The sequence below is a fragment of the Fragaria vesca genome, linkage group LG4 (genome assembly GCF_000184155.1).
Source record: "Fragaria vesca subsp. vesca linkage group LG4, FraVesHawaii_1.0, whole genome shotgun sequence".
NCBI lineage: Eukaryota > Viridiplantae > Streptophyta > Magnoliopsida > Rosales > Rosaceae > Fragaria > Fragaria vesca.
Window position 1 is genome coordinate 3834946 of NC_020494.1, and position 67777 is coordinate 3902722.

The 67777-nt window shown below is 36.4% G+C and overlaps 6 protein-coding genes and 1 non-coding gene across 8 annotated transcripts; 2 read left to right on the forward strand and 5 right to left on the reverse strand.

Annotated features, from left to right (window-relative positions):
- The first annotated feature begins 7204 nt into the window (after positions 1-7204).
- On the forward strand, positions 7205-9803 carry LOC101290944. The gene is made up of 7 exons (XM_004296432.1): positions 7205-7345; positions 7795-7977; positions 8587-8676; positions 9012-9100; positions 9182-9263; positions 9426-9471; positions 9564-9803. Exons 1-7 carry the CDS (start codon positions 7205-7207, stop codon positions 9635-9637), a joined length of 705 nt encoding a protein of 234 aa, XP_004296480.1. The 3' UTR covers positions 9638-9803.
- Positions 9804-11506: 1703 nt separating this feature from the next.
- On the reverse strand, positions 11507-15479 carry LOC101291228 (pentatricopeptide repeat-containing protein At5g57250, mitochondrial-like). The gene is made up of 3 exons (XM_004296433.1): positions 13582-15479; positions 12145-13377; positions 11507-11666 (listed from the first exon to the last, which is right to left on the reverse strand). Exons 1-2 carry the CDS (start codon positions 15462-15464, stop codon positions 12219-12221), a joined length of 3042 nt encoding a protein of 1013 aa, XP_004296481.1. The 5' UTR covers positions 15465-15479; the 3' UTR covers positions 11507-11666; positions 12145-12218.
- Positions 15480-28756: 13277 nt separating this feature from the next.
- LOC101291514 (oxysterol-binding protein-related protein 4B-like) lies at positions 28757-34046 on the reverse strand. Its single transcript, XM_004296434.1, has 8 exons — positions 33961-34046; positions 33041-33081; positions 32077-32232; positions 31335-31580; positions 30903-30999; positions 30033-30324; positions 29694-29796; positions 28757-29252 (listed from the first exon to the last, which is right to left on the reverse strand). Exons 4-8 carry the CDS (start codon positions 31503-31505, stop codon positions 28995-28997), a joined length of 921 nt encoding a protein of 306 aa, XP_004296482.1. The 5' UTR covers positions 31506-31580; positions 32077-32232; positions 33041-33081; positions 33961-34046; the 3' UTR covers positions 28757-28994.
- A 7893-nt stretch (positions 34047-41939) lies between these two features.
- On the reverse strand, positions 41940-45934 carry LOC101291811. Its single transcript, XM_004296435.1, has 8 exons — positions 45604-45934; positions 44925-45012; positions 44340-44459; positions 44155-44233; positions 43715-43801; positions 42863-42925; positions 42538-42622; positions 41940-42353 (listed from the first exon to the last, which is right to left on the reverse strand). Exons 2-7 carry the CDS (start codon positions 44981-44983, stop codon positions 42545-42547), a joined length of 486 nt encoding a protein of 161 aa, XP_004296483.1. The 5' UTR covers positions 44984-45012; positions 45604-45934; the 3' UTR covers positions 41940-42353; positions 42538-42544.
- A 902-nt stretch (positions 45935-46836) lies between these two features.
- LOC101292107 (subtilisin-like protease-like) lies at positions 46837-55070 on the reverse strand. Its single transcript, XM_004296436.1, has 11 exons — positions 54853-55070; positions 53933-54148; positions 52597-52741; positions 52098-52492; positions 51361-51456; positions 51195-51267; positions 50343-50628; positions 48994-49319; positions 48333-48600; positions 47785-48066; positions 46837-47468 (listed from the first exon to the last, which is right to left on the reverse strand). The coding sequence occupies exons 2-11, from the start codon at positions 54115-54117 to the stop codon at positions 47062-47064; spliced, it is 2463 nt and encodes an 820-aa protein (XP_004296484.1). The 5' UTR covers positions 54118-54148; positions 54853-55070; the 3' UTR covers positions 46837-47061.
- A 6276-nt stretch (positions 55071-61346) lies between these two features.
- Positions 61347-63745, reverse strand: LOC101292397. 2 transcript variants are annotated; one of them, XR_184430.1, is made up of 3 exons: positions 63651-63745; positions 63060-63275; positions 61347-61701 (listed from the first exon to the last, which is right to left on the reverse strand). It is a non-coding gene; the product is annotated as an uncharacterized LOC101292397 (transcript). The 2 variants fall into 2 exon arrangements; XR_184429.1 differs by having other exon boundaries at positions 63060-63279; positions 63651-63739.
- A 2740-nt stretch (positions 63746-66485) lies between these two features.
- LOC101300618 lies at positions 66486-67660 on the forward strand. Its single transcript, XM_004297851.1, has 2 exons — positions 66486-66613; positions 67255-67660. The coding sequence occupies exons 1-2, from the start codon at positions 66486-66488 to the stop codon at positions 67658-67660; spliced, it is 534 nt and encodes a 177-aa protein (XP_004297899.1).
- The last annotated feature ends 117 nt before the right edge of the window (positions 67661-67777 follow it).

The following is a 67777-nucleotide window of genomic DNA, read 5'->3' on the forward strand; positions in this document are numbered from 1 at the left end:
GAGAGAGAGAGAGAGACCCTAAAGTTTTCTTCGTATGACATATATAAAGATCATCGATCCCCTTACAACCATCTTCTTTTCCTGTTCAATTTTAACCTCCTCCTCAAAAGACTTTAAAAACGCTTATGCCGGCTTAGCTCCTGATCCGGTAACGTTCTTAAAGGTGGGATCTTCAACAACACTCAACCGTTGTCCCATGTCACACTTAACTGAATAACTTTTGATCTGAAGTTGAATGAGACGAGGCTTCTGCAATTTACACCATTAGACTTGCATAAAAAGTTTATTTGAAATAAAAGAAACACATAACACCAGAATTTCATATACGCAGACATTCATTAAGTAATAAACTTTAGAGTTCATAAATAAAAAATTTAAAAATATAGGCTAGGATAACGCGTACCCCATTAGGAAGTAAGCCACTAATCCATGCTTCACATTCTTTGTCCTCAATGGAATGAAATTCATATGCTGGTAAGGCTAAATCATCGATGGACAACTCTGTTTTTATAGGAGCAGTTTTTTTCAAGTACTCTAACAGTTCAGAACCAATACGAACATCGCCTATGTAGACGACAAAAATCCGATGTCAAAAGACCTCAAATTTCCGTAACAACTCGTTTGTAATGTACGTCATACCCTCTTTAAAATAAATTTCTCTAGACTCTACACAAAGGTAAAGACTGTTTTCTGTTAAGAGAAAAACGGCCGTGGTACCTTTTGTTGGAAGACATTTCTGGTGGCCATTGGGAACCTAAGACATATAAAGGAAAACAATAAATCATTATGACAAGAAAAAAACAGCAAATCCATAGAAGAAAAAACACAAGAAATGCAAAAAACCACACAAAAATTTAAAAATTAGAACAAATATCTTACCCTCTTCCTCCCTATGGTAAAAGACTGGTGCGGTTGATGGTATAATATGGCTTGAGACAATCCACGATCGAACAAGTTCACTGTTCCATCAAAATCACCAAATTAAAAACCAAACAACAAATTCTCTTAATTTTTCAATAAATTTTCAGATAAGAGCGAGGAGATAGCTCTTATTCCGCTTATCAAAAAAACAAAAAAAATTCTCTTGACATTCCATGTGAAAATGTGAAAATATTAGTATGTAAATAATGTTCATACCTCATAACTGAGGGTTGAATTGCCCCTCATGTTACTCATATTTGCTCGAGTTGACCATCTGAATCAAAAACAAATAAAAAATTATAATAAAATAGAAAAGTTATCCAAAAGGCCAAACACCAATTTACTATACTATATAACTATGCGTTGTCGCACTGTTCACTACTGCAATGTATAAACAGTGCGCTTTCAAAGTTTGCCCTTACTGTTGGGTCGTGCATTCCCAAAGTTGCCCTTATTGTTGAGTCGTGCATTCCCAAATATGCCCTCCGTCTGATTTTCTCTAGATGTTTCTTCATTAGCCACGCCGTTCCTTTCTTTATCCGTCTCGAAGGTTCTTTTTCCTCTTCTAGGTTGTCTTGGCTCTCCCCTCTTCATGTGCTACTATAGCTTACAGATCGAGCTCTACGATTGGGTCTAATTTAACACCGGTCATAATAGAAATAAAGCCTCTTGTCTCTATTGAATTGGGTTTGTCAAACTTCTCAATAAAGGATCAAAATTCTAAATTGGATGTAAACTTTTCTTTTGATCTTCGTCTTCTTTTTTCTTTCTGCTCATGTCCTTCCGTCTTCATCTTAGAGGTTTTGTTTATTTTTTAAATAAGAATAGTGTGAATCTATTTGGTTTTTGTTTTGGATGCTCTAAGATGCTTGGGACAAGAACTACAAATATCACCTCACATAACTTATCTTTTGAGGTAAAGACTCAGTTGTTGATTTCATTTGATTCAAAGATGCCTCTATTCACCGCCTGGGTTTGTTTCATCATTTGATGTTTGATTATATTTGGTAGTTGTTTCAACATTTGAGGTTTGATTATATTGGTAGTTATTCATTCAGAAGAATCAAAGACTATACCAAAATAGCATAAACATATAATTACACCAAAATAGGATCATCACAAACATATTAAACCTAAAAAAGAATTAACAGAATGTACTATACCAAAATAACATACAATGACTTTGGGGAATTGAGTTCTGTTCTTTTATACATATCAAATACTAATAGCATGATATCATGGAGAGAGACATCAGGAGCAATTATATTGTTAGGAAGATATTACTTCTATAAATTAAGAATACCTTTTAGCCTTTTAGTGATTACAGAACACTGATATTTCATAGATTGTAGTTGAAATTGGTTCCTCTATATTGCTACTTTAAGACTATTATTTTATTTTTGCTGTACTTGAATATCCTTTTCTTTTAACATAAGATCACAAATTTTTTTGTCTAGATGCAAAAAGGCCAAGATGTTTTTTGCAAGCCAGTATATATAGATAATGTTTTCAGTTTTACAAACTTTAAACATATTACAGTTGAAGTTGCTCACAACCATATAAAATGGTTGTTTTGCAAATTAGTCTTGGTTTAGTTCCAGTGAAGTGTTTGAGATCAAATTTATTTATTGAGACTGACTTAACAAGTTCTTTGGCAGATACAGAGATACACCAATATGAAAAACTATAATCTTGAGCAGTGATTGAAACCTTATTCATACAAGTGTATGCTACTCATTTTGTTATGTTTAGTTACCGATCACTTATAGGGTAACCAACAATTGTTGTTTCTTTTTGTTATAAAATTATTTTTATTTTATAGAAAGCCGAGCTGGTTTTGTGAAATTTCGATACTTTTTCTTATTGAAAAATTGGGATTTGGGAGTTGGACAATGAATTGACCTGGGTTGGGTTTGTGTTATCGTTTTTTTTTTTTGTGTTGTCCATTTTCAAGTGCTGAAATTAGTTTTAGTTCACCTCCAAGTTCTAACTCATAGGGGGAAGGCTAGGGTATGTTGATGCATAATATGCATCAACTTTTTAAAAATAATACATATAAATGAAAAACTTGTTGTATAGGTAAATAGGTCATCCACTAATATTATGACATGTGTAAGAAATTACAATTTTAAGGACCTTTTAATTAGGTTATACGTGAGTTGTTCAAAAACATGTAATGAATATCGTAAATGTTATAATTACTCTGTTTACCACTGCAATTATTACTAAATACGTTAAATGTGGTATTTGTTGTAAAGATCTAATGAATTGTGTAATTTACATGAAAAAGGACCGTAATTACATAAAAAAGAACTAATTTACATGATTAAGGACTTCAAATATTTTAGGTCTGATTATCAATATATACAATATTTGTTGTCACAAAAGGTAAAATTATCGTTCTTTTTGTAAAAAATATCGTATTCCAAGTAATATCAAGAATACGACCTTAATTACCGGTTGTACCTCAGTTTGTTGTAATTTATAGTAAAACATATTGTATTATGAGTAATTATCTCAATTACAACAAAATTTACATAAAGTAAGGTATCAGTTACAAGATAAAGGACTTTATTACACAAATAAAGACTTGCCCCTTATTATATGTACATCAGTTTTATCACTATTAAGAAAGTTTGTTGTCAGATTGGTAAAATGGTTTTCAAACTTGTAACTCAAAAATATTACTAGAAACATAAGCTTGATTACTACTTTTTCAACAATTCATTGACTTAACGGGCAAATGGTTCTCATACAAAAAATTAACACGAAATCGACCCTGGTTACTACTTTTCATCTCAATTGTGGATAAACTATGTAGAAACGTCGTCACATCACTCAAAACTTCTTAAAGGATAGTAATTACAATATAAAGATCTTCATTACACCATAAAGGATCGAGTCAACAACAATTTACTCATATTATTGACATTTTACTAGTATATTCATTGTTTTATTGGTATTCATGTTCTATAAATGTCTGACTATAAAGTTTTAACACTTTTATTCTGAACCAAAAAAAAAAAGTTAATCATAGCAGTCGCGTGTGTTATTAGATCATCAGAATCATCATCGCCCAATATTTAGATTATTAGAGACATCTTTCCCCAATTTCCGCTTCCTTCTTAAACACTTTCCTTCTGCCTTACAGAAATCAACCTCCCCCCAATTTCAAAAATCAATTCCCAGTTTCATTTTAGTTTTAGGCCTACTTCTTCTCTTCCGTCTATGTTTCTCGACAAGGACCATGTTTATTGCTTGACGAGAAATTTGCTTGAGAGAGATACAAGTGAAATGCCTCGATGTGGTGAAGAATTCCTCGAGGTAGCTAGGTATGAAAGATATTGAATAGCAATTTTTTCAAGGTGATGAAGGATCACTCAACGTGGATTTGGTTAACGCGGAAATGCAATCTCTCGAGATGAGTTTTTTAAAAGATATTGAATCACTATACAACTAAGATTATACAATATTTTGAAAGAAAAAAAAAACAGTTAAGCTTATACAATGGATCCTCATTTTCTTGATACTTAATATCTTCTTAGATTAATGAACAGGATACAGAAACATTACAACTGCTTCTACAAAGCTAATGCCCCTTCTATATATAATTATATATAATATATTTATGCTTGCATAGAGGATTTGATGAATAATCATGGCATGGTGCAACATCAAATCACATCGCTTCCACCTAGAAGATATTTTCATACAGTTAAAATGACGAAATCTTACTCCTCTAGCCCTCTACCTCAATATTGGTTCTTGCGCTTCTATTGTGGCTCATCTGTCAAACAAACATTCTCAAGACTTACATGCTCAGAGAAGACCTGTCTCTTCCTCCTTCCTCTTGTCTTCTATCTCCTCCCTCTTGTCTTCTATCTCCTCCTTCACCTTAGGGTTTTTTGGATTAAAGATAACACACCAGAATATAGAGTTTGACGAACTCCATTTTTCTCTTCTCTTTGAACTCAGACTTTCTCTTCTCCTTGAACTCGACTTTCTCTTCTCCTCGAACTTTCTTTATTTTCTCCTTTCTTGTTCGTCTTCTCCAGATTTAGGGTAGGGTTTGCGTTCTCTGTTTGTTTTTTCGTTGAAATATTTGTAAATTCTTCATCCATAATATACAATTGATAATTTACAAAAGAGAAAAAAAAGTGTTAATGGCTAAACCGGTTACCATTTTGGAATAATTTAAGCCGTTAGATATATTCATATTTTAATTATATCTAACGGTCTAAAATATTCAAAATAGTTGATGCATAGCATGCATTAACTCAAACTAGAATTTTTCCAACTCATAGAGCCAAGAAGAACAACTTTATTCTGGAGCCTCAGCTTATTGCTATTATTTCACTATTCTAATAAAACTTTCTTTCTTCTTTTGTACTGAAGTTTGTAGTTGATTACAGTAAATGAGATATATATAACGAAAATGCTTTATATACGAATACATAACAAGTTTCTAGAAGTATTTAGAGGTCGAATTAAATGTTTTCAAATGCCGTAAACAATGACGTACATAAAGCTAGCTAGCATCTATTTATTCTGACATATATGAACGAATCAAAGCACAATAAATCATTTAAAAGCACATCCGGTATATATCCTTTTCACTAAGGTGCTTAAGGAGCACTAACTTTTTCACTTCAGCATTATATTCTGATAGGAACACAGAAGAGAAATATTTCCTTCTCTGTACGTAACTGCTCTAACAATGTGGAACCTAAGAGCAAGTCCACCTTTTGGGTCTTTGTTGGGAAGGCTTGGGTCATGGGCGAGACCTGGGTAGCCACGTGGCAGTGACTGCTTATTAAATTTTATTATTAGGAATTTATGTGTGAATAATAATTTAAGATGTTAATAAATAAATTATTGAAAAATATTTAAAGGTAATAAATAATTTATAATGACATATTGAAATTAATGTAGTTATTCTATGACTTATATAAGAAATGCAAATAAGATTTTTATTTTTTGTAAGGTTGTAAATAAGGTTTACCCTTTAAACAAACTACCTATGTCACATGAAATTAAAAATTATGTAGAAATTTATCTGATCAATGGTAGATTTTTGATACCATTTTCTAATTTTTCCATGATCTAAATAATAGGTATATAATAAAATTGGGACCAATCCACTCTGACGCATGTCATTGCACATGGCTCCATGCACAAGGAGACAAAAGTGTGTGAATCACGCTGCCAAAGAGCCAAAGGACATTCGTTCGTGTCCTTCACGCGAGCAAGGTCGCTCCCTGAAGATGCCTCAGCGTCTCTTCACATGCTGGCGTCAGCAACTTTAGTGGGCTCAAACTGACCTGTCACAGGAAGGCCTGGGTCAAGAAAAGTGGTGACCTAGGTTATAGGTCTGACCCATGTAAAGACCTAGTAAAGGCCGAGGTTAAAAAAAATTCATGGGTGAAAACTGATATTTGAAGCTAGGTCTTCATTCCTACATGGATCATGACCTAAGCCTTCAAATGAGCTTGGGGTGGACTTGCTCTAACTGCGGTCCTAATTTGGGTTTGTTTTCCTTGTGATGATGATGTGGCTTATATAGACGACACTATTATATGAGATTTTGCAAATTTTCCTATCGCAACTAGGGATGCGTTTAGTTTAGCATTGCAAGTTAACATTAGGCCACATCATGGATTCTTCCCTTTGCTTAGGACTTAATTATAGACAATATGGTGAACACACCTTCATGAGCTTGATAGAGATATCTTGGAAGTTTTGATAATTATACAGTATGGTGAACACACCTTCATGAGTTTGATAGAGATATCTTGGAAGTTTTGATCATATCTTACAATACTTGCACAATGAGTTTGAATCCTACGAGTCAGGCACAGAACTAGGGGTGTGCTAGGGTGTACACCTCAATTTTTAAGGAGGAAATATTTTATATATTAATATGTACATGATCTATAGAAGCACTAATGGAATCATAATCACTTAATCAGTGAAAAGCATGACATAGCAAACTATAAATGAGTAAGTTCAATAGTCCATGCCAATTCAAAACATAAATAGATCGGCATGTTGTTGGTCTGCATGATGGTAGAGTGGTATTGCAGGAGAAACTCAAGCTAAAAGCTATTTCCCACATGATACCCATCAAAGATGAGTTGTAATATTGATAGTCTTTGATCAGTAGCTTTTAGTGCCTTAAGATATACCTTTCTTATCTTCAAGTGTCACTGCCAGCCCCTTCCTGATGATAAGGTTGCATAGAAAGCATATCCTACACTAGCTAGTTCGTAAGCTTTTCACAGAAATGGCAGAAGTTGCTAATTTAGTATCAGCAAGAAATATTAAGCTTCCTTCTATAAACCCTGCAAACCCCAAATCCTCCAAAGTGGTGTATTCTCAGAGTTTCAGAATCAGAGGATCTTCGAAAAGAAACGACTACTCTCTGGTAAAGTACCCAACAACACCATGCTTGTGTAGCTGCTCCTAAACCGAAACTCCACACTATTTTCTTTCATCTATTCTGTAATTTCTTTCATGCATGCTTTCCTTTCTGTGCTGAGCAAACTAGTTCTTCACTCTCGAATGTACATGTGTGTACTCAACACGTCCACGTTGCATATTAGTTCAAGTTTAATTGTTTGAGATATATGGTCTGTACATATACAACGTACTCTTCTTGCCGGTTCTAAAACGGACCTGCGGACTTTGAATCTGCTGATCGAAATGCACGAGCTATATACTGGAACGATGCAAAGTCCGCATGTCCACTTTAGACATGCACAACACCTAGTCTATGTTTCTGATTCACAACCGGGAAATAAAACATTTCCATCATATTTTAGAAATCAATATGAACTTATATATGGTATCTTCTACTTGGGGTAACAAACACAGATTAACAAAAAGAACAGCAGGCGCAGTGTGATCAGAATATCAACAGCAGATGGGAGATGGCATGGGAATTGGGGCTGTGATTACCTTCTGTCCCTCCAAGACCTGCGTTTGGCAGATCTGATCGAAGATGATGACGGAAATACAAAGGATGCACAAGTTTCAGTCAACCTCTCCGTCCACAAGGTCCACTCCTAATTTCTTATCTAAATATCTAACTATCCATACTTGCAACTTCTACAACTTATTCAGGCCAAAAGAAATATATGGTATACATTATTCTTCCAATCGAAGAACATGGTCAACTAAAGAAACACAACCTAGCTGTATCAACAAAAGAAACAAAAAGAGTTAATGTCAACAAGAGTGTTCAGATAAAAACCATTGAGTAAATAGATTGCAAAATAATAACTAAGTATACAAATAGTGAGGGCAAAAACATTCATCGATGATCTCCTTCAGAGCTTTAATGCACCAATACAATTATGTAGACCAACTTCATGACTGGTTTCAATTACATGAAGTCAGCTTTTCTCTACAGGAAATCAATCTAAATTTATGTTTCTAAGCATAGAAGTTTGCATAATAATTACTAAGCGAAGTATATATTGTTTTAGCAGTATACTATGGTAATTAAGAGTATAGGTCACTGAAGTCTTTGAACTTGCAACATTTCCTCTAAAGCCTTCTCTCTGCTATCTATTGCTGTGATGCAAATCCCAACTGAATTTCGGCAATCTTTCTGTCTGGTTCAACCAGTTCTATCAATAACTAATTTTTCGTTCTGTTCACCAGCATGCTAGTTTTGGTTTCTCTGTTGATGGAAGGATTTTAACATCATTCACCAGAAAATGTAGCAACTGCTCTTCTCCGTACTGCAGAAAGGTACTTGGTGTTGCATATACCATCAGCTACTAACATTTGCATGAATTTTCTGTTAATTGTAATCATTTTTCATGAAAGTTGAAGGACAATTCGATCATGACTATTACTAGTTTAGAATTTTTGTAAAGTTAAAAAGTAATGATTGCATAGAGCATCAGGTAAATACATTTGTCCTCAAACTGTCATGATAGATTAGAGCATCAGGCAGTTTCCAGAAAAGGTCTGTAGTTTTCCAATCACTGCAATTTGAGTTATAGTACTCAAACTAGGATCTGACCGTAATCACCATTCTAGAACTGTAAACTGTACAGAACTAATCCTTTGTGATGGAACAGATTGACACACAGTTTAATGTGTGGGTTCTGTCGTCAAGCAGAGATGACAACACAATTCAACTGCCTGAAATCGGTGGTGACGATCCATCATTAAGTTTCTAAACTTTTTCTCTTCGTCTTCCACGCCAACTGCCCAACCAAGATAGTATCTTAACACAGCTGCTTCAACAGGTGATCTATGTGAAGCCTGGAAATGAAGCTGAACTTGATTCACTGGTACAAGACTCAATTCGGCTCGCCACCTCCATAAAAGTTAGTACAAACTATCCTAATGACAAGTCGAACTGTCTGAAAATAGAAAATTGCCCTACAATGCCTACTATTCATTTTTTGGATAATCCCTACATGCTAACATGCTGTTATACTTTTTATACACTAAAGGGTTGATGAACTGAGAGATGGTGTAATTTGCAGGATACTTGTTCAGAGCTGTGTGAAAAATCGTATCCCACTGTGCAGTGTAAGTATTCTTTTTCAGTCTTCCATCAGAAATTTTCATATAAAAAATAATAATAATAATAAGGCTATTTCCAATAAATTTCTGGTATGCAGATATTGGTGGAGAAAGAAAGGCTTCTATTGATAAAAGGTGGTCTAGACTCTTGGAACTCAAGAATTTGCGATAACATGTGCATTTAGAGATTACAAGTGCAGACAGTTCGAACAAAGGTTGGAGTAAACACCTCGCCAAACTGCAAGAAATATATTCTAGCCTCAGGTTTATGTCATTGTATATACTCGTCTATATAGTTTTGAGAATAAAAGAATTGAATGCTAAATAAGCTTATCTTCAGTAAAAGGTTGTTTCTGGTCTCAGTCTTCAGCATATAGTTCCTCAATTAGATAGTACCAGAGAAAATAGTTTGTCAGTGATCTGCCTAAGTTATATTACAAGGTATAATTCATAGCAAGACATGAATTTTGGGTCTACATCTCACGCCTTCCCCAAAAGTGTAGTCTTTTCTTAAGCTCCATTATTACTGCTGGAATCCTCACTACATTAGACCTGCTCAGATCATCCTCATCAAATCAGCAATGAAAAAGATTCAACGTAATGAAGCGAATCAGCTTCTGCCTCGCAGGGAAATGACCGACATTTGGAAGAATTTAGAATCACCTTCGCAATAAGAGCTTAACTGAACTCCGAAATCCAAACTCTGGACCTGACCCTAACACAGGACCCAGGTCCATATATCCTTTAGTGGGACATCTTGTCCTACAAAAAATGACAAGACAGAATAACTACAAAAAATGACAAGACAGAATAACATTTCAATCCAGTATAAATGTAATTACACTACCAATCACTGGATTGGATGATTCTAGTCCAATCCCATGTCTTGTCCTACCTGCGAAAAATGGAGTTTTGCAGTGTATATCCAGACTACTTGTCATTTTGCACTGTTTGAGATGGTAGAACCCAATCTCACACCGACATAAAGTTCAACCCATCAGACTGGATTAAATCTACCAGCTTTTGGTTGCTTGCACTCCACTCCTGTGTAGCAAGCACACTCCGAACTATCAAACTCCATGCCCATTGCATTCCACCAAAGCCAAGGGAGAAAAACAAAAGAGAATCATTCAGAATTTCACCGTGAAGATGCAGAGCCTAAGCATGTAGAAAATCCAACATCAGTTTAAACTACAAAGAAAGTTAGTAATAAGTCATGCAATTTCCTGTAAGAGTTTAAAGAAAAACGTTCAATAATCAAGAGCAATTCAAGAGAAAGACTACCAAGATAACATGCATTATGCCCATGCTATTTTTCAAAATTTTCTGATATAGGAAAAAAAAAAAATATATATATATATATATATATTATAATATATGCATTTTAACATCATCATCATGCGTGCAGCACATCTGCAATTTGAGTTGATGGTTTTCTGCGTAAAACCAAAGTAAAACCGTGTCATGATTCTGATGAAGATTACAAGAGTAAACATACTTAATCCCACAACTCAGTTATACCACGGGAGAAAATTCATTCTTTGAGCTTTTGCGACACGTAAAACAGTTTGGGTTCCATACATTTCAGACACAAAAAAGAATTCGATAATTTAATATTGCTTCATTCTTTATATGGACCATACAATCATATCCAGAACCTCAGGAGATATGGACCAACATCTTAATAATGAAGTGATTAGTAAAATGAAAATTGCCTTCGAAAAAAACATAAAAAATATTGAGCATCAACAAGCAAGCGAAAAGTCTATACTAGTTAACCCATAATCCAGTGAAAGAATAGCAAACAGAATATGCAGTTTCCTGTCACAAGTACAAAGCTGAAGAAGAGTTGAGTATTAATTTAGATGCATAATAAAATGCAGAATTACCTCAGCCGCTGATAACCTTCAGTCTATCCAACATATCCTTCAGACTTTCACCAGAAGCATTATCATGGCTAAACACCATAGTTCACAGCATTTTTGTAGTTAAGCAACAAGCTCAAGTACTTAAATAAAAAATAAAGCATATAGAGGGTTACCGTTTCAACTTCATAATGCTACACAAATTCAAGAGTGTAACTGGTCCAAAACAATCATCTACACTGTTTGCAGTTGTCAGGATTGAGTTCAATAGCTCAAATCCTTTAGTTCGATAGCATTGTGTTGCAGCCATAACTTGTACTTTAACTGATGAAACTCCTGAGCTTCAAAGAACACAAATCATGAAATGTTGCTAGTCAGCCAACTAGTAATCTAACTACTTTTAAGATAAAGTAAGAAACATATACAGATGTACATTTCATTATTTTATATTTCTACAAGACTGATTGAGAACTTTTTTCTGTTTTACTTTATCTAAATAAAGCTTTGCTGCTGAGGCAAAAGTTCGATAGCCTAAAAAAAGAAATTACAAGGAAACACAAAATATGAGACGGCAAACATATTCTGACTAGATGAATGAAACATCATTTGTCTAAATCTACTTATTTCGTACTAAACTTATAGAACTGCTAGAACCTTTCAAATGTTACAACAATAATCAGGTGATTTAGAGACAAAAGTGCAAGCAAATAAATTGGTTTTATGAAAAATAAAAATGTAGATGAAAACTAAGATTCAGAAAGTCTACTAGCCCTTTTGGTTCAATTCACTTCAAAAGCAATGGAAGGGTAAATACCTGCAGCTGCATGCACGATATATGGTGCCTCACTAAAGGTGATGGAAGCACCTACATAGATCAAGAGCCAGACTCTACCTCTTGCCCATATTAGAAACTATGTCCTTTACTAATTGACTAGCCTTTTGCAGCTCCCCTATCGAACAGAGTGAAGCAATTTCCTTATAGTAATAGTTGAAGTCATGAAACTGAGACCTCCTCCCTATAACATCATAAGTTTTTGCCACCTTCTCTACTTTCTTCTGACCAGAACACTGCATGTCCAAAACTGCATTGATGGAAGGCACAGATTCTGGGGCAACTGTTTTCGGAGCCTCTCTGTCACAAGGCTTCTGTAGCTTATGAGATGAATCCCGAATGGGGAAAAACATGGACGCGATTTCATTAAGCACAGTCACCGCTTCTTGGATACTTCCTTGCTCACATAGTGAAACAAGAAAACTTTCCAATGAATCTGTTTTGAGCTCAACGTCAACTTTATTTATAAGCTCCACAACAGACTGAGACTGAAGCATTTTTCTCAAGATACTTCTGGCTTCTTCCATCCTTCCCTTGGCACATAAACCTCTCATTAAATATAAGAAACCCAAAAAATCAGGTGATGTGCCATTTCTTTGGAACTCAATAAAGAAATTTAGGGCCCCTTCCATATCACCCTTTTGGCAAAAGCCATTGATGACAATACTAACAGTGAATGCATCAGGCCTAAGATTTTTCATCTCCAATTCACAAAGAAGGTTCAAGGCATCTTCCATATGTCCAATCTTGCAAAAACCATCAATAATAGAGTTATATACATGTGTATTTGGTTTAAACCCCTTGACGACCATTTTTTCAAATAATTGCTTTGCATCAAGCAGAAACCCCTCTCTACGTAGGGCATCAATCAATATAGCATATGTGATTTCTGACGGTACCAAATTAATTATCTCCAATGAATCAAATAGCCGAAATGCATCAACAAGGTGACCTTGGCGGCACAGACCATTTATAACTGAATTATAAGTGACAATATTCAAGGTGATTCCCTTAGTTTTAGCAAAACCACAGAGATCTAGTGCCTCACTAATATATCCTCCCTTGCAAAGGCCATCAACCATGAGCGAATAATCAAATGCATCTAGAACGGGTACACTATCTTCAGCCGCCATGAAAAGCTGATATGCAGCCAAAATTTTACCCCTCTTTATAAGTGTCTTGAACAGAGAAATAGGCAAGGTAATGGCTGTATGTCTGTCCTTGATCTTGTCTAAAAACCGGAGAGCATCATTGACATCCTTCAGGCACATGTGGTAAGCAAGGATCTGGCTTACTTTAGGTTCAACTAATCCATATTCTTTCAGGAAGATGTTTAAAATAGGCAGAGCTAGCCACTCTTTTCCATCATTAAGTAGCCCTTCCAAGATTGAATAGTAAGTTTTTCTCGTAGCAACTGACCCTTTCCTTCTCATCACTGCGTACACTTCAAATGCAGAATCATGAAACCCTCTCTTGCACAGGAAACTGATCGCACCATTGCTGATAACATCATATATACCTGGACTCAAATTTTCCACTCTAAGAACAAAGTCTAAAACTCCAGTCACGCTTTTTTGTTTATAAGTTGCCTTCAGAAGCATTTTGCAGATACCTTCATCCAAAGTTAAGCTTTTCTGGTCAAGTTCAATAAACACCTCCATGGCCATATCTACCATGCCCTGCTTGCAGAGCCAATTTATAATACAATTATAACATGCAACTGACGAAAGTGATGTCCTTCTAAATTCATCAAATATCTCCAGTGCCTCATCAATTCTACCAACTTTACAGTACCCATCAATCATTGTACAGTATGTAAAGGAATTTGCAGTCAAACCCTTCTCTGGCATTCCCTTGTACAGTAGGTAAGCATCCTCAAACGCCCCCACCATGAATAGTGCTTTAATAAGTATATTACACATGACAACATCTATAAACACTCCAGCTTCCTCCAATCTCCTCTTGGTTTCCAAAATCCCAGATATATTTTCTTCCTCAATATACCCGTGTAGCAATGTACCATATGTAATGGTATCTCCAGATACGCCTTTTGAGATCTTCTCAGCCTCGGCAGTCCTCCCAAATTTGCATAATCCATTAATTACTGTATTATATGTAACAATGCTTGGGTTTATCCCCTTCTGTTCCATTTCATCTAGCAGACGAAAAACACCATCGAGATCCCCCCTCATGCAAAACCCATTAATTAAAGTTGCATACATAAATTCATCAACTTCAATTCCCAAATCTTCAACCATCTTGAAAATAGCACACGCCTCCTCCAATTTTCCATTCTTGCAAAATCCCAACATGATGGCAGTGTATGTTATCAAACTGGGTTCTAGCCCATCTTCCCTCATTTTTTTCAATAAACCGCTTGCCTTTTCCACATCTCCAAGCTTCGAGAACCCATCTATAAGTATAGTATAGCTAACTATATCTGGTCTGATGCCTTTATCTAACATGTGTCTCTTCTTCCTAAACACCTCCATTAGAATCCCTTCCGAAATATAACCACAAATCCAACTACTATAGAACACAACATCGAATGCCAATCCTTCCTTCTCCATTTTACAAACTAAATCACAAACCTCACTAACTCTTCCTAATTTACAAAGAGCACCAACAAGTGCTGTATACACCACTATATTAGGCTGAAAAGCTCCAGCCTTTACGGCATTCTCAAAAAACTCAACAGCAATTTCTGGTTTCCCAATCTTACAAAACCCAGAAATCACTGAACTACAAACAAAATTGTTAAATGGGTAATTGATATTCTCATCAGTCATCAACTCCACAACCTCAATAGCCCTACTCATATCCCCCATAGAGCTAAATCTATAGATTAACGAGCATAAAGTGAAAGAAGAAGGAAAGGTACCATATTTCCTCAAGCAATCCCTTAATACCAACAAAGCCTTATCTGGGTCTTTCTTGTTGATAGTGTCCCACATGCGATTCCTCGGAAAGTTTGAAGCTTTGGCCATCTGGGTCCTCATGAAATGCTCTGCTTCTTCATATTTGTGCAGTTTTAGGAGAGCCCGTGTGAGAATTGAGCGAGTTTGGGAGTTGCCTTTGATTTGGTTGGACTCCATTTGAGAGAAGAAGTTGAGAACTGTGTTGAATCTGCGAGAGTGTGAAAGGAAGAGAAGGAATTGGATGATGGAATTGAGAGTAGGAGTGAAGCCACGTTTGAGTAGGGTTTGAAGAGGTGAATGTTTTGGAGGATTGTTAGATGAAGATGATGAAGACAAGGATCGGCTGGGTTTGGTGTGGAAGAGCCAAGAGGAAAGCCTAGGCATTGTTTGTGGGCTTTTTTAATTTGGGGAACGTTGTTCTTCTGGTTTTAATTTATACCAGACCACTTTTGTTCATGGTGATTTCTGACATAAAAATGGTTTGGAATGGCCAAGATTGCCGTGTACTAAACCGTCATGTATATAAATTTTTTTGGATTATTCATGTCCCAACTTCATTAGCCTCTAAGATCATATCTTCAAGACTTCAACGGTGGTGTCAAAATCCACAGTAAAGCTTAACAAAAGTAGGTTGAGGACTTGACCCGAAAGTATTTAGAATGATAGGTCGAGGATTTGTCCCTTCCTTTATGTGGCTGGTTATTTTTTCTGTTTGCTACCATGGAAGATTAATCATACTGTTTCAGCTCATGACCTTTAACATAGAGATTGTTTAGTATCTACTACATAGGTTTGCTAGGTAGTTTCGCAGGATTGCCCCGAAGGCGGATCAAGTTCATATTGTTGTACTTACTCTCAAGTTGTGATCAATAAAATTGTTAACGTCCTTAGATAAAAAATAAAAAACACTTTGTATAATAATAATAACCAACTATTACAATTATGGGAGATTTCGATGATAGACAATAAGTCCACACACTCCTTCCTACCCACATACATGCGATTACATGACCATGAACCAAAAATGGTCCAAATGTAACCTATTTCGAACCCCATCCAGAAGCCTTGATACCTCTTTACAGCTAACCTCAAGAAGAGACACCCCTAGCAAGCACTATACACCAAATCTGCCAGCATATATGCAGGGGCAACCTCCCCATTACATTGATAACAAGAAAACACTGATGTTAAAATTGATAGTCCTTAGACATGACACCAACCATGGCCCTATCAAAGCCACCAATGACACTAAACTACCAACACTTAAAACCCTCGCCCAAAGGGGAGGGACGACAAACAACACCAAAACCAAAAACCAAACAAAAAAACCAAAAAAGCAAATAGACCCCTATCTAGGCCTAAGGAGAGCCTAAGCCCACCACCAAGCCCATTAGATGTCATGGAAAATGATGTCCATGAACTGTAGCCAGGAGCCACCGCTAAACAATGAACCACCGCGCTGCGCCGTTGCCACCAATCTCGGTGGGCATCAGAAAAGGTTCACCGGCCTCAGTTCCCAACGCTGAACCACATATGTCCTTCCAAGTCCCGCAGCTATCTACCTGTAACAAGAAAGCCCCACCAAACTGGGGAAGCTGGTCCGGCGGCCCATCCCCGCCATTAAACCACCGCCTCTCCAGCGCTCCTCCAAACCTAGGTCGCCATTCCTCCCTGACGAATCAAGATCCATGGCAGAGCTTATTGACAACGTTGCCAGCAGCATCTCAGCATGCAATCTGATAACAACACAATTCTTTCCTTCCACCGCCATCAAACCAAAGGAGCCTGACCGCCAACTGGCCACCAGCAGATCTCATTTGACAACGCCGTCAACAGACGCGTCGTCAGACGGAGAGGAGAAAAATTTTTCGAAACCCTAGAGTCTCCAAAGTTTATGGAGAGACTATTTAGTACTTTAGGAGTTCTTATAGGTAACAACTCAAAATTAATTAAATATGTATGGGTTGGAGAGAAAATAGAACGAAACTGTCAAATTCCACATCATCACAAGTCACATTTAAAATAGAACAAAAAAAAAAAAAATTAACCTTAATGTTGGAGATGCTCTACTAAAAATGTTCAAGGCCATGACTTTAGTAGTTTACACACATTAGTGGTTTGAGTATTGATTATTGAACCCGCAAGAGATAATTTTTTTTTTTTTGAATAAAAGGGCTGGTGCAACTGTCCTCAAGCCTTGATGAATGAAATTGTCGAATACAAAAATTGGGAAGGGGGGGGGGGACATGAAGCAAAAATTTGTACAATAAACATATACTCAACCAAACACCAACTACCAAAGAGTATTACTCTAATGACAACTTTATTTGCTTTTAAACAACGGTGACATACTGGAAAGATCACTCGGTATGTAACACGTTTACATATCCTAATGTATAATAATTCAGCTTTCCAGCTATGTTGGTGCTGGAAGTTAGATCTGACGACACTTAGCTTCACCCTACCACTAGGCGGCAACGACCATTTGATGAAGCAAGAAACTCGATACGTACCTAGAGCAGACAAGGCACATGGGTGCCAACACCGGCACAAAGCCCATCAAACCCGACCATATACTAGCATAAACTTATTGCTCGCAAAATGCACAACATAACTAAATAACAACCCTTATTACTAGCCCAAATTTGGACCATTAGATGCTTCCTGGCTAACCACAACGGCTGTGTCGTCCTTCCATGCTTGCCACTGCACCACTGGTGTTTGCAACTACCGCATCGGCATCGAGCTTCGACCATCGGCAGTCGGTTTCCACCCGACACCACGCATCATCGGCAACATTAACACGTAGATCCGGATTGAAACTCCAAGTCACATCGTGATCAAAATCAAAGAGCCCTCGTTCTGCACCAATTAGGAATCCCTCAATCTGATCCACGTTCTTGATGTCGCCAGATGCCACTTCAATTGTAAATCCTGATCCACATTCAGCCATAAGGGACCAACCAATCAACCTTCCAATCCAACTCTTCAAGTCTGAGCCACATTTATTGAAAAACTCACCCGTTCGGCCGTAAACATCAATCGTGGGCTAGGCTAGATGTTAAGACCCACCCCAAATTTCACCCTGAAACCCGAAGTAAATTTTGTGGGGACCACCTCCAAGGAAACTTTACCGAAAATTCGGCATAACCTCCCTTGAAAATGGACAACCCTTCCTAAGAAAACCTGCATACACTTCTGATAAACCAAATCCAACCTTAAACTCCTAGAGCCTTTATGCTAGGGGTGGGTTCGGTTTTGTTCGGTTCGGTTTTCACCTAAAACCGAAAACCAAACCGGATAAAAAATTCGGTTCGATTTAGTATTTTTTGAGACCTTGAACCGGAAACCAAACCAAATCGTGGTTCGGTTCGGTTTCGGTTTTTTTTTTGTTTTTCTTCTTCTTTTTTTTTAAAAAAATTAATTTTTCTTAAAATTTTTATGTTTTTAGCTTAGTAAAATATTACCGTACTTTAGGTCTTTTTTCTTCTTCCATTATTTGTTTTTATAAACACATATAATATATCAATAAAATTTATGATAATGATTCTCCAACAATCTATAAAAATGTAACCAAAGAGATACTTTAAAAGTTTAATACTAAATAATTTCGAAAGTATTGGAAATTGACCACACTAGCACACCATGATACCATAATTTTAAAACTTCTAAATTTATCTTAAACACAAAATATAGACTCCATAATTTAAAGTCCATCCAAATTAATTCCGAATTTTTAAGTTTAAAAATCATAAATTTGAATAAAGAAGAGAAAAATAAATTAAATATTATAGTTCATCATCTAAAGCTCGCAAGAATAAGGTCTTCGATTTTAAAGGTAACATATCACTCCCTATATTTCGCATACACAACACCTAGAACATTTCTATATGTACAGAAAATGAAAATAAAAAGCAAAATATTAGAAAAGATAAACATATAATTATATAGAACATAAAACCTAAAATCATATTCTTCAAATCAAATATTTAAAAAGAAAATAAAGACAAAAAACGACGTCGTTGTAGAGGGATTCGGTTTTTCGGTTCGGTTCGGTTTTTCGAAGGCCGAAACCAAAAACCAAACCAAACTAATTTGGTTCGGTTCGGTTTTCTTAGTTCGGTTTGGTTTTTTCCGGTTTCGGTTTGGTTTTCGGCTTGGTTTTTTTCGGTTTTCGGTTTCAAAATTCCACCCCTACTTCATGCTCCCCCAAATCACAACATCTCCCAATTATTTAAATATCTACACAAATCTCATATCCAACCATTTATAGATTCAGAGCAACACTAATAGGAAGAAAGGAAACATAATAAATTAACAAGCGGAAGCTATATGATGACTATGCCTCATCCCCATGTACGCCCGACCTCAACTATGCAATCCTGCAACTGAGCATTTTAAAACGAAGGGCCCAGAGGGAAACATTTGAAACCGTTAGAGTGAGTGGACAAAAACATAAATTTAATGAAAATATTTATGCTTTCCCAATTTACATTTCCATAGAAAATATGCTGCATGCGACAGCTCAAAAACACTCAACACAAAAACTGGCAATTTCATGACTAGCTCCAGCCGGTCTCCAAAGCTCAATAAAATACAGCCTCTCAGGCTAAAATAAAATATGTATGTATTACACTCGTCATATCCCTTATATGAATTTTCTTGAAACAACAAAGACAAATAGAAAATTCACACAAGGCCTACGACGCTTGCGTCTAACGCTCACGTCGCACCATAATGGTATTTACCTCATTATGGTGGAAAAAACGGTGTATAAATATATACGCGTCATATCCCTATATAATATTATATTATAATTATTATATTATATAGGGCTACGACGATTGCGTCTAACGCTCACGTCGCACCATTAATGGAATTTTTACCTCAGTATGGTGGAAAAGCACGTATAGATAGCTAGCATTCCTTCATATACATATTATTCTCATAATCATCCAATTATGGTATATTATATATATATATATATATACTCACCGAAATTCTCAATTTCGGTTATTCTCCAACAATAATGAAAATTGCCAATTATCATAAAAAGCAATATGCACACGACTCCACCGAAAATCTCATTTTCGGTAACTTTCCAAATCACACGATAGCCATTAAAAATGAGAACATTTACTTCTGAAAATGACTTCGCGAAAATAAACAATTCCACAAATTGATATTCAATAAAATCAATCACTTAATATAGAATCACCGCATGCATATATTTTAAAACAAAAGTCCACTCACAACTTTAGGCCTAAGCCTGACGTCGATCCGAGGCCTCTTCCACTCGAGCCTCCTCACGTCCTGATCCAAACATATAATTAATTTCCCAACTAAAAATCCAATATTTACACAAAATAGGCAAAATTAACCGAGAGCCATAAACACGCTCATCATTGCCTAACTTCGATATTCTTAAATCGAAATGACCCAAACTTTAATACCATACTTGGCAGCCGTAATTACAACCTCCACAGAACAACGACTTAAATCCTACGACCGGAATCTATATTATTTAACCGCCAAAAATACTAAACTTCGGAAATTCCCAAACCTATCAAAAACTCATCCAAAAATTCCATAACTCACATCAATAAACTCCCCTTAATATTCCACACTTAAAACTATACAAAACTCCCAAACAGCGGCGGCCGGAGGCCGATTCCGGCGACCTCCAATGCCTAAGAAAATTTGACAGAATAATCTCCTCATCATGCTCTACAACTTTCCTAACTAGCACAACACCCAATTCTAAGCCTAACTAGGCCAATCGAATGAAAACACACTAGAAAACCCTAGAGCTTCCACTCACCGGTTCTCCTTACCTAGACCACGAGAGGGCGAGCTCTTTGGAGGGATTACTGCACGGGAGGAGAGCTTCACAACGAGCCAAGACTCGCCGGCTATGGCGGCCGGAGGAGGGAGCTCCGGCAAGAGGACAACCGGCTTTCAAGGAGGACTTCCTCCGTTCGGCGGGGTTGCAGCGTCGCTCACCAGCCCAGGAAGGCGGCGGGGAGGACGACGAACCGTGCTGGAGTGGTGCGGCGTCCCTGCTTGGCCGGACGGCGGCGGCGGGCGCTGGTCTTCCGGCGAAGTGAGAGAGAGCTCGAGAGAAGAAAAACCGGGGAAAGAAAAGAGAGAAGGAGAAAAAGAGGAGAAGAAGAGAAGAAAAAGAGAGGAGAAAATGGGTTTGGGCCTCACACCAACCTGGCCCAACACTACAATTAAACCCAACTCCACCATTAAAACACCCCAAAAATAAATACCCTAATAAAAATTACCTTTTATTAGCTAAAATTTACCATTTTTACCGTCGTCATATTTTTCTCCTACGAATAATCCTCCTAAAATAACCGTCCCCAAAACCCCTCTAGGGACCAATTAAACTATAACCTCAATGACGGAGACGGTAAAATTCTTATTATAATCAAGCTAGTAAATAAGGTAAATATTTTAGGGTCGGGATGTGACACTAGAGGCCATTGTCGGCGCTGAGGCATAGCTGGACAGGCCCGACCACCCAAGATGGTGGGATCGAGAGAGAGCACTACTCTAGGGTTTTTTCTAGAGAGAGACGGCTGGTTTTTGGTAGCTTAGATCCTGAATTAGGTCTAGATTTCGCAAGAGACAAATTATAGACAATAGAAAATAGCTTTTGATAGAGAAATTAATGTAATTTGATGACTTAAACTTGACATTCTGGATCAATCTCGCACTTTATGCAAAACATGAATTCTCTTCTCTAAACCTTACATCTAACATGATTTCCAAACAAGAATTAGAATTCTAACAATACAACCTGTAATGAAGCGAAATATGACCCTTGACCCCATGACGAGATTAGAGCTAACAACAAAGTTAGGGAATCAAGCAGATAGAAGACTTTTATTACTCACAGCTAACCGTCAATCAAATAACACGGGAAACACAAGCGCAAGCAGTTAGGAAATCAAGTAATTTGTATTTACATACCCTTTTTAACATCCCTCTATATAAAGTGGATGGATGGATGGATCGTATGAACGATATACAATCTCATTTTCTCATTTTCCTATTTTACTATAGATATAAATCTCAAATATATTACAAAATCATTAAACATCCATTTTTATAAAGAAAACTAAAAATATTTCTATTCATTTATTATAAAAATGAAAAATATTTCTAAAACTGTATTGCCAAAAGTTGCCCATTTTTTATATCCATATAAATTTCGGTTTTCATTATTTTTACAATGAAAGACAATTGAAGATTTTGAATAGCAAATTCTTAATAAATTTATTTTTAATAATTTATGCAAATTATTCATTATGTTCTCACTTCATGCAAAACATGAATTATCTTCTCTAAACTTTACGTCTAACATGATTTCGAAACAAGAATTAGAAATCTAACAATTCAACCTATAATGAACGGAACATGACCCCTTTGACGGGATTAAAGCTAACAACAGAGTTAGGGAATCAAGCAGCCAGAAGACTTTTATTACTCGATCATAGCTAACCACCAATCAAATAACATAGGAAAACGCAGTGCGCAATCAGTTAGGGAATCAAGAATTTGAATTACTTACCTTTTTTAACATCCCTCTATATAAAGGGGATGGATGGATCGTATGAACGATATATATTCTCATTTTCCTATTTTACAATAAATATAAATCTCTAAATATATTCAAAATCATTACATATCCATTTATATAAAGAAAGCTAAAAATATTTCTATCCATTTGTAATAATAATGAAAAGTATTTCTAAACCTGTATTGCCAAAAGTTGCCCATTTTTTATATCCATATAAATTTCGGTTTTCATTATTTTTACAATAAAAGAGAATTGAATATTTTGAATAGCAAATTCTTAATAAATTTATTTTTAATAATTTATGCAAATTATTCATTATGTTTTCACTTTATGCAAAACATGAATTATCTTCTCTAAACTTTACGTCTTAACATGATTTCGAAACAAGAATTAGAAATCTAACAATTCCACCTATAATGAAACGGAACGTGACCCCCTTGACGGGATTAAAGCTAACAACAGAGTTAGGGAATCAAGCAGCTGGAAGATTTTTATTACTCGATCACAGCTAACCACCAATCAAATAACACAGGAAAACGCAGTGCACAATCAGTTAGGGAATCAAGTAATTTGAATTACTTACCTTTTTTAACATCCCTCTATATAAAGGGGATGGATGGATCGTATGAACGATATACATTCTCATTTTCTCATTTTCTTATTTTACAATAGATATAAATCTCTAAATATGTTCAAAATCATTACACATCCATTTATATAAAGAAAGCTAAAAATATTTCTATCCATTTATAATAATAATGAAAAGTATTTCTAAAACTGTATTGCCAAAAGTTGCCCATTTTTTATATCCATATAAGTTTCAGATTTCATTATTTTTATAATAAAAGAGAATTGAATATTTTGAATAGAAAATTCTTAATAAATAAATATCAAATTATTATTTGAATATTTTTACAATAAAAGAGAATATTTTAACAATCAATTAGGGAATCAAATTTCAGTTTTCATTATTTTTACAATAAAAGAGAATTGAATATTTTGAATAGCAAATTAATAAATTTTGGATTATTTTTAAAGCTCTGTTAGAAGTCACATTCTATGTACTAAAATTCTTATAAAATGTTTGTTTGAGATGTGCTCAAAATATTGAATCATCATCAAAACAACACAATGAAGCTTTCTAAAACTTACTGCTTTGTGTTATTCTCTATTCTCCTTCTTTCCACCAACGCTATTGGTGATCATGTTTCTTTTGATAAGCCATCTCTTAACAGTTTGAACTTTCTTGAGTCATCACCATTGGATGTTTTAAGATGCATACCAACAGGTCCAAATCCTACCCAATCTCCTGAAACACCGCCTACACTGCATTTATCAGATGTCTTAAGACGTGTACCAACAGGTCCAAGTCCTACAAAATCTCTTGGAACACCGCCTGCATTGTCTTTATCAAATGTCTTAAGACGCGTACCAACAGATCCAAGTCCTACACAATCTCCTGGAACACCGCCTGCATTGTCTTTATCAGATGTCTTAAGACGTGTACCAACAGGTTCAAGTCCTACACAATCTCCTGAAACACCGCCTACATTGCCTTTATCAGATGCTTCAGATGATTACTCTACAGTCAAACGTTACGAGCGTAAGACAACACATACCATAACCAATTATGGTGATATATTGAGGCTTGTGCCTAAGGGTCCGAATCCAATGCAAACTCCTGGGACACCTCCATCACCGTCATTGAATATGTTACGACGTGTACCAATGGGTCCAAATCCTATGCAATCTCCTGGAACACCTCCATCATCGCCATTGAACATGTTACGACGCGTACCAAAAGGTCCAAATCCTATGCAATCTCCTGGGACACCTCCATCACCGCCGTTGAATACGTTACGGCACGTACCAAAGGGTCCAAATCCTATACAATCTCCTCAGACACCCCCATCGCTGCCCTTAATATAAACTTTATATGATTCTTCTGTAACTTAAGGTTTTAAAAAAACATATATTCAATAATTATGATGATATCTTAAGGGTGTGTCTTAGGGTACACAACTCTTAAGAATCTCTACTATTATTAAATAATTATACTTGTTGCCTCAACTTTCACCAATATATGTTACCATACGCGATTGTGAAGATGAACATTCAGTTGCCAGTTCTTTGTGCTTTTAGTGATTTTTTATAAAAGCTATTCTCAAACTTAATTATGTGATGCATTTGTTATATTAGTGAAAGTGGAACGTCATTGTTAGAAACTTCTTTGAGTTTCACATATTTATGTTTTTATACTTTGTTTGATTTTCTGTGATTAAAACCAAACACCTTAAAGGTGGTTAAGTTAGGACAATATCAATGCAATATTGATCCGCTGTTTAACAAAATCAACGGAATTAAGTGATGCAGCCACAAAGAATGGTATGTTATGATACTTTGCACTGACCACAAGAGTGTAGGTACCTATCTTGTTACCGGTGTCACCTAAATTAGGATAAAAAGAAATTAGCTATGCAACCAGTAGATCTAGAATGGTAAAGAAGTTGAGGAGTTTCAGTTACCATTCGAAGCCACACGAATCTGCTCCAACAACAACAGCGTTCACCTTCCCATCCTTCATCTTTCATTTTTGATCCGATCAATTAAACGTCCATAATAAAAGTACATTTTCTTTGACCTCGGGTTCTTACCTTCTGAGTTGAAATCTGCTATAAGAGTGGTGGGTATGTTGTCATGCACCAACTCATACGCTGTGAGTCTTGGTCCCTGCAACAAGTTCACAAGTATAAATCAATAACATTCAAAAGGTGAACCACTTTCATACCATATAATAAGACAATTAACACCACACCACAGCAAGTTCCCCATCACGTTCAGATGCATGTAAAATCTCTTAAAACAAGATGGAACTCTTTCACAACATTCTTTTCGTATCATCACCTTCTTTTTTTCTTCTTTTTTTGATCGAAAAATAATAATGCATTCATAAGTAAGAACTTATATCAGCGGAGTATACAGTAGCCTCATTAACCCTCACAAAACGGAAGGAAGAGTACCACACTTCATATATACGACAAAATCAACTACTAGTTTCATGAACTAAGATCGGAGAAAACCAATCTGGCACCAGCCTCCACCAATTTGTAGGAAAAGGTAAGTTTAAAGCCTCCCTAGCAACTCAGTGTGTTGCGTTATTACAACTTCTGGGGACATATCCCCAACTACTAAATTGAAAAGACTTAATAGCACCTTCGCTTCGTCAACCAGGCCTCCATCAATACTGAAATCCTCCTCTATCGCATTCAAGGCTGCAAAAACATTTTTAGCATCACCCTCCACCAAAATATGTGAGAAACCTGCTTGTGCACAAAAATAGAGACCATCATACAAAGCAATAACTTCACAAGTTCGTCGTATCATCACCTTCTTGATAGTAAAATTGATGACATATAACAAGTGCCACATTATATTTAGTATAATTTTTTGGTGTCTCAAACATTTTCATTGTGTTTTTTAGTGATTAGATGGTGCCAATGCCCTTTCCCCTCGGCTACGACTAGAGTAAACTTTGGACAAAGACATCACATGTGAGTCATCAGAAAAATACAACGAATTCATGAACCTTTGTCACCTTTCTAAAGACCAAACAAAAGCTCATGGAATAAGATGGGAAAGTGATATCTATTTTTTGTTGACTGGGTCAATAAATTAGTACATGATCATCATGAATTACAGTAGTTCAAAACCGAGACTCAGTCATTCTATGTCAATTATAAACTTAGGCAAATCAAAGAAATAAACTTAGGCAAGAGAAGCACGATCAGTAACTAATCAGGTGGTATAAACTCGATCAATATAGTAGAGGATCGATTTTCTATTACCCCTTCCGCACGCTTAGTTTGTTTCAATGGAATGGATGACTTAAACTAATAGTTTCCCATTTAACTAAAGTATTTCAATGTTTCTTCGGAATCAAATTCTCAGTCCAAAAGAGAATATATGATAAGATACACACTCTGAGATGGGTCAACTACAAAAGTTAAACTGAATTTGATGTGGTAAATAAATGAGAGTTTGTTGTAGCTTAGGTCACTTTCCCTCAAGCCAAAGGTAATCCAATCCTTCTCTTCAGGCCATGACATCTACCTTGTGCTAACCTAATATCGACAACTACCAAAAACAAGAAGATGATCTGTTTGTTTGGGCAATGACATCTACCTTCTTTTAACCTAATGACATTTACCAAATAAAACAAGCAAGATCATCTGCATGTACTTCTAGGCAATGAACCTCAAAACTTAATCTGGGTGACTTGAGGTAATATATAGCTTCCCAGATTTATATATACAACTTGACACATTCCACTGTGCAAGAATAGTATTTATAAGAAAATGTAATCTATTTGTAGTTGGGCAGCTAAAGGTTGTTCATTCAAGACATTACCTACACACAAAGTCCACTACAAAATATTTTGAATTAATTCTTCTCAACTCCTATCCATATATGCCCCCTATATATATATATATATATATAGGGATTCCAATGATGAGGAGCCCTCTATAAATATATATATATATATGTATATATATAATCAACACCTTCTTCCTTCTTTACTTCTCTCTAGTCTCTGTACCATCAACATTCAAAATATGGGTGCTTGCTTGTCTTGCATACCAAAGCCAGAAGAAACCCAGGCCAATGTGCGCGTGGTTCATCTCAACGGCTACGTAGAAGAGTTCGAGCAGCCAGTTTCGGTTGGTGAGCTTACCGGAAGGCCGCCGAAGCACTTTGTGTGCACACCAACGCAGCTCCTCTCAACTGGCTACAAGCCATTGAAGCAGGACACTCTTCTTCAGCAAGGACAAATCTACTTCCTGCTGCCCTACTCTGCATTACAGAGCGATGCTTCTCCCATGGACTTGGCTGCCGTGGTCCGGAAGCTAACGGCTTTGGGAAGAAGTGGTAGTAAGAGGAGTAATGAAGGGTTGGGAAGGTCTGGCTCGTCGAGGTCCGGTCAGATGAGTCCTATGCATTGCTCTAGTCCTGTTTGGAGTAACTATTCGTCGTCGCCGGGGAGAAATAGTCCGGGCCGGTTTGTGGAGCCGGAGGGTAGCCCTAGTCGGATGGAGATGTACGGTGCGCAGAGGTCTACAAGAGCAAGGTCATGGAAGCCACTGTTGGATACTATATCGGAGAGACAGTTGAATCGGAGAACGGAGTCGGATTTGCAGGAGAAGCATGTCGAGGCTGCCAAGTATCTAAAGTAAATTGGATGAAAAGGTATATGCATGGTCAGTTTTCAAAAGTATATAGTAGTTGTGGTAAGAAAGAAATGAATGGTGTTTGGTTTTCATTTTCTGAATGTAATGGGAGTTTTTGTTATGGGAAAATTATACAGAAAAGCTTCACTTGATTTGGGGTTTTGATGGTTTGTAAATTTCTGTCAGCATATGATCATGGCCAGTGAACTGGTTTTTCAAGTTCCTACTGTGATGTGATTTCTGCTAATTATTCACAAACCTCATTCGTTTTCAAAAGTTTTTCCTTTTAGTAAAGAGGAGAAGACTAGCTATTTGCAAGTATTCTTCAACCAACCATTTACGCAGAAAGTAGTGTTGAGACGCCCCTTGGATTAGTTTGGAAGTTTTCTTCCTTTCTTTTGTGGGATATTGGTTAGTTAGCCTTGGAGGCACCTTCTGTTCTAATAAACATGATTAGACAATTTAGGAGTAGACTTCTTCATATTATGTTCAAGTCAATACACCAATTTATAATCCTCAACACAGTTGTACATTCAACATGGTAGTGTGCATGTACATAAAGTTTGGTTGTCACATAGATACAGCAATGAATTTATCTTCAGGTCCACTTCCTCCATTGATATTTAAAGAAGGGGCAAGTTGTAATCGATATCTTATTAAGGCATTCAAATAAGTAATGAGTATTGTTAGCCTGGATTCATTGTAATTTCTAACAAATTTATCTAAGTAGATGGATGGCCTTGAAACAATGTAGCAAATTGCATAGAATTTTTCTTTGACGGTGACAGTAGAGGAATGAGATCATTTTCTTTACCCCCACACTAAGAGGGAAGAGTTTGAATAAACGGTTGCCTAATAATCTGAAACTTCAATTCACTTCTTCAGCCACAAGTAAATGGGGTGCCATTTTTTTCTCAACCAACTGTCTGGTGAGTTTCTTTCATCTACTTGTATCGAAAACATTTAATCGACACACAGGTAGGTTGTTGTTCATCTAGCTAGTAACAACAGTCCCACCATCACAACCATAAGTCTGAATTTAGAAGATTAAGAGTTTAAAACCAATAAGTTTTCTGATTGCTGATGCAAATTAGTAACTTATGAGATGGGTACAGATATGGGGGCTGGTGGGACCCTCTTGTGAATGGGTGAGCAATCCCATCCAACTTCTTTGCTATAGTTCACAATGAAATGCTGAGGAGCCCAAGTTTCACCTCTTGATTGTCTCTGTCTAGATAGCTCCCTTTGTTTTTCTTCAACTTCTTTCTTTTCTTCTCTTGCTCTTCCCCAGTCCTTGTTTAGAATGGCTTGGCTCAACAAACCCCAGACCACAGCTGACTCACTTGGCCAGACACCCTATAATCCAAATGAAATGAACATTTACTAATTCTCAATTCGATATAAAATATATCAATGTGTACATCACATATGCCGGTCCACGGACATATACAAAGATTTTCTATTTAGCAGCATATAATATATCAAACTGTAGCTGACTATCGATAATGTATGACGGCCTGCAGATTCTCTTATAGCTGACTATGGATAATGTATTGTTATTAGTAGTTGTAATTGATATTGTAAACGTGCACTTTTTAATGTTTGACGAAATTTCTACAATGATTGCCACTAAATTGTTGGTCTAATAGCATATACTCGCTCACAAGAAAGGGAAAGCTTTTAGCCTAAATACCATAGAAAGATCCAAATACATGCTGAAATCATTTCTTTTAGGACAGATGACTACAAAAAATTCAAGCTAAAGGATTTAAAGATAGAAAAGTAGAAACTAGTTACCTTCGGATCTGTAAGAACAGGAGCTTTGAGCCCTGAGATGGCTTCTTTTGCATTGTATATAACTGTTTCTTTCCCACTGCTGACGTCCTTCAATTTCACAGTTCTGCATTGTAATAGATTCAGGAACATCAAAACTCTATAGACTTGAGTGTGTTAGACGTTTGTTGCAAACATGTTTCAAGGTCAAAATTATGATTTGCTGGAACAGCTGTTAGAAAAATGTTTTGAATTAAGCTTTCTATTAATACAAAACAAAACCAAGTCTTTCAATTCAAAAGGAAATAAGAGAAAACAAATTTACTTGTAACATACATGGAGATGTATGAAATAGTGAATTACCTATCCCACTGACCATCTATCTCATAAAGAAGCTCCAAGGATGATGAGTAGAAGATCTTTCCCTTGACTGATCTAGGATTTCCCCTAAGACCGAAATAGGAACTGCTTCCATAGTATAACTCAGCTTCAAGGCCAGTCTCTTGACAGCGGATTCTATGTTCACCGACCCAATTAACCCAAGGTACTGGGAGGAATTTGATCACGAGTTTTGGTGAGTTCATTTCATAAGTTTCTCCGTGATTCAGAAGCTTCAGTTCCCTTTTCCCATGCACCTCAGCTTCCACTGAAGTACCTGCAACATGGTTCTTTATGAGGAATATTGCATTTAAAATTAATATATTATATAAACAGTAGCTTAAAGAATCTATCAGTAGAACTGAACATGTACAAAAATGAAATCTTTGACCACCTGTGAGTTTCAGATTCTAAAATAAGAACATATATATTTTTTGTTTTTTGGTAAAAGATCTAATTAACTGTTTGTAGTTTTGCAATATATAACATAAGAACTAAACACTGATCACAAGATAAAAAAATTAGAAAGAAAACCTTTTGAGATGGATACTGATCATATTGTTTCTCACACTGGATATATTTTCTTTTCTTTTTTAGAGGTGTTCAGAGGAACTTTTTATTCTCATATTTCTACATTGACTCCAAAAAAAGAAAGAGGATAGAGCTGATTGGTGTCTGGCATTGGAAACTAAAAGCTATACAAGCTGAAGAATTGGGAGCGTTACTTCTTTCTGGTTTTGTTTTCAGAGTTCAAAGACTTAAAACAGATTTTAAAATGTCTAGTTTTGGAGTCTATTTGACATAAGAGTTTTTTTTTTTTGTTTCTTATGATTAAGCTATAAGAATTAGACGTACCATAGAATTTGGGATTAGGATGCTGACACCATATCATTTCAATGTTTGATTTCTCATCAGTTGCATGCAGTGCAGTGACTGGTGGATGATGTGAAATCTGCAAAAATAAAACCCAAAATCAATCACCCTAGTGAAGCCATGGATAAAATCTCCACAAACTTGCAATTGCAGTGCTAATATCAGGTGCACGACTTGGGATTTTCAAAATGTTAACAAGCTTCAACTGGACCCTATACATGGAAGAATTGCTCGCTGTCTTCACAAGTTAAAATTGGGGTATATCCAAGTTCCAACTCGAATCCCAATTCACAATGGATTAAGAGGCTTAGAGATTTTGTATATTGTCGTGCAAGCTTGAGAGTTTCTGATGTGGGATTCTGTACTCTCAACTGTACGGCAGCATAAATTTAATAATCAGCAGAAAATAGTTACCTGCTCAAGTAGGACATTCAGGTTTCCCCTTGACACATGATGAGTTTCTCCAAGAATGGGGTTGAATGGAGCCATTCCAAAAATCACAGGACGCAAAATAGAAATACTCCAGGATACAACGGCCGTGAACCGGTCCTTGGGTGTTTCCCCATTGTTGCAATTCCCTAACATATCATTATTAATGCAGTACACTGATTCGCCGAAACATTGGAGGTGTGACTTTGGTGTGTTAAAGAGAGGAGACAGCTGAAATTGCAGGAGGATAAAAGATCAGCTACCAATGACTATTTTGCAATCAAGAATCTTCTACTGTGTGATATATAGTTCAATAAAAGAATTCCATCAAGTGGTCTGAAAGACTTAAACCTATACAAATAGTTTCTGCACTTGCATACTCTGTAAGTATGTAGGGGCAAGAAACTCCAGTCATAAAAACTTTCCAAAGCAATTGGCCTTAGTTACTCAGAAAATAGTCAAACGTACATCTAAATTTCATATATATTGGGGGCAAGAAGCTAGAAAAAATGCCTCCAAAATGTGATAGGCAATGTGTTTATTTTCTGATCAGCAAAACTGAAAAATTCATGAAATCCTCCACTGCCCCTGCCTATGCAGAAAGTTAAGGCTAAGTGATATTTAGTAAGTGCTATAGAAGTGAATGAAGTGATATTTAGTTTTTCTTTTCAAAAGTGAAACAGATAGAAGCCTATAAAAGAAGGAAAAGTTGATCGAATTCACTTGCCTGGAAGCGACTGAGATCTGATCCTGGCCGGACATTTATGAATAGACTTAGGACGCGCTTAAGTATATTAGGAGCTCTGAAATCAGCATTTGTTTCGCTTTCTAATGACAATGGCTTTGTCAAGAAAACAACTCTGGTCTGCTCCTCTTGTGAGACCTACACACACCAAACCATTCACAATAGTTAAAAACATAAAATCTTTCTCACATTATGTCCAAGTGGAGCTTGAACCATGGCACTTGCAATATTTCACCAAGACCATCCTTCAAGTCTAAGAATAGTGCATTTGTCTTGTTTTGATTTTCAAAATGAAATTATTGGGAAAGCTACACCTTATGAACATTTCGTATTAGCATATGTTTCACACAACCATATTAGTATTTTCAAGCTTTGATATGAACATTTCAGTCAATAAAATACTGTAGCAATCATACACTTTCACTTGGGAAATGAATGATTTGAGGATCGACCAACTTGGTTATTCGATGTACTAACACTATCCGATGTATTTTGTTGTTTCTATATATAAATCCCTTTTTCTTTTTCCTAGATTCTTAGGAATGAACCAAAGTCCAAGAGTAGAGTGTTAAAGCCAACCTAAGCTGCTGCCAAATGCCAATGGGGAGCATTGGCTTGCAGTTTTAGACATTCCAAAATAAGTGAAGACAAGCAATGAGAAATCAAATTTGAGTTTCCACTTCCACTGTTCAGAGAAAAAGAGAGAGAAACTAAGTGGAGGGCACCACGTTAGGGCCGGCTGCATGACTGATTGGATATGGGACCCATTTAAGTAAATGGATCTCACAAACATTTAAGAAGCCGATCGACCCATAGAACTGTTCTATCATCTTGAAACAAAATTATTTGTAGTTATCTCTTTCTCTTTATTTTTTATGCTTTTTTTGGTTGAAATAAACATGTCAAAAAGGAAACAGAGCTAAAAATAATTAGAAAAGTTGCTTACAGATGAAGTAACACTTGTTCCGTACGGTATACCTATCAAAACTTTGACAAAATAATCAAATTTCATGATCGGTTTATAAAAATAAACGAGAACATTCAAAAAATAAAAAATAAAAACTTTTTTATTAAAATCTCACGCATCTTACATGGATGAAATTTGAACTCATGACCTCAACATTACCAACTAAGTCACAGCTGGCCGACATAAATAAAAGAGAACATAAGGTTATGTATAATTTTTGATAAAGAGTATTTATTTGCGCCACACTCGTAACTTAAAAGAAAACAAAATATTCCCGTAACTTAAGAAACGAGTTCCTGGAAACTGGTTCTTTGCTTGGAAAAAGGAACGGCGTTATTTGGAAAACGGGGTTTGCTTAGGTGGAGAAACGAACTGAAATCTTTGATTGGGAGGCTCTATAATCTGGTTGGTGCATGCTATTCTAGTCGTAGCGTTACGCGAAGTGGCAATAATGATATAATTAAAAGAAGAAAGGCATATAGAAATGAAAAGATGCCACCACCCAAAGTAATTACACACAAATCAAGATCACTAAACAAAAAATAAGACGAACAGTCTGAGCCTCCTCCAATTGAAACCCATCGTGTTAATATACAATAGCAGCACCTAGCTGCGCATTGAATCAGACTCATCAATTTTTATTGTGTGTTTTCTATTTGAATACGGCGTTTTCAATAGCCAGAAAACAGCTAATGTTGTTTCGGTGTTAGTCGGAAAGATTCGAACTCTAGTTTTGAGGAACGAAAATGAACAGAGAGTGATAGGAGAGACAAAACCCAGAAATGGTTTATGGGTTTTGATCTCAGAAACTTTACAGGGAAGAGAGTATGAGTGATATCTGAAAATAAACAAACCCAGAACAAGACCAGAATGAATGATAGAAAGTGAGAGATGCGTACCATTTGAGGAGACTGATGAGGATGAAAGTAGCAGATGGTAGAGAGAGAGACAGAGGGAGAGGTGAATAAAGGAAAGCGATGGTGAATTTGTATTTGGTATGAGAACGGGGGGGGAATAGGCGGAAACAAAGAGAGAGAGGTGTTTTGGAGATTTGAGTTTGTCGAGGACTCACGGGCGAAACGGGGTGGTTTTATAGGCTTCCCAAACAGAGTGCTCGAAAATTCTTCTGTGAATGTTCACCAATTGACGTGGCATAAGCACAACCACACGTTTTCAGTGTAGACCAAGTATTGACTAACTTCAACATTTTTCCGTTAACGTTTTTTTGGGACTGAGTAGAAGGTGAAAGAAGGGGTAAAATCCTTCTGCCTGGGTTAAATGTCAACATCAAATTCTGGAAAAGTAGATCATCTGTCCTGATCCGAACCGTCTCCGGCTCCCACAGAGTCTCCATCTCTCGCAACGACTCGCTCTCCAGCTTCTTGTCGCCGGAGAAGACCGCCGCCGCGACAGGGACACCATCCGGCAAGCTCTCTCCGGGAACAACATTCTAGATGAGATTGGGTCTCAGGGACAGAAAAGCGTATAAGCTTCGGAGAGGCGGAACGTACAGAATGAGAGGCACTGCCGAGAAAGCCACCGTGGCAAAATCATCATCGACTCTACCTTCTGTAAGATCAATCAAAACCCAATTACCCAATTCAATATTAAAGTTGATAGAAAGGGTTTGAGAGAGATGAAAATGTTCTGGAAGGTGGAAGAAGGATATATATGGGGTTAAGTATAAATACGTAGAGATGAAGAGGCAAAATCGAAGGTTTTAGGAGGTGAGGTACTGTATGTATAATTAAACTAAAGGGGATCGGGGAAGGAGACCTGTTGAATGAGGAACCTTGGAGAAGATGCTTGTCAGCTTTCACTCTTCAATTCTTGTACCACCTAGGCCCAGACATTTATTTTTGGCCTTGTGTTATTTTGGTTTTTCTTTATTTAATTATTTTAGATTATTCTAAAAGTAATTATGGTTTCTTTACCAGAATGTGATTTTAGACTTTCGGTGGTGTAATTGTGTATGTATGTGTACACAGTACATTATATTTTTATACTTAAAAAAAAATTGTCACTGACTAATTGTTATTATGTCAAAAAGAAAAAGAAGAAAGAATATTTTTTGTCACCTAAAATTTAGTTGTTATTATGTACTTAACTAATTGTGAAACTAACTAATTAAGTTCTCAAAGAGAACATTATCTCAAAACTAGACCTTTTTGAAAAACAATCATGAACGTGACATCTTTATAGTATTTGTGTTATAGTATTCGTGCCTTATTGTGGTATAATTTCTTTAGTGAGTTATATATAAGTATACATTTTTATAAATCAACTATATCTAACCAAATAAATTTTTATAATGAAATATGGCTATGGTAGAGAAATCACATATTTTCGATGACATTTGGACCCCGATCAAGGCGGTCAACTCTATTTACGTTTGTGCTTTCTTACGGGGAGTCTTATTGTAAGAAGGTAAACTTCCCCAAATTTTAATATAGGCTGTTGCATGTCATATATGTGAGTGTATGGGTGGAAGAATCAACAAAAAAAGTCACAAAGATGTAGGTAAGAGCGTTTTCGTGTAATAAGTGACATTAATTTAGGGTTGACCGTGTCGATCTAGACCCAAACATTATCGAAAATAGGTGAATATTTTTTCATAGACATATTTAAGTGTACTTATCACATCGAACGGTCAAATTTTTATTTTGTGAATTTTAGTCATTGAAACCACAACATGCCTACTAATGTGGTATAACTTGTGTTAATGGGTTATATGTAGTACATATCTCTATGAACCAATTATATCTAGCTAATACAATTTTAAAATCTTGGCCGTAGGATGTGATCTATATAGTGAAATACCACTAGGGTAAAAAAATCACAAATTTTTAGTAAGGTTTTGATTTTGATCCACGCGGTCAACTCTATTTACGCTTGTGCTTCCTTATAGAGAGCCTTAATGTCGAAAGGTAAACTTCGCCAAATTTTTATATGGGCTATATGGGCTATTGCATCTCATATATGTGAGAGTTTGTGGGAAAAATAATCGACCAAAATGAGTAACAAAGAGGTATGTAAGAACGTTTTCGTGTAATATGTGATGTTGATTTAGGGTTGACCGAGTTGATCTAGACCCAAACATTATCGAAAATAGGTGAATTTTTTTCATAGACATATTTAAATGTACTTATCACATCTGACGATCGAAATTTAACTTTGTGAATTTTAGTCGTTGGAACCACACATACTTACTAATGTGATATAACTTGTTTAGTGGGTAACATATAATTGTACATCTTTGTAAACCAAGTAATGCAAGTATACTGACAAAGCAACATTTTTTAAAATCAACTGTATGATGTGATCGGTATAGTAAAACACAGCTGTGGTAAAAAATTCACCCGTTTTTGTCATTGTTTGATTCTCGATCTAGTGGATACTACTTTGGCCAACCCATTAGTTTATAACCATTCTTTAGTTTGACTGAAAAGATTAAAGTCGAAAAATGATCAAAATTTCATAATTTTTTTTACCCAAAGTTGATATTATCACTCCCATGTCATCCAACAGTTGGATTATCCTAATTCCTCTTACAAAATTTAAGTTGAAAAAGATAGCATTAATCAGTTTAATGAATATTGAAACGGTGTCGTTTCCTTTTAAAAAAAATAAAAAGAAGAAGGAGACGGGTTGGGACTTGGCTTGTTCTTGGAAAGATACTACTCAGATCTGCTTGGATTTTTACTAGAGCATGACACGTCATTGCACTAAGATCCGGTGGTTGAAATGAAAAATATGCGGCAAACTCAACTTTTACATAGTAATAGAGAATCCCTCTACCTTCATCCTCTATTTCTCTCTTTGCTTTTTCTTCTCTCTCTAGTATCGAATTGGTTTATGATCTGAAACTCCATGGCCGGCAGGTCCCCCATTCCAAACCCAACGTCGAGTCCAACTCCACCAACCCATTCCAATCTGGATTTGCATCCAATACAAATTGAAACCCGTTTGGCCGCCGTCGAAATCCGATTTGTTGTCGTCTTGCCGATGGTAACCGTTTCATCTCCGTCCATCTAGATTTTTTTTTCTCTTCCTGTCAATGTTTAACCTGATCATTTCCTCTTCATTTCTTTTTTTTTATCTAATTGGTTGCCTCACCAATTTAACAACTTAGCTTCTTCTAGCATCGGTGTATTTTGTGTTTATGGGTCAATGGGTCATTCGATAAGGGTCACCTGGTAATGCATTTGAAGATGAAATATCTGCCACTTTATGCTTTGGCTGCGTCCTCACCGTTTTCTTGGGTAAATTTTACACAGTTATGCTCCATACAATTAAAACATCACAAAATGTAATGAAATATAAGCTTCTGGGTCTTTTTGTTTTTTTTGTTACAGAGGTTAAACCTTATCAACGATGCACTACACGTGCCCTTATGGTAAAACTCTTTTAACAGTTATCTTTTTTTGTTTCACATAGAAAGCCTATTTACGCGTGACCCCACGCGCTGTTAAAGTGACCGTTTGTGAAGCTTCACCATGTGAACTGAAGAATCTCAGCTACCTTGCTACTCTACAAAATTAATTAGTATAATTTTATTTTTATGACATCAAATATTCGTCTACTTAGGAATGACATGCTCAAGTACTAGATAAAATGTACTAATTAATTAGTAAATGATTTTATTTTTATTTTTCTGCCCATATTACAAGTACAACATCTTAAAAAAACACGGGAACAATGCCACGAAATGTGGTAAAAACTAACTTTTGAAACAAAAGGTGAAAACCTTAGAAAATAAGAAATATTAGGAAGTTGCAGAATTTCGCTCACTTTCTATGATTGAAAAAGGTGTTAAAAATAGCTAGTGAGTTGTTTGATAATGAAATTGTATTATCGTCTTTTGGTATGAACTTTAATTTTTCGATTCTGAAATAGGATTGATGCGACTGCTCTCTTCTCAATTTCTCTCCACTTCATGTTCTAACATTTCATTGTTTTGTTGTATATGATTTTATGCAAGAGCGTAAACTTTCATCTCTAAAAAATACATCATATATGTTCATTTTTATCATCATCTTTTTCATATAGAGGATGAAGAAGTAAACTTTTAATGCTTTCTTCGCCAAAATTAGAGAAAAAATGAAGGTTTAAATATTCCTGCTAATCGACAATGTATCTTATACAAAAGATTCCTATGTAAAGTATGATCAACCAAGCATTTTAAAAAGACATGAATTTGTAACAGTACTTTGTAGTTTTCGTGTTGGGTTTATTTGCCGTTTATGTTTGATTGAAACAATGACCACAAAAGACTCCAAAATGAATCACATTGTTCATGAACTTTGAACTTACATGTCTGTTCTTTTTCTTTTTCCCTTTTGTGCTAATGACCATTCTTTTGCTTAGGGAATATAACAACATTTGTTAACCACACTTCACCCGATCAAATATATGTTGTTTGGTTTCATCAAGTGTAGTTGCCATTTCTAAATCCGACTCTCTACGAGTCAAAAGTCATTGTGAGAGTCATTGTGAATTAAGTAGACCCTAAAAAGAAAACAGACACTGCAAAGTGCAAACCTAAAGTTTATATGAAGGTTTGAAAACTCATTAGGTGTTCCAAAGCAGATGGCACGCTTGGAGCGTCTCCGTCTAGGCGGGCTGCGCTTGTTCTAGAACACTGTGTATAGCAAAGGTTCGAAAACTCGTTGGCTTGGAGGGCCTAGGTGCCACATAGACAAGCTAGGCGGCATTGTTTCATAACACTGGTTAACATACCAAAAAAGAATTTTGATTGCATTCGATTCTGCATCAGTTTTGAGAAATTATATTGTAATTGTAACCCGACTTTATGCACAAATAAGCTAGATTGATTTGATCTAAAATTGGTCCATCTTTGTATCAATTTAATGTGTCATTGTATCAAACTAATCTAGCTACTTGTAATCTTGTATATAGAAGAAACCATTAGGCTATAGACAAAAATCAATTGAAAAATAGAAAGATGAGAGTTAGGGAGAACTCTCATAGTCTCCTTAATTCCCAAAATCACATAAACTAAAGGCAATATAACGTCCCTTTCGCAGTAGTAGTGTTTTTCTTGTACAGAAGTCCTACGTCTTTAAGAGGCTCTATGCTAGCACCGCTATCGTCACCGCCGCACTAGCTCTCTCCTTGACACCTGCCACTTCTCATCTGTGAGACTGTGAACAAACATGAGTGTTACGTATTGTATGAGCTATATCTGCAAGTACAGAACCGACAGGCCGGCCGGGCCTAATGAAGAATGACAGGGACGTCGTGGACGTTGTCTATAAACCCAACCGAACAAGCAATACGACATCGTCTCTGTGGTGCATGAAACCCAACCGAACAAGCAATACGACGTCGTCTCTGTGGTGCATGAAACCCCAAAATATTAAGGACTAAAATATCCATTATATCATCAATATTTCCTTGAAATTTCCGTTTTATATAATCACCAATTTTAATTTTCATATCTTTCTGATATTATATATTTAGTCTATTTTTGATCGAATATACAATTTTTATATATATTAGTAAAATTTTCATCGATATTCGATATATCCATCGAGATTTCTTTTTTCCGAACCAACGATATTTCCGCAATCGTCAACATTTTAGTCCTTGCAAAATATTGACTATGCACCCCACTTCGGTTCATTTCTTTGACCAACATCGTCTGTTCCTCTGAATAAAAACAAAATAATTTTTGTTTTTTTGGTCAATAAACCCTAAAAAAATTTAAAAAAATAGTAAACTACATATTAGTTACTGACCAAATTTCAGTTTACAAATACATCATTTGCACATTATCTTATACATTTAAGGACAAAAATTAACAAATTAGGACAAACTAATGTCCACATGTCGTCTGTCACTACATATTTTACCAAACTACCTTTCACTACATATTCTACTGCTATTATGGACGTGCTACTGTCGTGTCGACAAGAGACATGCTACTACCGTGTCGACAAGAGACATGCTACTACCGTGTCGACAAGAGACTTGTTACTGCCGTGTTGACGAGAGACGTGTTATTGCCGTGTCGACTGGAGACATAAGACATGTTATTACCGTGTAGGAAGGTGCTACTACCGTGTCGACGAGAGACGTGCTACTGTCGTGTCGACGAGAGACGTGCTACTGCCGTGTCGACATGAGACGTGTTACTGCCGTGTCAACCGAAGACGTGCTACTACCGTGTCGACTGGAGACGTGCTACTACCATGTCGACGAGAGACGTGCTACTGTCGTGTCGACCGAAGACGTGCTACTGCCGTGTATGAAGGTGCTACTACCGTGTCGACGAGAGACGTGATACTGTTGTGTAGGAAGGTGCTACTGCCGTGTCGACCGGAGACGTGCTACTACCGTGTCGACTGAAGACGTGCTACTGCCGTGTCGACGAGAGACGTGCTACTGTCATTTTACATAAATTTATTTGAAAAAATGGGTATTTTAATCATTTTGCCTATGAAAGTCTAGATCAGATCTTGTACCATTAATTTGGGCCTAGGCTTATGTCCTAATTTGTACATAAAATATTGAAAGTGGGGTTTTTGTGTTTTTAAATTTGGTCATGTGCTATTATGTAATTTTCTCTAAAAAAAATAAGATCATATTGTCGTGTTTTTCTTTTGTCCAGATTTCTCATAACCGTAACTAGAAAGATCGGTTGAACGGTGACAAATGTTGTTAGTTATCCATCATTATACCAACATTGCCTCAACTCAACCACTTTTTCAAAAGATCTAGATGCAATTAAGAGTCATGAAATTGAAAAAAATTGAGTAAAAGTCACCCACTTATAAGTTATATTTTCCGTTGTCACTAATCTAATGTGAGATCTTTCCTCTTCAACAAAGATCAAGTAAGAAAAACTTGAAGAATGTGAAGAGAAAATATGATAGGTCTTGGTAGAATTTCTTGAACAAAGAATACCGATGAGATGATTTTGAACTCCAATATGCAACTAAACATTTGTCGGAACGTGGGGATGGACGGTGGCAGCTGTGTCATTACGTAACCCAGACTACTAAACAGCTTACAATATGAACGGGGTAAAGTCATGAACAAAAGGAATGACCTATAGTCTTAAAGCATAAAGATGGTTATAAAGTTGCAAATTATTGGTCTAATATGGAGGTTTGCCATCCACTGCTTTGTTGAATCCTGATAGATTGCAGCTTGATTATACTCGAAATTCAAACATGTATGGCATGATATAGCATAGGCAATCTTTGGGGGATCTCCAACTGATGTGCACAAATTGGAGGTTCGAGATGATTGCCCTACTTCGCTCACATAGCCGGTCCTGATCATCGATGACTCGCTATCAGTTTCGACACAAAAGAAAGTTGCGGATACTATGCTATGTATCAGAACTGGGAAGTACAATGTCCACTGGGTAGGCTGGCCATGAGGAACAAGGTGAGTTTGGTCTGGCTGGTTAGATATGCATGTGCTACTGACGATGCTTTGAGACAAAACAATAATGGAGTGGATAGAGGAGATGAGGGGGGATCTCACTTCTAAAGTCCCATTTCTCAATCCCCATCTCTGCCACATTTTGGTTTTGTGCAGCAAATAGCTATGCATTACTTGGTTTGAAAGTCATATGAAACATACATTGCAACATATCAAAAGGACAATAACCAAATACAACAACAAAAAAATCGATTCTAATATTGATGCTCATAAGATATCTGGGTAATGTCATTTTGATTCAGAATTTCTATACCCCTTGTCCTTTTCCAATACAAGGTCTCAAATAAATCACTTTCAAGCCTCTTTTGTAGACCTTTTCATTATAAAATAAGAAACTGTCTGTCATCAGTAGTAGAGATCTCCTAGTATCACTCATGAAATATCACCAAATTCCTAAAGGATATCTTTTGAAAGTAACCTAAAAAGTTAAAACTCTAGCATCTAAAAACAAGGAATGTAATTGCTATTTTACTCCTTGCTCTATCTTCCACAAACTCTAAAACTAAAGAAAACAAAAGGCAACTCATAGCTGTGATCGTAGCATAGATGGGGAAAAGAGGAAGGGATGTGAGACAGGAACTAATAAAACAAAATGAGGTGAAGACAAATATGGAGATTATAACAAAATATGAAAGATATGTATAGTCTATGATTTCGACCTTTTAACCGGTCTCTGTATCTTCCACACATACATATCATCTCTTTCAAAATCTCGACCCACAAAGACCTAGTTATACAAAGCTTCATTCGCATTGTTGAAATTAGAGTGAAGTTCCAAAGAACAAATGTTCAAGGAACCTACAGAGATATATACTTCCTGTGCAAGATATGATAAAAATATCAGTTATTAAAACATATCACAGCTTTCAGGCCAAAATGAAACAAACCAATAGAACTTCATCCTTTGTTTCAATCCATTGCATATGTGCCATCTCTTTTTCATTATACATAAGCATAATCCAAGCAACCATTAATCACATAAACATGAACTCAATCCTCACCAGATGTTTACTGTGGATTTGATGACCGTATTCCGTTGCGCCTGAAGAATTCTCTAAATCCATAGGCACTAGTGTCGTTATGGTACTGCAAAAGTGAAAGATAGGACAAATCAAATAATACCTCAGTACCTCACATACTGAATCTCAACTTTTGATGGAGGAAAAAGTACACAACATATAATGAAGCCTTGTTTGTATGCATATAAAGGATAGCTATTCAAGGATACTAGGTGAAGGAGCTAGGAAATATGATTAGAATATGATGGAGAAAGTCCCCCACTTCAGATAATAACATCATATTTTATTAACAAGCTTGGAAACTTACAGGTAGAACCTTCACTGAATACTTAGTAATATTTGGATCAGCAACCTTTCCCTGGCTAGATGCCTGCACCAGAAAGATAACATTCAGTTTTAGTGCCTAAGACCATATTACTCTCACAATTTTGATGAGGAAAGATGATGTGGTTTTTTTTTTTTAAATGTCATAATACAACCCTGGTTACATCATTCTCTAAATTTCAAGACCTGTTTGATATAGTAATGTAACGAGTATACATATCCGATGACACGAAGAAAAAATAGAGGGAACTACAACGTCTTTCCCTCTTATTCGTCCACATAGAGACAAGAAAAATGTCACAAAAGAATTCTCCAAATATCTCATTATTTGATTCTTTAGAAATGAAGGTGGAACCTGCCTTAGCAACAATACTATCTCCGGAAAACCCAGCACTATAACAAATAACACCATTTCAACATCTTTCAGACCCTTTTATTTGTTGATTTACCATTTTGAACTACAAAAACAAACAAGTGTCACCGTTCTTCATTTATAGTTACCACTTAATAATACTTGCTCATATACCACCGTATAGACCATAGCATTCAAGCTTCCAAGTAGCCATCACCAATAGGCACTAAGAGCTTCTAAAGCTAAAAAGATACAAGTCTCCATCATCACTCAGTCTATGTATCATCATCATGTCATTCATGTGGGTATCATATTCTGACATTCATTATCAAAAGCTAGTAGACAAAAGAAACACAAACTATTTTCCTAAACCCAAAGATAACAAAGCAATATTATGTTATTTAAATACAAAATCTTAGCATCATGATTAGGGCAGACAACTGAATCTACTTCAATAGGCATAAGGAAAAATTTCCCCCTTACTTGTTCTGGACTATGAAATACTTCTATAAATGGATATTCCTTCTTCTGCCGTGTAATACAGAAACCAGGATATTTTGGGCACTCAACCTGTAAAAGCCAACCATATAGAATAAAAAGTATTAGGCGTGCTAAAAGCAAGATGAAGACCGTAAAATTACGTGAAGGTAGGTTCTTTCGATATCCCGCATTCATCAAAGACATGTCTCTTTTGGAGGAACGCGGGCTCTAGTTTGAATGCCAAGGGATAAGGGCCAACATCTAAGCCGTTGTCATGAGTACACATGGTGTTTGTAATATGTTTGCAGGATAATACAAGTACACCACAACATGCTTTCACATTCATAAAAGGTATACTCTAAACAAAATGACCGTACTGGTTCTAATTTTCTTAATCAGGATTGGACCAATGCTTGTAAAGATACAATTCAAACATAACTTACACGCATAAATTTCACATGTGGATAGAACTCAGCAGCAGCTTCCTCTAATACTTTGTCAAGATGTTTTGTAAGATTACACCTGCATTATCCAAACTTCAAAGTCAGTATGTGGACTTTAAACTGGAAAAGGGTCGAAAACTTATAACTGAGTAAAAAGGAAGTGACGGGGAAGGATTCCAAATGACCTGATGGTGAATGCCACAACCACAGGATAACCTTCATGTAGGAGCTGGACAAATTCACGCTCTGATGTAAAATGGATAACCCTTGATGGCCCAAGATCCTTTGGGTAACCAGTATAATACCTTATTACACAGATAATATAAATAAGAAGATTGAAGGGAGACAAACAAAATGATGTTGCGTCGATTAGATAAGAGCAAAATTTAAGCCGTAGGTTAGTTCATAATTACGCAGTCCCACAATCCTACTGTATGAATCCAATTTATGTAAATATGGTAATTCAATCGAGTTAAGTAACAGTAACCCCAAATTGCTTTATTTCACTCCATACACATGAAGTCTCAGTACTTCTAAATACACATTTATTTCTACTCTACAGGGAAGAAAAAACCCTGCTTAAGTATCAGAAGCTAGAACTTCCGTAAACAACTCACCAATAACAAAGGGCGGTAATTCAAGAAAACAAAATAAAAAAACAAAAGCAATATGTATTGTCTGAGAGTTATTACGAATTGGTTTCAACTCACACAGACAACAAAATATAGACAGAAATATCACATCAATAAGAAGATTAAGGATGCACGTACTTGGATGTTGAACGTAGATGACTCATCATTGTATCAAAGAATGATGACGACTCCCTCATATTAGTACAGCAGTGCAGCGGCAAGTATCCTGCATGTTATTTCAAGCATGTCACTGACTGCCAAAAATTACACCGTCGGAACTGCTAATCCATGCAAAAAAAAACACATATCTCGCATTCTAAAATGTTGTTAATCACGCACTCTCAGTCACTAACGGGAAACTTAACAGAAAACAGAGGCCCAGTAAATTTGGTTACGACCAGTTTGTTGTCATCTAAAAGTAGTCAATATTTTACATTTATGCCTCAAATGAAACTTTCCTCAGTCTTGAACCTCGATTCGGGTTTTTCGCAAACTAGTCAAGCAGTCACTAAACTCGAAACATACAATGCAGTTAAGTTCTGTCAGGCATTTCATCAAACACATTCAGTGCGTGCAAAGAAGGAACTTTTCTAGGAATTGGGAACCATGGGAGGTAATCAAATACACAACAAAACTGCGCTAGAGGCGCGTTTCCTGTATTTGATTTGATTGGAGAAGAAGAAACCTTGGATTCTAATTGGGGAACCAAAAGAGAATAATTAGAGAGTCAAGGTTTGGTTCTTTCATTAGGTCTCTGCTTTATTTAATAATAAGAAGAAGAAATGGAAACAATTAAAAGAGAAAGGAGAAGAGAAACCTGGTGTTGGAAGGGGACCTGATTCTTCTGCAACAGCAAACACTCGCAGTCTCAGAGTGATACACTGGAGGGGGCAACGAGACAGTTTCAGTCTTCACTATTGTATTTGCTGATGTCGTTATGCGGAAGCGGCCGATACTCCCCCCATTTTAGCCGCCCAGTGGTATTTTACATAAAAAGTCACTTTTTCCAATAATTATCTTTTGTATAAAACCTCACTCATTTCTCCACCGGAACCTGTGTGTGTGAGACCTGTGAGGCCCGTCAGGCCGTTTCTGCATAACAGACGAAATATATAATTAATCAATTGAAACTGATAAAAGGTAAATAGAAATAGTTTTTTTTATCGTGATCACACAATTTCCTTCCATAAATAAAATAAAAAAGAATGCATTGTGCCAAAAATTCTAAGTTTGATCCCCACCGCTAGCAGACCTCATTTGGTTCGCAACCTGTAAATTCTCTCGTAGAAATTCATACTTGGAGGTTGGTGTGATGGGACTAATGATATATATGGGGGCTGGTGTGACAGGTGCGTCCGTAAGGTTGACATACCTGTCAATTGTAAGTCCTTTCGGGTCAAGTTGCAGGCCTGGTAATGGTGATGTAGCCAAATTAACCAAGTAACCAAGCTTTCCAACATTCCACGCTTAGCAAAACATCTGTATAGCTTCCACAACCATCTTTTCATGATTTAGGTTGCTTCTATCGTGTTGCCGCTAAAAGGTAAGAAATCATAGATAAAAGAGGAGGGCTAGAAGCATTCCTAGTTTCAAGTCCAACTTCATTTCTTATCTTAGTTAATATGTAGGTTTCTTCATGGTAATTCTGTTGTTAAAATCTTATGAATTTGATTTTCTATTATTGTTGAGATATCAATCCTACATCGGGAATATAGGATCTTACATGCGAGTTAATAAGTGTTTGGGTCTTTCTATCCTATGCCAATTGGTTTTAGATGAAAAGCCCAGACTACCCTCACATGTGAAACCCAATAGCCACACAAACTCCACGTCACTCTAAATGTTGTCCACGTGTTAGGCTTGAGGATTCGATCTCGAGATATGAACCCCAAACTATTTTATCACTCTATCTTCTATCACAAAAAAAAAAAAAAAAAAAAAAAAACTAAGTTATTTGTAATAGAATCATCTACCCTGCTGTGCAAACTCTATTCCTGTGAACCAAGTATTCAGTTGAAACAAAATGAACACGATTTACCACCCTAACAGAGAACTGAAGATCAAGATCAAGGGAAAACCTTGTACCCAATCGAATTAGCAAAACTTATAAGTGGAAGAACCAAGAGTCCCTCCATACCAGTTACCTTTACAGCTATTCCACATACACTGATACACTTATATTTCAGACAATACATCTAGCCTCACAACTTATTACCACAGATTACAAAGAATATTACAACCATAATTGTTAAAATTCTTAATTAACCAACCAAAATTACCGTTGGTAACCCATAGCTACCACCGGGATCCTAACCTTGTGCCCCCTGCTACCTTTCAACAGAACCTCTCCGAAACTGTAGGTTCCGGTCAAACGTCGAGCCGTTAGACTCACAGAGAATTTTCGTGAAGCACCAGGTTTCAGAGTCATTGCCGGAGGGCTGACACTGATGGCAATTGCTGGAGCCATTCTGGCTGTGATCACATAGGTCTCTTCTTGAGCAACATTTGTCACTGTGCGCGTAACTGTACGAGTTCGTACAAGATGAGATACTGTGATTGAGGGAGAGTTGAAATTTGATGGGTGGCCCATGGTGTAATTGCAGGGGGAGTTTGTGTAGTTCTTTATCTCATGTGCATCAATACCAGGTGTTGTACACAAGAAGCCCAAGTAATCCTGGAAACCTAAAATTCAAACAATCAAGAGTAAATTAGATAAGGTGCCTGATATCTATTTCATCCAGCAGGAAATATATGCATCACAATATAATTGTCTTCATGGTTCATATTTCCTGTTAAAGATTTTAGACTCTCTTTTCTCCAAAAGCAACCAAATCAAATCAAATAAGAAGATTCTTGATCCTAAAGGGGTTGAAGGAAGGTTGGGACTTATCCTATACTTTTCCTCTCACCTTTCTTAGACATCCATATTTTCAAGTTATTTGGGACTAATTTGAGTTTAATAGGTAAAACCATTTACAAAGGGAAAAGGAATACATACCCACGTCAAAGATTAGTCCAGGATCTAGAGCAGCCCTTGGATCAACATGGCCACTACCATAATCGAAAGGAGTGGCACTCACAAACTTAATGCCTTGTGTTTCGGATGTCTGTTGTGCCTGGAGAGGCTTTCCAGCCCGGTCCATAGTTGTTGATGTTGTCATCAAGGATGATTTGATGGCAGCAGGGCTCCAATGAGGGTGCTTCTGCTTTATAAGAGCAGCTATTCCTGCTATATGTGGTGCAGCCATACTTGTTCCAGAAATCATGGCAAATCCCTCCCCTAGTCAAAGATAATAACCTTTTTATACGTCAGAAATTGCACTTGTAGAACCAGAACTATAATTGCCTTGGATTTCATTTGACGTTTGAGAAAGAAAAGAAAAAAGGTAATTACTGATATCTTCCCCTTGTTTTCTAAGGATAATCCTACTACATCTCGAAACCCCAAAACATATTTATAATATGTTTGTTTTGAATGGTGTAGATTCTACAGAATAACTACAGTTTGGAAACAAAGTTTGCGGCAGTAGAATATCAGGGGCTTACCAACATAATCGGGCTCATCTGTTCCATTTGGGGACCAGGCAGCCCAAATCAGAGAACCAGGAGCTAGAATATCTGGTTTGAGAAGATCTGAATCTTGGAAGCTGAAATCTTTAATATTGGGTCCTCGAGCAGAGAATATTGCCACTTGGGGTGCTGATTTGTGGAGTATAGGCATCAAACCATCCCCAATGCTACCTATAGCTTTAAAACTCTTAACTCGACCAGTCCAATCTCTTGATGTTGAGATGTTGTAGTAATTTATAAGATCCTGAATAATGAAAGGGGAAATGAGAACATACATAAAGAAAAGAAGGAAAAGGAGACGAGATTTAAAGGTAGTTCACATAAATCAAAACATTAGCACCATAGCAATTATCAGATAGGACTGAGCTCATTCAACTAAGACATGACAAGACCGAGCTCATGGGAAACTAGGATAAGAGAAGCTTAAATTTGCATGATTATCTTTCACATTTCCCTATTTTGCTCTTGGTACTGTCAATATTGACACATTATGAGGTTATGATATGATTCGGCTATAGCAATTGTCCTATTCTAATCAGATTTATTCCCAACTCTGACTTGATTAAGAGGACTGTAAGCTTTAGGAAGGAAAGAAAAAAAAAACATATCATTAAGGAGAAAACTTTGAATGGATTACCATTGACTTGCTAACATCAGTGATTACAATCCCAGGAATGCCAGAAGGAACAGGATCAAATTTTGTTCCTGGGGAAACATTTTCCACAGCGAGAACAAAGCCAATTGCACCAAGACTTTTGGCTGTTTGCGAGACTTTCTTGATTGATGCAGAGCCAACTACAAAATTGAATGAATAGCCACAAAGAAGAATATTCCCCTCAACTAAGTTCTTGTTTAAAACTTCTGGTCTTTGGCAGTCTGAGGGGCTATACTTCACAACCGAAGAATCCAAAAGCACATCATTTGCAGCAACCAGTGTGTACGTTCGATTTGGATGTGTAGATGCTGCAAAAGGAGGCCGAGGGCAAGGGGAATAGTTCAGCTTTACAAAGGCAGAAAAAAGTAGAAAAGAGAACATAACTTGTGACAATTTAAATAGTTTTCAATGTATAGGAATAAATACATGAGAACTGCTGCAAGTTGAAATGGTCTCAAGAGAACAACACTAGTGAAACTATGTGGTGCCATTACACAACTCAACTCTTCCTCTCTAAAGTTTCTTTTCCAACATGAAATCTAAGCAAAATATATTTCTGAGACCTAATCAATATCACATCACGGTTCTCCGCTTGAGATCCGATGCACATCATGAACTCTATACTATACTCTATGACCAGTACAAATTTGTCCATAAATGCATTCAGTGGACTGAGATGTCCAAGTTCTTTTCTGAAATCTATCAAATAGACATGAGATTCTATTTGCGGGAAGCTAAGAGTAACTATTTTCTTGAGGGGGTGCTGGTGATACAAGCTGTTTATTATGGTAGCTTCAATTATGATTAACAGAGAGCTTACTACTTCAAGAGCAATTTCTGAACTGGTACTCCACATAAACAGGAGAAATCCTTGTTATTGAATATGAATACAATTATCTTCTTCTCCTTTCCCGAATTTTATTTTTCCAAAAGTAATAAAACCAGTCAGTAGACGTACAGGCATAACATCCTATGGCTTCTGGGTCAGCCAAATTACCTTGTTAAGCAATCACGTTTTGTTATGTTACATCATCTTAATGGCTGAAAATTTAGAATACAGGACAAGATAAATTGAGGGTGTGTTTCATATGTCATTGGCAACACCAAAAGCATATCCTATTCTAGAAGAGCTTCGTGTTATTGGTGGCCAATTGTATGACAGTTGGTTGAAGTATTGTTACTGCCAATGGCAAAATTATTGGAGTGCTTTCTAAAGTACTCTTCCAGGAAGTGCGCTTTCAAGTAAATTTGCCCAAGTAAATATGCCTACTCAAAAAATGCTACTGAAAAAACTTTACTACATACACATGCTCACCCAAACAAATACTTACGTGACAACCCAAGTCCAGGTAATACTTTTCCATTCCCAAGCGTGAGATGGTTTTTGTATCTCCGGTCATCTATGGCAGCAGCAACAGAAGCTATCCAAGGGCTATAAGAGACCAAAGTTTTTGGAAAAGGTCCTCCATTTCCAGCTGCCTGTGCAACAAATACACCTGCTTTCACAGCTCCAAGAAGAGTGGCATCAAATGGGTTCAAATAAGTGGTCTTGGTGGTAGCTGGAGGACTGTTTGGCCCCACAGAAAGGCTTAGTATATCAACTCCATCATAAACAGCCTGTCCACGAAATTTATCAAATAAGAAATCACCCTTCTACGACTAAGCAACCAAAAGTGATAATCCCAAAAGAATGTGAACTAGTTGGCATTAGACATCTTATTATCAACAAAAAAAGGTAGCAATTCATTAAACATCTTATTCATTTTGTTGTGAATGAAAAAAGGTAGCAGTTCACATAGAATTAACTTCATATCCGAAAATACGTAATCAAGTCAATCCCAAAATAATTTTCTATTTCTTGTATGGTCTTAATTGAAAAGGGTCGATACAAAACAAAAGCAAATACGTGAATATATGTGTATAAGTTTAGGATTTAAGGTTAAGTAAATCGTAGAACACATTAAATGGGTTGCTAGAGTTTTTGAGAGTCAGCAGGAACATAATATCAGGGATGGATGAACCGTTGAAATTGCTTCTTGCAGAAGAAGCAATTCCAGACATGAATGGGTATATCCTAATGCTCATGCACAAATACCTACACTTGTCTACTCGAGAAGCAACACTACTAGTATTCACCCTTCTTATTTCTTTTTGGGTTTTAGGTCATGGTTAGCATTGCAAACCTGATCAATTGCAGCTACTACATCTGAAACAAACCCTCCAAAAAGCCTGTAAAGAGCTTTATATACAGCAATTCTGAACAGAGAAAATTAATATGTTTAGGTTAAAAGGAATGAATAATATTTACTCTCCAAATCAAAACATCATGAGTTATTTACTATTCCTCACCTGGCACGGGGAGCCATCCCACTTGCTTTGCCAAATTCATGGCCATGCATTCTGACAGGAATTCCATTATTTCCAGCAGCAATAGCTGCAGTGTGACTAGAAGACAGAGAACAAAAGAAAAGGAGATAAAGCATCAGACAGAATAAATTTGAATCACCATTAGGAGAAAGGGAAAAGGACTAGAAGCTTTGTGTTACCCAAAAAAATAAAAAATAAATAAATAAAACCCAATATAAAGTAGATCAATTGCAACTAACGGACATGAGAGACTCTTGTGGGTCTCATACCAGTTCAATCGCTGAAGCAGAGAACCCTATTCAGTATATTTAAGAACATACTATAATTTTGTCAGGATTGTGTAGTGAGTTGTGAGTTGTGACACTATCCATATGTCATATTTATAATTCATATGTATGCATCATAAAAAAATAACAATTGTTCTAAGCTGAGCAATTGGATTCCCCAACATCAATTTCCTTCAGGGGATATGTTTAAGCATAATTACGTCTAAAAGTTACTTTTGTTTCTGAGAAACAAAATTGTTTCTGTATATCTAAGAAATATAACATAAACTAAACATCCAGTCAGAATGATAAGAGCAAACACACAGTAGTATTTGTTTTTAGTTTAGTTTTTTTTTTTTTAATAAATATAAAGTTCATATATTGATTCTCAAGCCACACACACAGCAGTATAGGTCCCTAGTGAAGAACATATAACAGAGAATGAGGCCTAACCTTCCATGTCCATCACCATCCATAGGAGAGGCGAAGTCAATAGCTGGATTAAACACCCCAGCTGCTATTGCAGATTTGGCGAAATGGCGGGCTCCAATAATTTTTCCATTACAGAAACTCCTCTTGGTGTCTGGGTCAACTTCACATGTACCTCTATACTTGGGAACAGGCCCATAGGGATCACTATGGTAGCTTGCAAAGCTTGGATGATGAGGGTAAATCCCCGAATCCACAAACCCTATCACAATATTTTCTCCAGCCCTATCAAAGCCACCTCCTGTTGGCCATACTCCGGTAGGAAGCCCTAAAAACTGTGGTGTGTGAGTTGTAAGCCGCCGGACCTTCCAATCCCTCTCCACAGATTTCACACCCGGAGCACGCATCAGTCTTTCTGCCTACTAATAAAAGGATCAGTGTAAGAAAATCCAATTTCAACGAAACAAATGAACATAGTGCGATTAAAAAGAAACATATAAAGAGGCTGTGTCCAAGGTTTCACCTGCTCGTGAGAAATGTGAACTGCAAAACCATTTAAAAGATGTTGATAGCTGTAGAGTTTCTTGTAGGTCCCTTGCTCAAAAAGCATTCCAAGAAGCATATCATGTTTGTTCTCAAGGTGCCGGGCATAGGACGTGACTGATTCACTGAATAAAGACCAAATGAAAATGCAAAAATGAGATATTAAATGTTAATGATCAGTCTATTTCTGCTTTCAAAATCAAAGAGAGGCATCATCTGATAAAGTAAGTATCTCACAAAACGTATCAAAGATGAAGTGCATTGCACAGACCATGACATGATATTCAATTGCGATGCTTCCCAAATGAAGTAAGCAGTTGCATATAAGCTTACACATAATGATACCATATGAGATGCTTATATCTCAATATGCTAGGATAAAACAGCTGAAACTAAGTACACTATATGCCACCACTATGTAGGAACTAGGATGTTGTAAGATTGTCTCAGGGTTTAGAAAACAATGATCACCAATATAAACAAAAACAAGAGAAATGACAATCATGGAATAGACTGCATTTTAACATGATTGGACATATCACAATTTTCAGTGAATTTGTCTACACATGTTTCTTGAGATTTTACCATTATATAAATATAGAATATTTGTAGCATCTCACATGACTTCATACATGATACAATCAAATTAGTTCTAATACCTCTCCGTCCATCTGATTAGATTCTAACTAAAATCCTGGTTTTGGCCAGTGTCAACCCCTAAGTGCAATCAAAACCATTTGATTTTTACAACCCAATAGCTTCCTTAACACTTAATCTTGACTTCTAAATTAACTTCAGCAACAATAGTGAAAGAAACAAAAAAAGAGCCAGCACCAGGTCCTGAGTGCAACCCAAACCATGTAACCCGAGCTTGTTTGGATGTAAAGGTGTTGGAGTCATAAGCCAACATTGGACCATCAATATCCAGCTTAAAACTAGTTTCACAGAGTCTGAATTTGCTTGTTTGTTATGTACAAAAGACTATGCAAGGTCAACCAAATCAAACTAGTGAAGTCATATTTCCTAACAGCATACAACTTATTCAGCAAAAATCCATGATTTAACAAAAATGCCTCACAAAGTTTAACAATCCAATTTCAATGCTTCTTTGAATGGTCAAAGCATCCCAGTCTGTCTACCATTTGTTGACTAATATTATTATCCCTAAATATGACACTTCTTGAACTTATAATATGGCTATGCATAAAAATAAATACATGTTCCATATGCCGAATCGAGCAAAAAAAAGGTATGCATATTCCTATTTAGATACATTAAGAAAACCAAATAATTTAACGAAAAATGTGTGTACATACCTAGTGGTGTCGATCTTTTCATCAGATTCCACAGCAGTGGCTTCAAAACCATCAACATCACCTCTATAACTTATAATAGGCTCTCCTTCGATAGTCACGATATAAACATCAGCTCTCCCAATAATCAAAAGGGAAAGCAATACCAAAATGGCACACTGAAGCTCCATGGCCCTCAGTTTCACCATTGAAGTAAGCAACTTCAGCACTCCACAAGATCTAAACCATCAGATTGCCAACAGTCAAATAGTTTGAAAATGATCATAAAAACACGCTAAATCGAAATCAATAATAATAAAAAAAACAATAATTACTAAGTCGACATCCACAATTCTTCTGCTCTATGCTTCTTCATTATTTTACCATTTCCAGCTCCAAAAAAAAAAGCGATTAATTTTAGGAGATTAGAGGAGAGGAAATAATAAAAATAAATTGAATCCAAAGAAATCTGAGTAGGAAAAAATTTTGACCCAGAGATGGAAATATGATACTGATAGCTAGTAATAAAAGTCCAAATCCACACTCAGATTATGCAAAAAAAAATAATATATATATATATATAATTACTAACATCTGTAGAGATCAGATTGCAGAAGTAGCTAAACCAATCAATAGAAAGGTCAGAGAGAGAGAGAAAATCAAAGAGTGATTAGTGGAGTGAGAGTGAGCAGCTCAGCTCTCTGAGTGAGAAGAAATACAAATCCAAAGTAGCTTCAAGATCACAAAGAAGAGAAGCACCAAAAAAGAAGATAAAGTAGCTTCCATTACCAAAAAACCAAAACCAAAACTAAAAAAAAAATAGAATCTCAAGAAAGAAAGCAGGTCCTTTTAGTAGTGGAGCAAGCAAGGAATAAAGAGGAGATCGCAATCGCATTGATATCAAACTAAAACGATAAAGAATCGGAAAGTATAAATTAGCATACTTTGCAGAGAGATCCGAGGGGAGATGGAATGATTGAAGAAGAAGAAGAGCGTCGGATTTACATGAAGGCCGGAAATGCGAGGGATTTGATCAGAATGTGAATCGCATTGGGGTTAATCGGAGTCAAGTGTGAGAGTGACTTGAGTGAGAAACAGTGTGGTGGTTAGGGTTTTTATTAGTTAGTTTTAATTCGGAAATTTTGGAGGAGGAGGAGAGTGACAGACAGCGAGCCGAAGATGATGAAGAGGGACTCAAGCTCCTTTATAAAAAAAATATTTAAAGATTTAATAATTTTGGAGGTTTTTTGGTAAATACAAAAAGTGATTTTGGTGTAATTAATGGGAATTAACTGTTTGGTTAATTAGTCGGGGGATTAGTGTTTGGTAAAAGAGAGGGAGAGAGAAAAAAGAGAGAGGCAAAACTTTCAGGTAAGTGGAACATTCGCGCGCAAGGTGTCGGAGGATGAAATGACGAGACTGTCCTCGTAGTGGAAACACGGAGACGATGAAGGCTTCGTCGTATTTCAGGTGCGCTAGATTCCCTCTTGGACTTTTTAGGTTTTTGGTCTCGATTTTTCAGTTTATTTATTATTCATCAACAGCAACATGAAATTAAAAAAAAAAAAATGTGACTACTGTATATTGCCTTCTAATACAGGGGGACGTAAAGCCTAAACTCTTGATTACAAAGTCCCAAAATAATACCGGGAAACTCTATAAAGTACATGTATTCTAACAAGCATCAACTAACAAAGAATACTACACTAATGGCGACTATTTGTTTTGTCACAAAAATGACATAATAGAGATATCATTAGATATGTAACGTGATTACACATCTTAATGTTTAGTAATGCAACTTTTCTATTATGTTGCCGTCAGAAAATAATCCCAACAACACTTAGTCTCATCCTGCCACTATGCGGCAACAACCATTTTACATATCATTGCCTACCTAGAGCAAATGAGGCACACGAGGTGCATGGACCGGGACCAATGACACGTAAAAAGTTACCTTCTTTTTTTCCTAGGAAGAGATTTCTAAGGTTACAATGACACGTAAAAAATTACCTTTATTTTTTACATTAAATTCATGTTAGACAATCAGAAAATTGAAGAGTCATATTTCTTGCCTTTATAAGGAATGGTAACACATACTATTGCCGAGATCTTTTGTATCAAAACCTCATACCCGTTTCTCATCGAGCGGCTTAATATGGGAAAGTATCGATAATTGAACTTGTCTGTGTGAAATTTGTTGGCCGCTTCCGCACAACATGACAAACCTAAACTTGGGTGGTAAAAAATCGTCAATATGGTTTCGTCAACTAGGTAAGTGTCTCGTTCTGTGTAAGATCATCTCGAGAGGTATAGAAGAAGAAAAACATGAATGGAAATATGAAAGACAAGCTTGTTGTAGCCATTCAAAACCGACACAATCAAAGACCCTCCAAGCGTGTGCATTCACATAAACGCGTATTAGCTTGATCACTTAGATGCCCCTTGAGTGGAACGTCCCCATACAAGTGCAGTGATTAATACCAAGTATTTCAACAAACTACAGGAAAAGGGATGGAGGAGGGAAAGTCGCGCCATAGCCTCTGAAGTTTCATAATTCGACAATGCTCTCATCGTCATCGCATGTCGTTGATTCAATCATTATTGTTAAAAGGTCATATATGACATTCTTTTTATAAAAAATAATAAAAAAAACATTAAAAAAAAAGAACCAAGAAGAAGCACAAATAGTTTATGATAAGGAATATGTGATGAGTTTAAAGACAAAATTACTTTTGTTTAATTTCCCTCTCTTTGATGATCTTAGATTCTAAAATTCACCTCCCTAAACCACACCCATATCTTTTGTTGTTAGCCACTTAGCGTGACCCCCACCCTATCATAATGCTTCATCCTTTAGTCTTTACTCCATGTGATGACATGCACGACACCCCCCCCAACAAGATTACCACTCCAAAATCTGGAAAACGACCCCTCTCTTCCCACAGTCATTTTCACCCAAACAAACACAAGCTACGATTTAACTGAGGACCCATTTTCCTAACGTGAGCTCTCAAATCCCACCTCTATTCTTGGTTTAGAAATCGAAAACTCATTGGGGGAATAGCAAAATGGACTAGTTGTTCTGGTATTCTATTTGAGGGATTGGACAAAAAGGGGGTTTTGGCAATGGTTTACATGTGAGAGTTGGGCACCCACCAGAATTGTCGTTGAGCATCTACATCACATGTGACCATTTTCATTGCAATATAATCAATCGGTGCGTAGCATATGGCCCCAAATATGAATCCAAAACATGAGCCAATTATTCACTTGCATAAATTAATCCCTTAAACAGTACATTTTACATGAATTTGTTGCATGTTCTCGTGGGTCCTTTGATCTCTGCTCTCCTTGTTCAATCTTTTTGTTCTTGTTTCTGTCTCGAATCCAAATAATATTATTCACTTTAATCTGGTCAAAAGTACTACAATAGCGGTATTTTTGATACCTTAAATTGTAAAAGGTTTTGTAAGTATATTCACTATTAAAGTGTAAAATGTAAGTACATTCAATCAGTGTTTAAAATAACGAAAGAGTGAGGCGAGGCGTTGAGTCGGAGCCTCAAGCCTTGAAAACCTTGAAGTGAAAAGAATAAGTCTTTCATGCATTCTAATATTTTAAATAAAAATTAATAAATTATTTATTTTCACCAAAACAACGTAATTTTACTGCGAGAAAATGGTGCATATGAGATTCTAGAACTCTAGGTGCGTTTGGGAGGGGAGAAGTTGCGGCGGGAGAGAAGATGAGAGAAGTCGCTCCCAATTGGACTGAAAGAAGTCAAAAAGCCTTATTTTTTTATCTTTGAATTTTCACCAAAACGATGTAGTTTTAGGGTGGAGAAAAAAAAACACACACACACAAATAGCGATGCCTCATGGCGCCTTGGAGAGCCTCAAGTCACTTTTTCTACCTTGGCGCGCCTTTATCTTGCCTTTTAAAGCCTTTCAGAGAGAACGTTGAGGAGAAATTGGAGAAGCCTCGCCTCGCTTTAAGCCTAAAGAGGCGCGCTTTTGTAAACATTGCATTCACTATTAGTTGATGGCCAATATAAACTTCGAAGAATGAAAAAAAAAAAAATTATAATCACCTGTGTGGAATCCATGTAGCTGGAATCCCTCGAAGTCAAGCAATCAATGGCAGAGCCAGAACTAGTTTCTTCATTATCCCTAAAGGAGTCCTGGTATAAAGCAAGGAAAAAATATATAAAAGTTTTAAATTGATTGACAACATTATGTATCAATTGTAATGAACTCATTGTATATTCGTTGATCTTGAAACACAATTGTAAGTAGAGTTTTATTTAATAATATGTACATGTAAATGACTATATTAAAAATTTTAATGTGTAAAATTAATAGTTAATAGCTGTATATAAATTATAATAGCTAATGAATATGATGTAGTAAGGAAGGAAATAGTACAGTTCAAAGTCAAGCTAGTTAATGGAAAGGGGGACCAAACCTTTACAATTATAATCCTAACCATTCAATCATATTACTCACACAATATAATTAAAAATGAGCTTTTCTAATAAGGACCTCTATAATGAGGACTAGTTAAAGACTTTTCGATTTTATATCCACATCTTAACCGTTCAGTTTATAGATATTTATGAGTATATCAGTTCTGCAAATTTTCAGCCATATTGAAAATTGTTAAGGCATTCATAAGTTGTGATTTACCAATTATCAACTTGAATGGTTCATGTTTGACAGATTTAGATCGTCCATTAATTTAATCTAGTTCGTTAACTTAACGAACACCAATTTGGCTAAAAATTTGTAAAATTGATATACTCGTATAAACCTAAAAACTGAACGGATAAGATCCCAAAATGTGATCGAAAAATGGGTTTTTTAAATCATAAACCGAAAAATCTTCATTTAATCCTTATTAGAGCATCTTTAGCAATGCTAGCCATTTTTAAGTTAAATTTTAGACAAATTAGCTAAAATGTCATTTTGGCTAGCCACTTTAGAAATATGGTTGCATCAATGCTCTCTATTTTAGCTAGCATTACATCAACATTATTCTTCAAATAGAAATTAAATAGTTTAAATATATTTATATATCACATAAAATATCTTACAATGAATGTATTAAATTATAGCTAGCCTCATCTGAGTCATCTCGCTCTTTACATTTACCTAGCAAGATAGTTAAAAGTCATAATAGCTAAACTTTGGCTAGTTTGTTGGAGCTCCGAAAATACAAAAAAGAGAAATTTTAAATACACACCCCTAATATCTTAATACACACCTCTTACTTAATACATCACCTATCAAGTTTTTTATCTCAGTATTATATTTAATACACATCTCAAACTGCCTAAAATGCCCTTAATTTATGAAATATTTCATTATTTAATATAATTAATATATATTTACTATTTGGTACGTACCTCTTTTTACATATTATTTCGTCTAATTTTTGCTATAAATTTTCGGTTATCATCGTTCAATTTATAATCAAATGATTATTGTTATATCCCAACTCCAAATCATCAGTACAAGTTTTCAAAATTCACAAGCTAGTAGAACTGTAGAAGTACAGTAGCTATTAAACATAGATAGCTAGTTATTCGATAAAACTCATGATAAAGATGCAGTACTTGATAACATGATCTGCAACATGATCTGCAAGATCAAATTAAAGCTGATACAGATAAAAAAATTAAAATTAAAATAAAAAAAGAAGAAGAAGAAAAAAGACAACCCAAATGAATTGTGGAGAAGAGTTGGGGTTAGGGGAGAAGAAGTGTTTTCGACGATTTTAGGGTGGAAGATGTTGAAAATAATACTTCAAGCGCGATTTTTTTTTTTTTTAATTAATAGATGTTTGTTTTGGTCATTTAGCTTACCTATAAAATCTCAATAGAAACATAAAATAATAGAGGTGTGTAATAAGAGATTAGGGGTGTGTATTTAAAATTTCTCTATAAAAAAAAACTAAACATGCTCTCTAAAATAACTAAAAGCTAATATAGAGAGTCTGCTAAAGTTGTTCTTATAGAGGTTCTCATTAGAAGGGCTACCATGATTAACATGTTTTCGGAAAGTTAGGAGTCCCATGGCATCCTTTGGCTATGAAGTGAAGAATGTGAAGCAACTGTAGGAGGAGGCGATAGAAAGATAGTACGTACACCAACAAGGGAACATGCCACACCATTATCAAACTAGAGATTTTTATTTTTCTTCGAGACAATTTCAAGAGAAAATGAGACTGAAATTACATGAGATTTATGATAGCTATTTTATTGATTAACTCTATATGTTTTGGCATGCTTGTATTTTTTGTTGTAAAAATAAAAAGTTGTGATGCCTCACAGGGTTGAACAAGTGATTGCCCTCCCTAACGCAGTAATCAATTTGGGTGGGTGAACATCATGGAAAAGGACTCTTTTACTAGTGATGATGATGCTTAGCTTTTATGAAAATCACAAATTGGAAAGACAAGAAAAAATGAATGGTTAAAAATAAGAAAGGGAGGAAGAAAACGCGTTAGAAAGATTAGGGTGATCATGTTGATGCTGGTTGTCACTGATAAAGAAAACGAAGTAGCAATTATGGGAGATTAGGATTCAAACCACTATCAATTATATAAAAAAATGAATTGGATGCATGTTTCTGGAAAAACTGTTCTATCCTCTTCTTCATCTTGTTCCCATCACAACAATGTGATAGAACAGTGAAAGTGACTCCCTCATTTTCAGCTACATGAACGGAGACAAAAGTTGTTGTCAATGACAAAAGGTGGCAAAACTCTAAAGGTCACAGAAGTTTTGGATGTTTGATCGACTTTCTTGATGTTTTTGTCCCTTTTTGGATTCGATCAATCATACCGGATCATGATCATGATCACGTTGTTGCCTTTGTTTCTTCATTTCGCAAAATATATGGATGAATTGATTTCGTTTCATCTCATTGATCTTGAACTGTATGGAACATGGATAGCTAGACAATACACTCTCGTTTCTCTATGCGTAGTCGCCGTAAGGTTCAGCCATGGCGTTGGTAGTACAATCTGGATTTGATACCGAGATCCCATATCTAGGCTGATAAAGTCATTCCTATACAAAGTCTGAGTGGCCCTCTTTAGTACATAGTTGCATAAAACATTTGCACCAGGGGGCTTCAGATTCATCACCAGTTCACCACTACTCCATCTCAAAGAATTTAATCACACTACTAAATGCCATTGGAACCAAAAGTACTGTATCCGTGATCACACTATGAATCCTTCACACCGTTCAGTACTTCAGTTCTTCACAACCTATGTCTATATAAGTCCTGCACATATCCTTTGATCTGCATCCCACAACCAGCTAATCAATACATGAATTTCTGTTGAGACTCTAAGAAGACTGTCCGATTAGTCGATCAAGTCATGCCGACCTTTTATTTTTTTTTATTTTTTATTTTTTATTTTTTTTCTCTTAGTAGATTTCTAGTTCAAAATAAGGAATACTAGAGTCATGTTCAGAAACCTCTGCTTCTCAAGCATAACTTCACTCCTGAGAAGATACAGTCGCAACAAAATCCAGTTGAAGCACTGCTTCCATCCACAACCATTCGAAGATTGATGCACTCAATTCAACCAAACCAAGTCTTGCAAATGAGGATAATCTGACAACTATTGTTCCGTACAGTACATTCGAAAGAAGTGACCAAGAGGGGAACTCATGAATGAATAAAATACATTCAAAGATGTTCTGGTCAATGTTCTTCAGAGAAGACACTATTATTATTCAACCAAAGAGCAGACTTCCACTTCCATGCCATGTGCCCCTGTATGAGAACAATGTTACAGTCAATCACAGTCCAATGTTTCTTGATGTTGGGAAGAAATCAATGGAACAATTGCGAACGACCTTAGAACCCAGAAAAGCACCTCGAGTTTTTCAATACAATTAGTTTCCCATTTCATAGCTAAAAAAGCATTAGAAGGTGACAAGAGCTGATAAGGGGTTAAAGTCTTGAAGAGTCAATGAAACAACTTGAGGCTAAATGAGATAAATTTGGCAGCATCAGGAGAACTATAGTAGTAAAATGACGTTCCTTCTGTTTAAACAAATGCCCAACATTAGAAGTTCTTTCTTGTATTGAACTCTTCCTTTCATATACAACTCTTTCTACCAACCCCAGGGACTGAATATTATGACCTCATAGTGAATGCAAAAGCACAATATTATGAAATTGGTGAAGGGCATTTAAAATCCTTCAAATAATGTCTCCTACCATAAATCCACAAGAATGACTGACTACAAGTAGAATAAATTTTTCCATAAAGAAGTTTAAGCAATACACATAATGTATTAGACAGAACCCGGATAACATTGCAAATACTACCATAGCCATGTACAAGTAATACTAGACATGATTCCAGCAGTAATCAAAATAATAAGAGCAGTACCTGAAGTTCTCTACTGTTACGTTATTACCGCATTATGACTGGACTCAAATCTTACTTCAACCTCTCAACCTATTTTCAGTACCATCTCTTTTGGGGAGCAATTCACACATTCAGTTTCTCTATTTAACTTTTTCCTTCAGCTTCTATTTGTTACAGCTTCCATGAAGATATAAACACACTCGGTAAATTGTGCAAGCAACAAGCGGACTGTGGATCTCAGAAAACATAAATTTCTACTTCGGTTGTTGAAAAGTGAGAGTAATCTTGAAGAAGCTTTTTAGAGTGCAGTTCTTTTGGGGAATTAAGGTTTATGAGAAAGATTTGATAATGATGTTGGGCAAAGCTTATAACGAGATGAAAAGATTGGTTCCAAAGTATTGGGTTTAGAAATAAAAAACAAAAAGAATAAAAACTCCACACAAATATAAGATATATCTAAACACAATTAAACTTCAGCAGATCATGGGGCCTTTATAGAAACTCAGCACAATACACACTTACAAACCACCTAAATGTTCTCCCAATAGTTATAGCATTGGTAAGATATTCCATTCTACAAATAAGATAATTGAAGGCTTTGAAAAGACAAACTGAAAGGCACTAATTGCCAATTTCACAAACAAATGCAAGTTTGTACACAGGGTAACACAGCAGAAATGAAAGCAGTATTAGAAATCAGAACAAAAAAAATAAAAAAAATAAAAGTAATCCTACAAGAGGAAAATATACTGACCAAGCAACGCCTTATTTGGTGGACTCCTTGGAACCAGGAGGAGAATAGACGCAGGCGGCGGCCATGGCTGCAGGAAAAACAACATATGTAGACCATGATGCCAGCTTCGTTGTCAGTGGCTGTCCATGGTGGGAACTAAACTTAACGCCTGTCAACAACACTGGTGCCAGCACTGCTGTAATCATCCCCGTTTCTATGCTGTGAGAGTCTGCAACACTTCCTACCATACATAACAAATCAATGCAAGCGACTTAACAAAATATAGTATAAAACAACAACAACCCCCCAAAAAACAAAAAACATAACATTTTCAGAATCAACATAGAAACTAGAAATTAATTCCCCTCTTTTAAAACATATATGAAATAAGCAGGGGAAAAGCTCAGTTGAGCAAAGATTTGCATCAACAACAGAAACCCAAAAACAAAAAATCGAAGCTGAAATAGAGAAAATGAAAACCCTAAACACAGTCACACTCAGAATTGATGGGGGTGCAGGTATATAAATGAAAAGTTAAATAGTGAATCACACACAGAATCAAACGAAAATCACAGAAATCGAAGACGATAAAAGGAAGAATTGGAGTGATACCTATTCGAGCGACGCTGCGTGATTTTGAAGAGAGAGTCTCACGATTGCGGAGTGCCGGAGTCTATGACAGTGCCTAGTTTAAATTCACAAGTCTCTCTCGTTTGGGTCAGAGAGTGGGCTTTATAATCTTGGGCTTTGGATGAGAGTCCATGTTAAGATTTTGGTCTAACAAGCTCGATTCACATCCTCTTTAAAAAGCCTAAACTATTGTCTAATGTTTGATGTAGTGACATAAGTCTCTCCTTATAAATGAGAGGTCGTAACTTTGACTTACAGTAGACTCATCGTAGCATAAGTTGTTTAAACCTGTTAGAGAATTGATGAAGAGAACTACTTGAGCTAGGTCGTTAGGTAGGGAGCTTTTGGAGACGAATTGTTTGCGAGAGAAAGAGCGATGAGGAAAACGGGAAATTATGAAAGAGAAGAAGATAATAGATGAAGTTGAGTGGGATCTTTTTTATTTTTTATTCTTCTAATACATATATGATAGTTTTATTTTTTTAAAAAAGTTAAACTATATATATATATATATATTTATAAAGTCCATCACGTGTATGTGTCCTCTCATATTACATGTGACGTGTCCACGTATCGTAATATGTCGGATACGAGCACGTGTACTCGTATCTGTGATTCTTGGTGTATAACCAAGTATCACATTGTTCTATTCTCAAAAGAAAAGAATATCTCATTGTTCTATAGCGAGTTTTGTAGCCCGAAAACAGTGGTGTTTTCAATGGTTGAGGTTAGGCAATCCTAGCTCACGCGGTTATTGCAAATGACTAACTTGTAATCATGATTGTTTTGGGGTTATACCGTTGTGCGCATTCATATATAGCTCGACCTAGAGTAGCATTTGAATTGCAAATTTGTGTCAACCCTGCTATTAAAAAAAAACACGCTATAATGTGTAAAAATAGTTGAATTTTGGAAAAGCTTGATGCTCATTATCTTACAAACCAACTTCTACATTCAGTTGTAGTAAAAGAAGGAAATAATGAATTTGCGGTAGATGGATTACTGACATGACTGATTGGTCGGTGATACTAGACTAGTTTCCGCTGCTATGGGTGATTGAAGCAGATCCATGTCGCTCTCATACCAAAATTACAACCAATATTAATTATGGGGGTGGGAGGTGGACCACTAATATGTTTAGTGGGATAATTACAAAAAACGTGCTTCATTTAATTAAAAAAAAAACGACATATCATTTTCAGATGTAAGAAAATATGATTAGGAAGAGAGAGACACGTCTACGCCACATCACTTCTGGGATATGCCAAGAATTTTATCAACTCTATTTTCAAATATGCCCTTGCAACTTTGCATATATATGTCTTTTTTTAGGGTGACGCTATTATTACACCTTAGTTTGCTATTCACACATCCCATGTACTTTTCTATTACTACAAATTTGATTATGTATACAAAATTGCCCTTTAAAGTCGGAGCGGATTTAACCATTAACAAAGTTAGAAATTCTGTTAGACTAAAAAAACAAGTTGTTGCGAAAGCCAAAGCAAAACCCTCTCAAAAGTCAAACCGGGTCAGATAAAAATGGCGAGTTCTCCAGCCTCCCCACTCCAATGCCTCTCCACCTTCAAAAGCACAACCGTCCTCGCCAATCCCCCTTCCTCTTCGGCATTGCCACCGATCCCATTTTCTCCGCCTTCCTTCTCCTCCACCTCCGTCTCCTCCGCCGCCCGCTCCTCTTGCTCTCACGTCTCCACCGCCGAGAAGCTCCAGCACGCCATCTGCCTCCTTGAGGACATAAGCTGCCACAGAGTTCACAATATTCATACCCCATGCTTTTACATCAGAAACTAGCGACTTCTTTTCCTTCTCCATTCCCAATCTCAAGTCTCAACCAACAGAAACCCCAAAACCCAAAACCCTGCTTCTCTCTTTCCCATTCTAGATCTTTCCTTTTAGGTTTTTCCCAATTTATAAAACAAAGGGAGGTAGCGACAAAGTGCAAGTTATGCAAGCACTCACTCACCTCCGACAGAGAGAAGAGAGAGACCCAGCAACAACCCTCAAATCTTGCCCATCACCAAAATCCAATAATCCCATATCGAAATTCAAGGCCGAAAGACAAGCACCTCCAATATGCAATCTGAGCCCGATCTCACAAAGTCGCTGTCCAAGCCCGCTCTTTGATCCCGATGTCGCCTCCCCCATAAATGTGATAGAACCAGACTTCGTCAGTTTTTTGACTATAATATAAAAGTAAGCTCAGTTATAATCCACTAAATAGATGACTCATGTTTTGCCACGTGTCACTTACAAGGCTGGTACACTTGCACCTTGGTGCATACCAGAACTTTCGCCTTAAGGTTGTTTTATGATTAACTCACATAATAAAGAAGGTGTGTGAATAGCAAAATAGGGTGTGCTAATAGTGTTGGGATTAGTGTCTATCCCTCTATGGTGGAGATATTTTGCACGTGTCACTTAAAAGGCTGGTACACTTGCACCTTGGTGCTAATAGTGTTGGGTTTAGTGCCTATCCCTCTATGGTGGAGATATTTTGCACGTGTCACTTAAAAAACTGGTACACTTGCACCTTGATGCATACCAGAACTTTCGCCTTAAAGTTGTTTTATGATTGACTCACATAATAAAAAAGGTATGTGAATAACAAAATAAGGTGTGCTAATAGTGTTGGGTTTAGTGCCTATCTCTCTATGGTGAAGATATTTTTCATGGTATGAATGCATGATGATTATGGTTTGTGCATTCATGGTGGCTAACTTATGCATAGTAATTGATGCATAATTAAGTGCATGTATTGGACATAAATACATGATGAAGTTGATGCATTGGGAATAAATGCATGGTGTAGTTCATGATGTGTCTCTTAGCCTTCATAGGGAGTTAAGGAGGGAGATTGAAGGTTGGTTCATGAATGGTCTTCCTATGGAGTTAATGAGGAAGATGAATGAATGGTCATTGATAGGGTAAGTGTAAGAGACTTATATCAATGGTATAAATAGATGAAGCTTGTGTGGAAGTAAGACAACGAGAGAACACAACAAGAGAGGGAGAACTCTAAGGGACTTCAAGACGTAGAAGATATGGAGAGTTGTGTTCAAAGGCGTGTATAGCTTTAGAGAGTTGTGTTCAAGGATGAGTGTAGCTCTTGAGAGTTGTGTTCAAGAGCATGTATAACTCTTGGTGTAGAGTGGTCTTCTAGGTTGAGAGACGGTGTACAATAGTGTATCCTTTTGGATAAAATAGTGTATCTTTTTGGTTAGGTATAAACTTGAGCGGTGTATTATGTACTTGTGTTATTCTCTCATTGTGAAGATGAAAGCTCTCCGAGGACGTATGCAAGGAAATTGGCCGAACCTTGTTAAATCTTGTTGTTTGCTTGGCTTAGTTGATTATTTCTTCTTTCCATCTCTACTACTATTACTTGCATGGCGAGAGGATTAATTTCCTAACAAATATATAGCACCACCCTTTTTTTATGCTACTTAATTTGCATATATATGTCTGCTTCTTCCATTTTGTTGCTTTCCCTTGTTCCTATGCGTACCAAGTGGAAAGCTCCAACTCACGGTATGTTTAAGCTTAATTGTGATGCCTCTGTTGGTAGTAATGGTGAATGGGTGGGTCTTGGTGGTGTGGTGTGTGGGAGTGATGGGAATTTATTAATGGCTTTTGGAGAGAGAGTGGCTGGCAGGTATAGTCCTTATGTAGCAGAACTACAAGCTATTATTCAGGGACTTGAGATGTTAGTTGATAGGGGATGGACTCATGTCATTGTTGAGTCTGATTGTACAGAGGCTGTGAGCATGATTAATGGGGATATGAAGAGGGTTTTGCTTTTGCTCATAAATGGGTACGTCTTGATTGAAAAGGCAAAATTGTTGCTAGAGTCCCTTAGCTTGGAGTGCATCTTCTTTGTTCTTCGCGATGGTAATGGTGTAGCCCATGAAATTGCAAATAAGGTAGCCTGGTTAGAGGGGCGTCATGTTTGGTTAGGGGTTGAGCCCGATTAACTCATGGATGTCATCAATGGTGATAGACCCGTAACATTTTCTAGTAAATAGGGAAGCGTGTGGAACATCTTTGGTATCAGCCGATAGTATATATATATATATATATATTTTTTTTTT

Bases quoted from the DNA above. Each gene is read 5' to 3' on its own strand.
- LOC101300618 (XM_004297851.1), top strand. From the start codon at position 66,486: ATGCATGGTGTAGTTCATGATGTGTCTCTTAGCCTTCATAGGGAGTTA. The intron at 66,614-67,254 runs GTAAGTGTAAGA...CTCTGTTGGTAG, and splicing joins AATGAATGGTCATTGATAGG to TAATGGTGAATGGGTGGGTC.
- LOC101292107 (XM_004296436.1), bottom strand. From the start codon at position 54,117: ATGGTGAAACTGAGGGCCATGGAGCTTCAGTGTGCCATTTTGGTATTG. The intron at 51,457-52,097 runs GTTAGGCCTCAT...TCTGTCTTCTAG, and splicing joins GATGGTGATGGACATGGAAG to TCACACTGCAGCTATTGCTG. The intron at 49,320-50,342 runs GTAAGTATTTGT...CTCCTTTTGCAG, and splicing joins ACCTGGACTTGGGTTGTCAC to CATCTACACATCCAAATCGA.
- LOC101291514 (XM_004296434.1), bottom strand. From the start codon at position 31,505: ATGTTAGGGAATTGCAACAATGGGGAAACACCCAAGGACCGGTTCACG. The intron at 31,000-31,334 runs GTAACTATTTTC...TTATTTTTGCAG, and splicing joins TGAATGTCCTACTTGAGCAG to ATTTCACATCATCCACCAGT. The intron at 29,253-29,693 runs GTAACTAGTTTC...TTTGGATTATAG, and splicing joins CTGTTCTTACAGATCCGAAG to GGTGTCTGGCCAAGTGAGTC.
- LOC101290944 (XM_004296432.1), top strand. From the start codon at position 7,205: ATGGCAGAAGTTGCTAATTTAGTATCAGCAAGAAATATTAAGCTTCCT. The intron at 8,677-9,011 runs GTACTTGGTGTT...GTGATGGAACAG, and splicing joins CTTCTCCGTACTGCAGAAAG to ATTGACACACAGTTTAATGT. The intron at 9,264-9,425 runs GTTAGTACAAAC...TGTAATTTGCAG, and splicing joins GGCTCGCCACCTCCATAAAA to GATACTTGTTCAGAGCTGTG.
- LOC101291228 (XM_004296433.1), bottom strand. From the start codon at position 15,464: ATGCCTAGGCTTTCCTCTTGGCTCTTCCACACCAAACCCAGCCGATCC. The intron at 13,378-13,581 runs GTCAGTTGCTAC...GATCAAGGACAG, and splicing joins GCAGTGATGAGAAGGAAAGG to ACATACAGCCATTACCTTGC.
- LOC101291811 (XM_004296435.1), bottom strand. From the start codon at position 44,983: ATGAGGGAGTCGTCATCATTCTTTGATACAATGATGAGTCATCTACGT. The intron at 44,460-44,924 runs GTACGTGCATCC...CTGTGTAATAAG, and splicing joins CATCTACGTTCAACATCCAA to GTATTATACTGGTTACCCAA. The intron at 42,926-43,714 runs GTAAGGGGGAAA...TTTCTGGTGCAG, and splicing joins TATTTCATAGTCCAGAACAA to GCATCTAGCCAGGGAAAGGT.